At 32.8% G+C, this 60,337-nt stretch overlaps 14 protein-coding genes across 26 annotated transcripts; 9 read left to right on the forward strand and 5 right to left on the reverse strand.

Annotated features, from left to right (window-relative positions):
- Nucleotides 1-10,153: 10,153 nt before the first annotated feature.
- On the forward strand, nt 10,154-13,315 carry Bm1960 (Uncharacterized protein; the record flags this gene model as incomplete). Its single annotated transcript, XM_001900370.2, has 5 exons — nt 10,154-10,396; nt 11,216-11,362; nt 12,186-12,353; nt 12,642-12,892; nt 13,069-13,315. 5 exons carry the CDS (start codon nt 10,154-10,156, stop codon nt 13,313-13,315), a joined length of 1,056 nt encoding a protein of 351 aa, XP_001900405.2.
- Nucleotides 13,316-16,715: 3,400 nt separating this feature from the next.
- Nucleotides 16,716-21,929, forward strand: Bma-cor-1 (Uncharacterized protein; the record flags this gene model as incomplete). The annotated part of the gene is made up of 11 exons (XM_001900371.1): nt 16,716-16,907; nt 18,254-18,376; nt 18,508-18,637; nt 18,912-19,016; nt 19,249-19,439; nt 19,628-19,732; nt 19,975-20,196; nt 20,548-20,720; nt 20,839-21,082; nt 21,207-21,395; nt 21,798-21,929. The coding sequence occupies 11 exons, from the start codon at nt 16,716-16,718 to the stop codon at nt 21,927-21,929; spliced, it is 1,806 nt and encodes a 601-aa protein (XP_001900406.1).
- A 1,213-nt stretch (nt 21,930-23,142) lies between these two features.
- Nucleotides 23,143-26,092, reverse strand: Bm8359 (Uncharacterized protein; the record flags this gene model as incomplete). 2 transcript variants are annotated; one of them, XM_001900372.2, is made up of 10 exons in its annotated part: nt 23,143-23,208; nt 23,467-23,619; nt 23,760-23,899; nt 24,028-24,148; nt 24,432-24,592; nt 24,667-24,769; nt 24,912-25,181; nt 25,461-25,670; nt 25,882-25,968; nt 26,045-26,092. In XM_001900372.2, 10 exons carry the CDS (start codon nt 26,090-26,092, stop codon nt 23,143-23,145), a joined length of 1,359 nt encoding a protein of 452 aa, XP_001900407.1. The 2 variants fall into 2 exon arrangements, with proteins under 2 accessions (XP_001900407.1, XP_042932910.1); XM_043076976.1 differs by lacking the exons at nt 24,667-24,769; nt 24,912-25,181; nt 25,461-25,670; nt 25,882-25,968; nt 26,045-26,092 and having other exon boundaries at nt 24,432-24,566.
- Nucleotides 26,093-27,033: 941 nt separating this feature from the next.
- Nucleotides 27,034-28,272, forward strand: Bma-ran-1 (Uncharacterized protein; the record flags this gene model as incomplete). The annotated part of the gene is made up of 4 exons (XM_001900373.2): nt 27,034-27,151; nt 27,245-27,370; nt 27,785-27,972; nt 28,057-28,272. 4 exons carry the CDS (start codon nt 27,034-27,036, stop codon nt 28,270-28,272), a joined length of 648 nt encoding a protein of 215 aa, XP_001900408.1.
- Nucleotides 28,273-29,329: 1,057 nt separating this feature from the next.
- Bma-dnj-18 (Uncharacterized protein) lies at nt 29,330-30,565 on the reverse strand (the record flags this gene model as incomplete). Its single annotated transcript, XM_001900374.1, has 4 exons — nt 29,330-29,539; nt 29,747-29,873; nt 29,945-30,132; nt 30,299-30,565. The coding sequence occupies 4 exons, from the start codon at nt 30,563-30,565 to the stop codon at nt 29,330-29,332; spliced, it is 792 nt and encodes a 263-aa protein (XP_001900409.1).
- Nucleotides 30,566-31,412: 847 nt separating this feature from the next.
- Bm5529 (Uncharacterized protein) lies at nt 31,413-33,754 on the reverse strand (the record flags this gene model as incomplete). The annotated part of the gene is made up of 6 exons (XM_001900375.2): nt 31,413-31,574; nt 31,710-31,952; nt 32,248-32,434; nt 32,686-32,872; nt 33,070-33,114; nt 33,607-33,754. 6 exons carry the CDS (start codon nt 33,752-33,754, stop codon nt 31,413-31,415), a joined length of 972 nt encoding a protein of 323 aa, XP_001900410.1.
- Nucleotides 33,755-34,288: 534 nt separating this feature from the next.
- Nucleotides 34,289-38,611, forward strand: Bma-dhs-28 (Uncharacterized protein; the record flags this gene model as incomplete). Of its 3 annotated transcripts, XM_043076977.1 has the most annotated exons (13): nt 34,289-34,397; nt 34,693-34,751; nt 34,963-35,071; nt 35,430-35,498; nt 35,825-35,974; nt 36,363-36,602; nt 36,812-36,865; nt 37,242-37,304; nt 37,395-37,429; nt 37,506-37,574; nt 37,779-37,878; nt 38,118-38,230; nt 38,510-38,611. In XM_043076977.1, the coding sequence occupies 13 exons, from the start codon at nt 34,289-34,291 to the stop codon at nt 38,609-38,611; spliced, it is 1,272 nt and encodes a 423-aa protein (XP_042932911.1). The 3 variants fall into 3 exon arrangements, with proteins under 3 accessions (XP_042932911.1, XP_042932912.1, XP_042932913.1); XM_043076978.1 differs by lacking the exons at nt 38,118-38,230; nt 38,510-38,611 and adding an exon at nt 38,071-38,087; XM_043076979.1 differs by lacking the exons at nt 37,242-37,304; nt 37,395-37,429; nt 37,506-37,574; ... (1 more) ...; nt 38,118-38,230; nt 38,510-38,611 and adding an exon at nt 37,037-37,110.
- A 910-nt stretch (nt 38,612-39,521) lies between these two features.
- Nucleotides 39,522-41,817, forward strand: Bma-rpn-12.1 (Uncharacterized protein; the record flags this gene model as incomplete). Its single annotated transcript, XM_001900377.1, has 9 exons — nt 39,522-39,611; nt 39,914-39,977; nt 40,050-40,152; nt 40,264-40,354; nt 40,648-40,746; nt 40,918-40,991; nt 41,103-41,214; nt 41,547-41,600; nt 41,734-41,817. 9 exons carry the CDS (start codon nt 39,522-39,524, stop codon nt 41,815-41,817), a joined length of 771 nt encoding a protein of 256 aa, XP_001900412.1.
- A 934-nt stretch (nt 41,818-42,751) lies between these two features.
- Bm2780 (Uncharacterized protein) lies at nt 42,752-46,632 on the forward strand (the record flags this gene model as incomplete). Of its 2 annotated transcripts, XM_001900378.1 has the most annotated exons (11): nt 42,752-42,776; nt 42,972-43,060; nt 43,319-43,440; nt 43,728-43,872; nt 44,188-44,266; nt 44,493-44,613; nt 44,821-45,012; nt 45,180-45,388; nt 45,637-45,809; nt 46,270-46,389; nt 46,603-46,632. In XM_001900378.1, the coding sequence occupies 11 exons, from the start codon at nt 42,752-42,754 to the stop codon at nt 46,630-46,632; spliced, it is 1,305 nt and encodes a 434-aa protein (XP_001900413.1). The 2 variants fall into 2 exon arrangements, with proteins under 2 accessions (XP_001900413.1, XP_042932914.1); XM_043076980.1 differs by lacking the exons at nt 43,319-43,440; nt 43,728-43,872; nt 44,188-44,266; ... (4 more) ...; nt 46,270-46,389; nt 46,603-46,632 and adding an exon at nt 43,157-43,192.
- Nucleotides 46,633-46,875: 243 nt separating this feature from the next.
- On the reverse strand, nt 46,876-49,354 carry Bma-twk-48 (Uncharacterized protein; the record flags this gene model as incomplete). Of its 2 annotated transcripts, XM_043076981.1 has the most annotated exons (9): nt 46,876-46,941; nt 47,051-47,184; nt 47,502-47,670; nt 47,899-47,991; nt 48,080-48,252; nt 48,325-48,463; nt 48,620-48,725; nt 48,946-49,076; nt 49,253-49,354. In XM_043076981.1, 9 exons carry the CDS (start codon nt 49,352-49,354, stop codon nt 46,876-46,878), a joined length of 1,113 nt encoding a protein of 370 aa, XP_042932915.1. The 2 variants fall into 2 exon arrangements, with proteins under 2 accessions (XP_042932915.1, XP_042932916.1); XM_043076982.1 differs by lacking the exons at nt 48,946-49,076; nt 49,253-49,354 and having other exon boundaries at nt 48,620-48,652.
- A 1,193-nt stretch (nt 49,355-50,547) lies between these two features.
- On the forward strand, nt 50,548-50,970 carry Bm17383 (Uncharacterized protein; the record flags this gene model as incomplete). The annotated part of the gene is made up of 2 exons (XM_043076983.1): nt 50,548-50,605; nt 50,861-50,970. 2 exons carry the CDS (start codon nt 50,548-50,550, stop codon nt 50,968-50,970), a joined length of 168 nt encoding a protein of 55 aa, XP_042932917.1.
- A 956-nt stretch (nt 50,971-51,926) lies between these two features.
- On the forward strand, nt 51,927-52,295 carry Bm10861 (Uncharacterized protein; the record flags this gene model as incomplete). The annotated part of the gene is made up of 1 exon (XM_001900380.2): nt 51,927-52,295. The coding sequence occupies one exon, from the start codon at nt 51,927-51,929 to the stop codon at nt 52,293-52,295; it is 369 nt and encodes a 122-aa protein (XP_001900415.2).
- A 1,097-nt stretch (nt 52,296-53,392) lies between these two features.
- On the reverse strand, nt 53,393-55,325 carry Bm1486 (Uncharacterized protein; the record flags this gene model as incomplete). Of its 6 annotated transcripts, none has more annotated exons than XM_043076984.1 (8): nt 53,393-53,608; nt 53,905-53,939; nt 54,024-54,083; nt 54,218-54,316; nt 54,524-54,649; nt 54,798-54,889; nt 55,056-55,174; nt 55,314-55,325. In XM_043076984.1, 8 exons carry the CDS (start codon nt 55,323-55,325, stop codon nt 53,393-53,395), a joined length of 759 nt encoding a protein of 252 aa, XP_042932918.1. The 6 variants fall into 6 exon arrangements, with proteins under 6 accessions (XP_042932918.1, XP_042932919.1, XP_042932921.1 ...); XM_043076985.1 differs by having other exon boundaries at nt 54,497-54,649; XM_043076987.1 differs by having other exon boundaries at nt 55,272-55,325.
- Nucleotides 55,326-56,305: 980 nt separating this feature from the next.
- Nucleotides 56,306-59,180, forward strand: Bm13991 (Uncharacterized protein; the record flags this gene model as incomplete). Of its 3 annotated transcripts, none has more annotated exons than XM_043076991.1 (11): nt 56,306-56,408; nt 56,529-56,686; nt 56,918-57,018; nt 57,216-57,289; nt 57,422-57,558; nt 57,684-57,781; nt 57,849-57,977; nt 58,118-58,214; nt 58,435-58,637; nt 58,734-58,801; nt 59,086-59,180. In XM_043076991.1, the coding sequence occupies 11 exons, from the start codon at nt 56,306-56,308 to the stop codon at nt 59,178-59,180; spliced, it is 1,263 nt and encodes a 420-aa protein (XP_042932925.1). The 3 variants fall into 3 exon arrangements, with proteins under 3 accessions (XP_042932925.1, XP_042932924.1, XP_042932926.1); XM_043076990.1 differs by having other exon boundaries at nt 57,684-57,769; XM_043076992.1 differs by lacking the exons at nt 56,306-56,408; nt 56,529-56,686; nt 56,918-57,018; ... (1 more) ...; nt 57,422-57,558; nt 57,684-57,781 and having other exon boundaries at nt 57,868-57,977.
- Between the last annotated feature and the right edge of the window lie 1,157 nt (nt 59,181-60,337).

The raw sequence follows: 60,337 nt of genomic DNA on the forward strand, positions 1-60,337 counted from the left end.
GCGAAAGAGAGGGAGGAATGCCTGCACACATGGGTTGGGTTGGGTTGAGTTAAAGAGAGCAGCAGATTAGTTCGTCGAGGTAGGACTAATGCCCTTAATTAATCATCCATGAACAGCCGTTCATTCAATGCCACTGATCAGATAAGGATGTTGATGAAGTCAGAAAAGCCTAACAGATTTATTTCATTCACTGACATTCTCAAAAAAATGACCCTTTGCTGGCCAAGAGAATTGCTCTCTCTATCTATAATAGTTAACAGACGATATGCAACCTTGACGAATGATAACTACCTGACTGAGTAACTGCTAAACAACAATGACAACGACATGGACCAAGTTATTCACTTATCCTCATCAGCATTCTCTTCTAATCGAAAATTCACCAAAAATAATTCATTTTGGAATAGTTTTGATTTAATTGAATCGTTTTCATCAAATTGTTAATCCTTTTATTGTAAACAGAAATCTCTGTCTTGTAACTTATGCAATAGTCATGTCACATTTTGTTTTTGTGAACCAAACATAATTTTGTTCATTGTCTTTTCAATCTGTAATATTTCAATCGAATCGAATGCAATAATAATGAATGTATAAAAACAATTATCAATCGTTTAAGCGAGTGAGATAAAACAATTATTGCTATTTTTAATCATTGTTAGTACTGTCATATCAGTAATATTAATATTTTGCAAATTTTTAGTTTCTTCCAGATGAGAAATCTATCTCACAAGACTGTTTTGGTATGATAAGCCTTAGAAATAATTTATTTCTTTGTTTTTCTTTTTTGAGATCTATATGAATTCAGCGATTAAATTCTTTTTTATTCTTATCACAATTATATTTTTTCATCTGAACTGACTGTATGGTATAGCATGTAAAAAAATGTGCCAATAAGTTCTTTTTAAAAACAGTTGCATTTCAGTAATTGTCCAAACTTTATTAAATGAGAAATCATTGAATCGTTGTTGCATTATATCATTACAATAATTCATTTCTGCTTCACTGCATTCGATACTGCCACATTCAATCCATTCTTAATTTCAACTATTTCGAATCTTTGTAATACCATCTGTGAACAGATGAACAACAAAAATATTATCAAATTAAGGGTTACCTGTTGCTCAATTTATTTCTCAGATTTTTTTTTCTATTGCACTTTTAGTTTTCTGGCACAGTTTATTTCAGATCTGAAGAAAAATTTTAGATATCGCTCGTCTTTTGAAGCACATTAGATAATAACACAACTGTAGTCCTTACACAGAATAGCTTCATATTTATTAAAATTCTAAAAGTAAAAACGAGAAAGTTATTGATGTAAAATTAATGGGAAAGTTAACTGCAACTCGACTCATGTTACTTATTCATTGAATATGTCTAAATACCAGAAGAAAAAAGTAAATTAAAAGGCAAAGTATTAAAATTTAATATCTTCCCAACAAAAATAAAATAATTTGAATGATTTTTGAGATAGCAATTTCTCAAGCCGCACAGAATGGGTGAATTCTAAAGTGTTGAATAATTAAATTTGCTCTAATGACTCATTTAATGACATTATCAGATTGCCAAGTAAAGCTGAATCGTTTACCATTTCAGGAATTCATCCTTTTACGGTTATTAAGCTTCATGAATTACTGCTAAATTCAAATTTATTGTTTTTTATTTTGATTTTTCCTAATAATTTTTAAAAATTGCCAATTTACCCTTTCACCATTTGCCATAATGTACTGCTGGCAGTTCAAATATCGCTGATTTCTGCATTTTCCAGTGAATCATTTCACGGTTCAATTCGATCTGATTTTCCGCAATCTTTAGCATCTTGCATGAAATTATTAAATTATTTGTTTATTTTTTTGATTGTTTATTTCTGGTGATCCGAAGATGCGTCAAGAATATGATTCATATCGATGCGAGGGAAAAAGGGCTTCCACTGATTTCAAATTTTTTTATCTTTCCTTTAACCTTTTGCGCGAAGGTTAGTAAGCTACTTATTCCGCATGAAGTCTTGCACATCTAAGTTATTATTCAATCTTATAAAACTCTTTTAAAGGAGATGTTTAAACTAAGTTATCCAGTTACAATTCTTTTATTGTCTATGACACTATATTTTCGACCTGACAATCTTAACCTTGAAAAGGAGTTAATTTAAATCTGAGCCATTCAACAGATAGCCAAAATAGGGTGATGATGATGATGATGATGATGATGGTATTTGATTCTAAAAGTTTCTTCTGCCTCTGAAGAATATTAAATATTTTAAGTGTTCGTGCAAAATTATATGTCGTACCAACAATTATTTTTCCTGAATTTTCTTAAAATATTCAAGTTTTATTATGCAATATACTGGAACGATATTTTTTATAGTATTAGTTCCTTCTAAAAATTATTTTTAAATCGAATGAAATCTTTTAAATCTTTTGTCTTATTTTGTTGCGCACTTGTCGCTCTCATCCCTTTGCCTCACAGTTTTGTCTCAAATACGATAAAAAGTAAGAAAAAAAACCAGTTGATTGTGTAAAAGAATGAGGCATTGTTGTTGTTATTCTTTTACTCATAAAAATTTAAGAGCTGAAATACGAAATTCTTGTTTGTATGTGTGTGGCAGCCAATTCTTCTAATTCCAATAAAAATGGCGTCCTTTTCCATCAATGCTTCCACAAACAGAATTACTTACTATCTGAAAATGTGTTCCACTTCAAAAATTGCATTACATTGAAAAGATCTTAATTTAGAGTATAAATGCTTTCCTGTCTTTTCAAAACTTTTATTTATCCTTCATTAATTTCCCAATTTGTTTTTAATTTCTCAATTCTATTCTTATTTCTCTGCAAAGAAATGCAATATATCAAAATTTGAAACATAAAAAAGCTATTTTATAATTCAAATAAAAAATAAAGCACATCATTGAAAAGTACTAGAATAATTCGGTGTTTTACTAAACTCTGAGGTACTCCTCATTTTTTAAATTAAACTGTGCAGATGACATTTAGTTGAAGAGAGACGGTATAAAATCCGTGGAATTCGCTAGATCAATTGATAAGTGTAGAAAAGTAATTGAAATTGCGTTGTTATGAGAGAAACAGCGTAGTTTTTGAAGCTCAGATTTAGAAATGCCATAAGCTCTAAGACTGAATTACTGAAATGAAAAAGTTTGACATTAAGTTACAGACTACAGTTTCGATAATTATTATTAAATGAGAAGAAATCATGGCACGAGTTTTCTCTCTTTTTAATATTAAAAATGCTTACAGTTATCTCATCCAACTCTAAGCATTTTTTCATCAGAGCTTTTGTTATACTCACTCTGTTCTATCATGTCCTGTGTTGACTAATATTGTTTTCCGTTTTTGGATGTTATGTGAGAACGAACCTGTTGTTGTCGCATCTCTACAAATTCCATTCTTCTTTTTGTCGAGTCTGCGCCCCTCAGAACAATACCTTTTAATTCAAATAAATGCATGCTTCTCATCCATTTAGCTGTAAATCCTGTGCCCGAAGCCCTTTAGTGATATGGGAATTATATTTAATCGGTGCGAAGGGTATATTGTTTACTGGTAATGCCATTAAAAATACTCAACTCGATCAGTAGTGGAACTTTTTGATCGGTTGACTGATTTTTACAAACCAAACATTAACTTGTAGCAAAAGCTATTCGCTACCGATCTCTCTTTCTTTCAATCCCCGCACTTTCCTAGTCTTTTCTATTATATTTAAACTTGTTTTTTAAGAATTTTCATTTCGATTTTCAAACAATCCGAGAGAATATTTCTGCACTGGTCTATGCTTAAGTTGTAAAAATTTGTAAAATCTATTACTTTGCTACGGTTTATATGATTGACATACTCTAAAATGGTAAAAATTCCAATTATTGTTCTTTTAACTCTTTTTATGAGAGAAATACATACAGGAAAGAGAGATTAAATCAACTTTGAGCTATGGTCTGAATTCCTAAATTCATATGCTCAAAATTTGAATCTTATAGTTCCCAATTCTTTTTTCACAATATTTTCCAATTTTGCTGATGAAAAACCATTGGAGATGCGTCACTGATAAAGTATTTGCTTACTGAAATGGAAAAAATGAATCCTTTCTTTACTCCAGAAACTGAAACTGCAGTTGTCGAAATGACTGATTATTTCATAGTTTTGTCGCCAATTTTTGAGGCACAGAGCTCGCATTTGATGCATTTGCAATTCGCAAGCAGAAAATAAAACAGCATCAACGAGAGCTTTTTTAGGAAAATAAAAGAATAAATGGAAACAATTGTAAAAAATTTATTTAACAAAACTTGTCTTAAATATTCAATATTTTATGCAATCATAAAAACCAGATAGTTATATAAATAATATATTAAATGTTAAATTTCATTTACTTCTTTTTCAAACAAGTAATTTTAACAAATTTAACAACTGAATCAATGATTCTCGATAGTTTGTTTAAATTACTTACGAAAAAAAACTACTTACAAAATTATTTGACCTTGACTTTAATCTTCTTGGGAGAAAGTCTTTAAAAATGATAGCTTTCAGTGACAATCCTGGGATCATCGTTTGGGAAATTTTATATAGTTAATGAAATTCGAAAAGGAACTATTATTGAGATGAGATGACGTCTGCCTAAATCAATCACTGTAACTGTTTCTCATCTACTTGTCATGAACGCAGATCAGTTCGCATTTATCGTTTGTCCAACATTCTGTTCAATTTCAACATAATAATTAGCACTTAATGCTACCCTAATTACTACCTTACCTTATTCTTATCGATGGTACATACCATCATATTGATTCATTTATCATCATCATCAATATAATGTTTCTTTTTAAACTATTAAGAATATCGTTACAACGATAATTGCTGTTTCTCGTCCTTTATTATCTCTTAAAATTGTGTCTTTTCTTTTTTGTTTCGTTTTATAGGCTATTAATCTTTAACAGTTTAGAAATATCAAAATGAACAAAAAAGATCAGTTTTAACTTACTAAGGATTGTTGGCAGAAAATACAGAAATCATATTAGTCAAGAGTTTAACCTTTCCCTCAGAAACTGATTTTTCTGTACAGCAAAGTGATGAAAAATCGACAGTATTCAATTATTTTTTGGAATCGTTTCATCTTTCCACTTTTTTATTTCATCCCTTTTTATTTATATCTTCAATTTGCATTTTATGTCATTTAATAATAACCTTCCATGGGGTTATCAAAAAGCTACAAACAAAGGCATCACATTCCTTAATTAGCTTTAATTAAATTAAATTTCTTTCAGCCCCGTATTATATTTTATATAATACAATACTGTTGGTATTATCACATTTTTGCAGCATTATTTGAACAAGGGTTTCAGTTTTTCAGAAAACTAATTCTTTCTTAAAGAAGGAGAAGAAATAGAGTGAAAAGAAAAAATATTTACAGTCTAGTAGATACGAATTATCTGCTTGAAATCACAAAATCTTTTTCAAATGTTGCAATAATTTGTATATTTACCTCTCACATAACTAAAAACAAATTAAAGTGACATCTGGATAAAACGGAATATTTTTATTCCGTCATGAATAATGAAGTCTGTCACACCTGAAATACCACCTTGAACTGAGCCAAAATATCTGTTTGGTTTGATCAACATTACATTTCATCTCAGGTAACCTGATGCGACGCTTTCTTTTTAATTTGAAAACAAGTTCTAGGAAATCCAGAAGTACTGAATATATATCATAATTTTCACAACCAATCATGAAGTCTGTATTTTTTCGATCTCAGTCCTTTTATATACCAGTCATTATGCAAGAAAAAAAATTTCATGAAATCCAAAATCCAAAGTTCGATTCCTTTAAATTCTTGGAAACTTTTAAAAATTTCAATTTCTATCTCTCTAAGCAAGCGAAAAATAAACTCAAATTTAGCTAGGTAATAATTTTTGCTGTTTTTGCTGAAACGCGTCAAATAATCAATGTAAGCTTTAGATCCTAGATTAATTTAATTTTCTCGAGATAAAATTAGTAAATTTCGTTCATCTTTTACCCTTCACTACTCAATTTAACACCCTCTCGGTCTTATTTGCAACTTTCAATCAATTAGTTCACTGACATCAATGAGCCTTGTTACTTGAAGGATCCTTCACTACCGCCTGCTCTTATTGTTTATTATTATTTGAATTGGACTCTCCATGACAGGTATATGTCATTTTCTTAAATTCAATCAATCGTCATCAGCAATACAAGTCATTGTTCGAATTTCGAGTATCACCTACTACTCCATGTTTAAATTTGGCAATACGTTTGTGATCTTTTCTTCAATTGTCTTTGAAAGTTAGAGAATTAAGAAAACTAAAAGAATGAATAAATTACCGGAAATAAATAATTTTGGTTCAAGCCGTCCAAAAGCTTGTTTGCAAAATCTTAGCCACTCAGAACTCCCATTTTTTACTGAAGTTTCAAAAGACCGAAGACTGATGCTGGAGATAATAACTACGATTAATGAAAAAGTTATTAACAATGTTTAGCACTGATAATGTAAGCTTTAACCATAATGATTAGTAAAGCTGCATGTCATATTATCTCTCAGAGCAATTAAACATTACAATAATATGATAAATGCAATTAGTTCATTAAAAGCAGATAGAATCAAACTGTGTCTGTTTACTGATTGTCCTATCATTTTATTACTATTCTATCCTTCTATAATCCGTTTGATTCAGTTATAGTGCTTAGAAATAAGAATGAAATTTCAATTAATATTGGAAGTGATAATGACTAACTGATAAGCATTTGCTTAGCACATCTTTAATAAGCCTTACTGCTCAATTTGAAAAATTGACAGTAAAAATGGTATGATTGTTATTACTCTAATTACAATACTGTAAATGGCACTATCATTGTGATTATAGATCATATCAGTTGATATTATTTAAAATGTCATTAAAAATAGCTGTGATATTTTGATCTGGTGATTTTCCTCATTATTGAAGTTATTTTACTTATTATTGATCTTAATCAACAATTAAGGGCAGCAAAGACAAGTTTGTTCCTCTTTCATGAGAATTCTTCTTTCATAATGTTTAGTTTTGCAATAAACCGTTTAAAATGTTTGCGAAATAAATCTGTGGAAGACAAATTCTTATTTTTCTTCATTTGTTGTTTCAATTTGGGGAAGATTTGATGAAACAATAAAACTGATGGGAAAGCGATTATTGTTGTACTTTAAAATTATTATTTTTTAAGGTCAACAATAATCGCTTAGAAAGTTGATGGAATTCACACCAAGCAATCAACTTTGTCATATAACAAAGTGTACTCTAAGTTTGTGGTTCCCTAAAGAATTTATTCAACATTTATGTAGATGCCCCTCATGGGGATTCTTGTTATCATCTAGCAGTAATTGGGTATTCTTTTTATTCCTCAAATTAGTTTTAGAAGGTATGAATGAAGAAATCGAAGGCGATAACCGAACGGTCATTAATGTTTTCACAGTTTTATGAATTTTTTTTTTGGCGGTTATTTGTGATAATAAGTTTCCATCGTGTTATAAGTTTTCGAATTCTTTTCATTTAATTATTTCAATAGCAAAATATGCACAAACTAATTTATTCCTCTTATATAGTGTAGAAATAATCGTTTTTAGTCTTTTTTATTGTAATTATAAACCGCACCTTTCCAAGAATTTGAGAATCTTAACAGATTTGGAATTAAAAGAAGTTTGTTGTTAATTACATATTTAATTAAAACAACTGCGAGATTTTGAAACATTTAGGACTTTCGTAGATAAGTCTTGTTCGAAGATAAGTAGTTTATAAATTCAAATTTAGAAATTTAGACTTGAATTAGGTCTCCCAAACATATTGTGAAAAAGTTATGTATGGCTAACAGCATTATCTCAGTTTGTTACCCGCTGTGTTCTAACCCAAAAAATCATTACTCCCCTTTCTCCTCCTCATAACAACACACAAACAAACAAATGCCGCTTGATTCTGTGCACCTTATTTGAATTTTAATTTCAGTTGGTCGCATTATTCGTCTCTTCGAAATTCGGTAACCTTTTTTCCGATAGAAGACTGAAACTTTCCTTTTTCTATTTGATGCTTAGAATTTATTGCCAATTTCCTTTTTTTTAAAAAAAGAAAGCAAAATTGGAAATCATCGAAAAAGGTTGAGTTGCTCAGTTTTGATTTTTATTAAATTTAAAAATTGTTATCATATCGATTCTTTCAAAGATGCTTTTTATAGTATTACAATATTGGTAGCTAAAGCTCAGTGATAGTAACAAATCTGTAAAGAGCTAATGGAAGTTGTAACTAACGAACAGTTATGGTTTTGTAGTCTGTGATAACAATGATACATTTATGATAGATCAAGAAAGTATTTTAGTTACATGTACTCAAATAAACGGCGTATTTTGATTAGGTGCCTACTGTCAGAATTCATTAATCTTATTCGTCCCACAAAATCTTTTGAAAGCATTGGAATTTTACATTCTTCCAAGAAAGCAATAAAGAGAAGTTGGAAGCTAAAAAAGAGCTGAGAAGATTTAACGGTATTTAAATGAGCAGTTGCTTGTCAGCTTTCCTCCTCTTTCCTCTGCGGTATGCTTTGTTTTGATAACGGTAACACCTCAACACAAGGATCCCTTATGTTGCTTAATCGCATCCTTTAAGGTACGCCTACCCTTTGCTTAATTTTCTTAATAACGATCTCATCTTCAATTTTCTTCTCTTCATTGACCTTAGCTATTTGCTACCAGCAGTGGTTACTATTTGTTTCAAGTACACTTGTAGTACCAAACAGGAACTTTTTTATTTATCTGCTCCAATTTTTTTTTTCTTTTCTATTATATTTTGTTTGAAATAACGAGTAAATCGGTTCAATTTATCCATCATCCTTTTCAAATTATCACATTCAAAGAACTGCATTTAAAATTCAATTTATCCACTTTCATCTGGAATATTTATCCAGTAATATCTCAGTTTTTGCTATCACGTGATATTTGATATGATATAAATCAAATGATTTCGGGTAATATTTCTAATTAAGTAATTATTGGATAACATTCTTACTCTTCAATTTAATTAGGTTATGTAAAAAAAAAAAAAAAAAAAACACTGGATGGATAGTAAAATAAAAGACAGAGAGTAAGGAAGTAAGGACACTGATCTTTCTGATTTCGGTTTGATGCTCACTTCCTGAGGTAACCTGTATCAAGTCATTCATTCACCTTCTCATTTTTCCGCATATTTCTTCGTTTGCATGTCGCAGTAATGTTTGTTCTGATTATTATTTCTGATAACCTAAATTGTCTTCTGATAATTAGCGTCTAATGATTTCAAATCATATCACTGTTATTACAATTCATCTTTTAATTTCTTAGCAACAATCAATTTCATCCCGTGTTTGTATTATCCGATATGATATTCTTCCAACCGACACTTCCTCAGAGAAGGATCAGTTGACTAAGACACAGGGAAGTGGAATTGTTGCGCTCAGCCTCAATTAGTGGATGCTTGAGTGACGTCGACGGCAGTGAACTATGGACTGAATGTTCTGGCAATAAATCAACTCTGTGCGAAAATTTCATTTTAATAAATATAGACGATTAATTAATTCTATAGAATTTTTCATTTTATGGGACTGAAGCACCAAAAGCTTTTAATAGCTCTGAAATATCAAGGATGCAAGTTTTATGATTTGAGTATTTAAGAGTTAGCTATCCAAAACAGAAAAAAAAAAAGAAAATAAGTAAGTCGATCATGTTCTTTTGTTCAAAATTTTCCAAGTTATCGCAGACTAAGAATTCTTTATTGCATTTAAATTGTCACATCTAAATTTTTGATTTCCAGTGATTGTAAGGTCCGTTTATTTCAAGCTAAATCTGAGTCTTAGAATTCAATGCTTAAATTGAGTTAAGCATTAATGTATATATACCCATCGACTAGTACAATATAGCTTTCATAATGTTTTTATTGGTTTCTGTTGTTTCCATCTGCTTATTCAAAAATTAGAGAATTATCATTACTTTTCTCTGGAAATTTATTTCAGTTCATTTTGGACAAGTGAGATAAAAAATATTTCACTTTACTGAACAGAATGCCGTTAGTAACTTTAACAGAAAGTAAAAATTTTGCTCATGCTCATGAAAGTAATCACAAACTATTTCTGTATTTTGCAGTTGAATGATGAAAATTCTGCTAATAACTGCATTATCATTATCATGGTCATGGTCAATCTTGTGCACCACATTGGACTCTTCACGAGGCATATTTTGGCTAAGTAGTAAGCTGGAAAATATTGAGTGGCGAAAAGGTTGCTTGACAACAGCTGGATGTGCACAGCCACGATTTCAACTATCACTCTTAAATGCTATCACTAATGAAAAATTGTCGAAGAGTTGGCTTATTACACCAAAGCTTATGCAGGTTAGAACTATTAGGTAGTTTCTTTTCAGTTTCTCTTCAACAATTTAATAATTAAATTGTGAAATTTTAAGATTGTTGCATGAATTTTAAAGAAATTATTGATTATAATTGTTCAGAAAAATGAAGCGATCTATAAACAGAATAATTTTTAATCAGAGTGATATAAAAAAGGAAGCGAGAAAAGGAAGCATGAATGAGAATAATTCTAAATATTGATGCTGTGAATTCTTCAAATACCAGAGTTATCTTTGAAGTACTAGAATTTGAAAACTTTTTTAAAAGTAAAACTAAAAAGTTTCAAAATTTAGACTTATCTAAACTATAAATTATACCAATAAATGTAATTTTGGGAATTAGTATTTTCGTGGCCTACAAAAGATTTTATTTTGAGTTAGAGATTAATGCATCATTTGAATGATTTTTGAAAATTAAATATTAGTGTGTCACGTCACTTCTACAACATGTGCTACATATACATTCTATGACATCAAAGGGCGAAGTAATTAGCTAGGACGCCACCGGGTCGTGTCTTTGATGGATGATTGTTTGCTGATCTTTGACAATTGATCATATGCTTTTCAGCGAATGTCTGTTAAGTACAGGAAATTTTCCATTTAAATAATAATGATTATTGGCTCTATAAAATGGTTTTCTTGATAAACTTAGCTAAACCTAAAATCTTGATCGAAATACAGCGCAGAGAGGTTTGATTAAAGATTAACAGAAATTAAAGGTTGCTGTTTCGTAGAACAATTTCATTTTTAGCAGTTTTTTCTAGAACTTCAGATTAATTTGCAAAATTAACTTTGAAATTTGCAGGAAAGGCAGCGTATATATGTGACGCATTGGAGTGACGGTAGTCCGAATGATATTCAGATTTCATGCGAAGTCATAGGTGTAGATCCGACTTATGGATTTCCAAGAATCTGTGATTCGTCCGCTTCAGTTGACGTTTATCAAAATGAAGTAAATTTAGTAAAAGACTTATAGTTTCAATCGGGAAGCATTTCAAAACACTTGAACTTATAAAATTGTTTCTTTTCAATACATATGCATATTTAAATTTAAGTCATAAAATTTCAAGTTCATGTGCAAGATTTTTTTTAGCAATTTTGAAGTGACTAAAACATTTGTATTACACATCTTGCTATTGTAATGAGTGTTCTAAGGTAGTCTGAAAAGAAGGCAGAACAAATAGATTGGGCTCATGCCAAGAATAAGAGTTGGAGCAAATGAGGAATTTATTTATTCTGAAATCTGCTTCTGTTTTGATTTATCAGAAAATTACAGAAAATAATAAAAAGTGATAAATATGATTGAAAATGATGTTTAATAAAATGAAATTAATGCACTATTAAAATCAAAAGATGGATAAAATGTACAAAGTGATACTTTTTTCTTATAGTTATGTTACTTTCCGTTTCTTTCGCATTGCAAACCGTTGAAATCATTATTTTGTTTTGAAACGCAGAAATTGCTAAAAAATCTAGGTGAAATAAAATTTCTACCACATTTAAAATAATTGAAAATGGCAGCAACATATCCCGCTTTTCTTGTGGCATAGAATCATCTTAAAGCTATTTTCAATTTCATCAAAAAGCTAACCAATGGATGGAATAATTTATTTTGAAACACTTTTATTCGTTTCACTTATATAAAGTTTCATTATTGCGCAACTAGAATTATTTTCCTTTTTATCTGCATTAAATAAAATTTAATTCACAATTGAAATTCATGAAATAATAGAGTTAGACTTACTATTATTTCCTAACATTTTCAACAATTATAGGAGAAAAGCCTTCAGAAAAGATCTGGCACTATATCATTAGGCGCTGATGGCAAAATCAACATCAGGTTGACAGCTCGATGTTTCAACAGCACGATAACCACGGAGAGACATGAAGAGCGATGTCCCTGGTGCATCGAATACAGTGATGATACTATGATCAATCAACAGGTAAGTATTTTTTTCGTTCTTCGCTGCATTTAAAATATCTGTGTCACACTACTGTCCACTTACTCAATGATACCAATTCTCTATTAATTCTAGTCATCTCATAGTCTATATCATAGTCATGCAAAATTTATATACATCTTTTTTACTGACATAACTAACTCATAACACTAAAGCAACAACCAGTATTTAATTGGAATCATGCTGCAATTTTTCTGAATTATCCAGATGCTTTTTGCTCTTAGCGTATAAATGCCGAAGATGCAGCAATGAGGAAAGTAAATTTTTCAGTACCCAGAAGATTTGAAATCTGGTTTTGTGCAATTTGTTGGAACCGAAAGTCATCTGAATATTCTGCTGACAGTACTTGCTCTGACAGCAGCACTGAGTAGTGCATTTTGCGCATTCATTCTCTATCTTTACGTTCGGCAGAAGAAAAGTAGAGATTTATCACCCAAAAAATGTCAATTACCTGGTGAGATAGGTACAGCGCATATAATGATGCATAATGAATCATCCAATGGTTCCGTTGAGAGTACCAGGTGAGCTACTTCAATATTTAAATCAGGATTCAGAGTTTTCATATCACTGTTGTCTTTAAGCAGTGTATTTTAGGTTCTGTCCAGAAAATCTTGATATGGCTGAAAATGTTACGTAATTGCAACTTTTCTAGCTATTCATAGCTAACACTATTAAGACAATTCATTAGCTATTGCAGGTATGATATCCCTTGGGATCACAAGTATCGTCTAATACCGAGATGGACAAGCTCGAGAAGCAATTCCAGTGGTGTATCACCACCAGATACGTCATCTACATTTACTACATCATCGCAGCATTCAAAACCAACAAAAATTATCGTTGGAAATATCTTAAATCAAATAAATTCGGCAAATTCATCGATTTATGAAAGACCTGAAGACGACGTTTTAGGTGTATATGATCTGAAACAATGCGTGTGTTGAATCCAGTAAATAATGTACCAGTATTTACTGTACATATTAAATTTAATTTGTGAAATGTACACATTTGAACTAGAAATTCTGAAAGTGAAGGTATTAATCTGATACATTATTACCTCGTATCACGTGATCTCTTTCGATGCCTGTTATGATCTCATTTGATGTAAATATTCACCTAAATAGTAATACTAATTCCCTGGAAAAAAAAAAAAAAAAAAAAAAAAAAACAAGAAAGAAAAACCTGGAAGATGTTAAATATGACGTAAAGTGCTTCTTGAGACTTGCTGTAAATATTTACAATAAAATAGTACCAAAGATTCCAGATGACCTACTGCTTCTTGAATGCTAATCCAACCTAAAGTATAAATAACCTTCAAGTAACTTGAAGTGTACTTTCGAGAGAATATGTATAAATTGTTTGTCACAAAAAAGTTTGTTTCAATAAAACATTGTAACATTTATTTACAGCAATGACTCGACAGATTCTATCCAAAATATATATAACATATATCAATGGAACCGCGATAGAAGTAGAGAAATGATATGTAAGAAATAGAAGGAATGCGTAATGATTATGCAACAAAGATGCTTTTGTCGCTTAGCCCGAAAGAAGGACATGTTTTGAAGCCTTAATGTGAACTTATAAGTTAAGAAAACAAAAAGGATGAAAAACAATATGAGGGAAGAGAACAGCTGTTCGTTTTCTATAAAAAATGAAATTTCTACAAGAATAATAATACTACTTAAGTAGATATACTTTGGGCGAAGAAAGTTTAGTGATTTTGTGTGGATTAAATGAATTCTAATTTGATATAAAAATAATTCGAAAATGGCATTTAGGCTGAAATGCGATTGCTGCATGACAAACAATAAAAGTGGTCTTATAATGAGTTTAATTAATAAAAGGATTGTAACTAGCAATTTTGTAGTCTGATGCCTAGTTGGCATATTTGAAAAATGAAAATAGTTAAATAATAAATTACAATTATCAATGGTTATCTTCCTGGTTAAGAATAGAGAAGCTCAAAATCTGTGAAAAAAGGGACATAGAAAAAAATAAAATACCTGAACTTTAAGTTTCCTCATTACATCAAAATTTTCTTAAAAGAATTCATATTGTTTATAAATTTGAAACTGTGGTACATGAAAGTAAGGATACCAATTTAAATCATTTTCTATTTTAACTTGAAGACTTTCTAATTCAAATTTTCTTGCATTTAATTTTCCTTACTTTTAAAGTACTATGCAATATTAAATGTTTTATAAGTTATGAATAAATTCTTAGCAGCTTAGAAATATGTGCATGGATCTTAGGAAATTTGTGCAGATTCTAGTTTTTAGCTCTGCTAGACCTATTCATTAATGGATTTTATTGCTTAGCTAGTGAGATAATCAGTATTGCTACTAAATGTCATCTTTGAAGTCTTCATCGATTTTTACATAAGAAATTGAATTTTTGCTTGCTTATTCAGCTGATCTATGATCTATGCACGGTTACAGGCTAGAACTTCTGACGTATTTTATTTCGGTCAGGTGCGGGATTTATGAATTTCATCTAGACAGCGTTGTTACAAACTTATAAATTATTTTATTGCAACTGCTATAAACTATTCTTCTGGGAGAAATTTTTAAATATAAATTTTATATAGATTTTCATATTGTTTTTTTCTGGACAAGTCCGAGACTATTTAGATGATCCATTTGTTGACACATTCACCCACAAAAATTAATTTTTAATTTATTGGATTTCTTTTCCACTTCGATCATAAAATTTGGCACTTCGATACCAAAAATACACTCTGCCTATTTCATATTTATGCTGTTTATTCATGTTGAGTAAATTCTTTTGTTTCGCTTCCTAAATTTATTATGGCCTTTTAATTCCTTTATTGATTTATCGTTAAATTCAATTAGATTAATATTAATGAGCACTACTCGCATATCATTTCCAGTATAAAATTGATAATTTGAAATGTGATCGATAATTGTATGTGTCGCATATTTTGACGAATTAGAATAATGTTTAGACGAAAATGGTAAGAAATAAAAAGAGAAAAATGATCAAACATTTAATGAAAGAAAGGAAAATTGTACTGGTACCTCATTTGAACCTCCGAACCAAATGCTTCAGTTTTTCCAAAAGAACTGGTGAATGATCCATTTCTTACATTTATTGCTCAATTATAATTATGAGTATTTCGTCAGGCATTATTAAGCTATCGTTGTAATTTTATTGTCCTTATCCTTAAGCCTAGGCTAGGCTAAAAGTAATCTGATGAATTCGATATTTACTGATCAAACAGTTAGTATTTTTGTGATCAGTGTGATTGTGATTGATTACAATGATATTTGTGTCACATTTCAGCGAGTTAGCATAATGATGAAATTTTTGTATTGATTCGGCTGTCTTAATCTTTATAAAAGTAGAAGTAAAGCACTACCGATTTTTTGCCACAATTTATTCCTAAGTTTTTTTCGTTGTTTAGTCAATAAAATGTTTTAGTCCAAATGGTGTAAACTAATCGTGTTTAGAAATATTAATAATTGATTTTATTACCATATCACTTTGTAATACATCCGCTTAAATTCTTTTGTTAATGTTAGCATTGCAAAAAAGTGCCAAACAACACAAGTTCAAATCCTTATTTTCAACAGCTGCTATCTGTTAGTTTCAAATCAATAATGTTAAAGCTTATCCCTCCTACCGTTAAGCATCCTAGCATCGTTTGTCACTTCTAACACATACAATCTATCAATTAAATGACATTTACGTCAACAGGACCATTTTTTATTTGTTGGAAGAAACGTTTGCATGGAGAAGAAGGAAATATGGATAGATAGAAAAGTTTGCTTTTTAACTGATATTTTTTGCTTTTGTTTAAGACTTTAGCCAATAAGAGCAAGAGTTCTACACAACCACCAAGTTACTTTCAGTCGAAGCGCCTCACTGAGACAACAGCGCAGATGATTACTGCAGAGATAAATGAGCAGTTTGAAATTACTGCTTCAACCGAAGTTCACTGAACTGATGCTGAAGTGAGGTGTGTTGTGATAGAAGAAGCTAACCGCTATTTGACTGAACTGGAGATGATGATATTTCTGGTACAATTCAAGAGAAACGATCATTTCATAGTAAAGCAAAGGAGAGAGAGAGAGAGAAGAAGACGGCAAGAGAGAGTGCGGTTGCAACATAGACAGATGTTACTGACCCGAGCGGTGTAACATCGACAGCGGCGGTAGCACTTCTGAGGGGTGGTGTTGGTAGTAGTGGTCTTGTCAGCATTGAAAGTTGGCATATCGCTTCGTTCAGTTTAATCTCTCGCTGCTTCTGCTTTACTTGTGGTTCAGTTTGCAGAAGCCTTTCTGGTCATTACCTCATCCGGAATCGGGGACAACTACAAGGATGAGTAATATCGTACGACAGAGTAAATTCCGACATGTCTTCTGTAAACCTGTAAAACATGAACAATGCATGTCGGATGTACGCATCACCGAAATTACATGGGATTCACTGTTCTGCGCTTGTAACTCTAAATTTATTGCAATAATCTGCAAAGGAGCAGGTGGACCGTTTCTCGTCATACCTATCAATAAGGTCATCTAACCATCCTTCATTCATCTAAACTTCATTTCCATCCTCCCACTTTTCCTCTGTTGTAGAGAGATGAATGAAGAAGCTTGCACTTGTAGATGACAGATTGATCAATGGCTGTTATTATTGTGTGCCCTGAGCATCTAACAACGTTGAGTGATGACCGACCAGCATTGAGTGACCGAATGGATAAGCATTTATTTGCTGTCGATAAATGTAGATGCAGTATTTGACATTAATGGTAACTGGAAAGGATAGAGATTATAAGAGAGACAGCCGTATAATCGGATTAGTTCATACTACTACTACTACTACTTCCCGAGACTGGTCAATTCGCCTCTTTTTTAATCGTGTATTTCTCCCATAATGCCACTATTAAAAGCACTCTCATAGCTCTTTGATCAAACAGTGGTAATTACGTTTCTCGAAGTGATGACGAATAAATTTTATATGAGTTTTTTGACAACTTTTCTTAGCATTTTAAGTTACGTGTTTGAGTACATTGCACGATTTGATTACTGAATTCAGGATTGATTACTGAATTCAGGAAATATACACTGCACGATTTGATTACTGAATTCAGGATTGATTACTGAATTCAGGAAATATACACTGCACGATTTGATTACTGAATTCAGGAAATGGAACATCCTATGAGCATTAAGTTAAGAATACAGGGCTCTGTCATTGTTCTCACAATTATTATTACATATCTTCTTTTATCACACAAGCATTTATTAAACAGAATTACTTCAGTATGCATTTACCATCGCTTATTCTTCTTTACTAGATTTCAAAAGTGATGCTTTATTCCCTTCTTCCCTTTCTCTCTAATTACATAAGATCGTTCAGAAAATTTCTGCTCATTTATTGTCTTTCTGCAGTTGAATGTAATCAATCAAAGCGCAAGAAGGACTGCTTCAGAAGTATAGCCTTTCACGTACATTGTAGAGTGCATAATTAAGAAGAGAAACTAATTATTATTAAACGGATTGTAAAATAGTTTTGTGGATAGGGAATGGTCGCGGAATTGAATTTATTTCAAAGGATTCAGTTTAGTGTTTAGGTGAAGATTTTAAAGACTACAATTTAGGTTTATTTTGCGTACCACAGTATTTGTAATAATGCTTATAATTAGCACTTTGTTGGTTTTAAAAAAGTGAACTTTCAAGAGTTGTCTTGGGTTTATAGGCTTTGGTTACAGAAATGATGCTGATGATTGACATTTATGTGGACATAGTGCTTCAGCTACTTTAAATGATATTGGTGGAGCGTTGCAAGTTTGCTTTTTATGAGATATTTTATTTTCAAAATACTGATGTTATTAATGTAAAAATTTTTTATTACAGGTTGGACGTATCGAAAAGGACTATCCTTTCGTGGATGCTCATCGTGCTCCGTGTCATGAAGTAGCTTGGAGTCCTTTTAATGATAATGTTATTGCAAGCTGTTCGGAAGATACAACTTGCAAGGTATCGAAGTATTGCAATTATTTTTAGTAGATATATGTCCACATTTTTAGATATATGTACATTGTATACATGCATGATTTGTTATTGTTTATACAGATAGGTACAATTATGTACTGATTAATATAATTAAGGTGTGGTTAATTCCACAGAATGGCCTAATTCGTACGATTAGTGAACCGGTGGTTGAACTGTGTGGTCATCAGAAGCGCGTGAATACTTTAGCATGGCATCCAACAGCCAGCAATATTTTGCTTACTGCTGGTATTTTTTCCATAAATAACTAACTAGAATTGTTGCAGACTGTATAATATTGGAATAGGACTTCGTTTGGTTAAGTTCTTCAATTAATTTTTTGCTTGATTTTGTAGCTACTGGATAACGATCAGTGGAAGATGATAGCTTTGTTTGAAAGGTTAACATGCTAGGTGAGGAAAAGAGGTTATTATAACTTTCTACTGGAAAGTTTCTATTTTCTTTGCTATAAGGATCATCCTGTTGTACTAATTATTCTTGAGTGCATTGATTATATTTCCAGGTGGTGAAAATAAATTATTAATGTGGAATGTGGGTACGGGGGATGCTTTACTAGAAATCAGTGGCCATCCGGATATGATATGGTCTGTATCTTTCAATTATGATGGTTAGTTTTTCGTACTACTTTTCCGTCAGTTTTGTCAGTTTCCCCTCTTACCAACTTACTAATTTGAAAATTAATTGAAAAATTCTGTACTATTATTTTTGAAATGCTGGTCTTTACTTTCCTTGTCATTGTGTGATAGTGAAATCACCACCAAAAAAAAAAAAATCAACATATTTTGCTGTTTGTTCCCTTTGTGTGTATTAACTGATATATGGATACTTGTTATTTTTAGGAAGTCGGTTTGTAACAACATCTAAAGATAAGAAAATACGGGTAATCGACTCTCATACGGGTGAAGTTCTTCATCAGGGTAATGGACATGAAGGAGTGAAACCACAGCGTGCAATCTTTCTCAAGGACGGTAGAATCTTTACTACTGGTTTCACAAAACGTTCTGAAAGACTTTACGCACTTCGAACACAGGTTTATTTTATTCCTGCTGCAGTGAGTTAGGAATAAAACGATAGCGTGCAGTAATTATTCCTTCCCAAGTCAATACGAGTCCTTTTTTCCACTTTTGCTGGAATTCCGGTTTTGTTAAACTTTATTCACATTTTGAAGGCTTAGTTTAGATCCTTTCTAAGTTGTACGTATCAATCAAAAACATTCAGGAGAATTTGGATGAACCACTGATACAAGAAGAACTTGATACAAGTAATGGTGTTCTGTTCCCACTATATGATGAAGATAGTGGCCTCGTTTATTTAGCAGGCAAAGTAAGTCTTGTGATAATATTATGTAACAGTTAAATGTTAGACGTCATTGATGAAACATATATGTCTTGACACATAAGCGTAAGGCTTATCTCAGTATATGCAAAGCTTATAGTATTTATGCAGTTAGTGACCATTAAAAGGATTGAAGCTATAATGATCCAAATTTAGGTAGACTTTTATTCTTGTTTTCATACTGAATGTTTGATTACATCAGCTTGCGTTATTATTGCTCAACTGTTCAGGGCGACTGTGCTATACGATATTATGAAGTGAACAATGAATATCCGTTTGTACATTATATCAATACATATACTACATCGGAACCTCAGCGTGGTATTGCATTCATGCCGAAATTGGGTCTCAATTCTAATGAAAATGAAATTGCGCGCATATACAAAGTAACGACAAAAGGTGTTGTCGATGAATTGCAATTTTTTGTTCCGAGAAAATCCGACTTATATCAGGTTTTCTTATTTGAAATTCATCATATTCAAATTGTAGATAGTGTAATATCTTTGTATTATCTTTTATTTCTGTGAGTGGTCTTCAGAAGTTTTGATTTAGATCTTTTCTCTTTTTTGTTTTTCGAAAGATTGAAGTGTATTTTTCTAATTAACTTAAACCTTCGATACAATTATTGTTAAGAAGATACGCATTATGCCTTATTTCATTTTGTTGGTATATTTCTTAGAGCTTTAGGATAAGATTTGTTTTACTCGAATGAAGACTAAGACCCGCAAATAGATAAGCTGTCAATAACGTGAAAAATTAAACTAACCAAAATACAAACTAATTCGAATTTCTCTTAATTTCAGGCAGATTTGTATCCAGATACTCGGAGTCGTGTACCAGCACTGACCGCAGAACAGTTTATCGAAGGTCAAAATGCTCCTCCGAACTTGGTGCCAGTAAATCCAGATGCTGCTGTTGTTAAACCTAAGGTACAAGTGGCCAAAAGAACCAATATCCTTGCTCAACTTCCTCCCAGGTTTTAATTTCCGTATGATTTCTTTGAAGACTGTTGTTTTGGCCCATACTTCTGCATAAAAACTACGCAGAACATTCAAATTCATAGTAGTAAAAAGTGCAGTGACAAGAATATCTAGCCAGGAATTGGTCACATCGCGCTCACAGACTGAGCAGCAGAGGATGTCATCATACGAGGATATATATCGTGATGAACCAGCTCCAACACCCCGTCAATCCAGACCAAAAAGCATGCTTGCTGGACCACTTGACGAAGATACTGGCATTATTAGGATAGAACATAGTGTCGTTCCGGAACGTGAACAGCGTCCACAAAATATGCGCAACCTAGAACGCCCAAGTGCAGCGATATCGCGACAACAGGTGTTGTCTTAATAATTTCCATGGACCTGATTGAAAATTGATCAAGATATAGGAAGTTATTTTATTAATAAGGAAATTAAAGGGAATCATCATGTCCAATTCTCGCATTTCTCTTAGTATTCAGGTACATTTGCGACCACATATTGAAAAAGATAGTGCCCAGACAACGCCTGGTCAGAGAAGAATAACAGCTGATTTAGAACGTATCAAACGAGCCAAAGATCGGGAACCGGATCGAGAAGAACTTGCTCCTCCACAACAAATGCACAGTAATTCTGTTTCACCAAGACAGAGCGTGAGTGGCCCTTCCGAGGTAAGTACAAGTTTCCATATTCAACCGTTATCCAGTTTTCTAAAGCAACTCAACATACCTCCGTCTCATTGAATTTCGGTTTGGATTGGTCAATGCGCTATTTTTTCCGGTTTCCAGCAGTACATTCCATTTTCCTTCGGTGCTGTTGTATCGTCATCTGCATTATGAAAATTCCCAACTAACTATTCGATAGTTGGCAAAGTTTAATGAAAAGTTGAAATGCTCTTAAAATGTGGTTCAATGATTTTTACGAATTCATTTTTCACTGTTCCTTTTCTAAATTATTTTTATTATGGATAGTATTACCATTTCTGTACACCTCATTCTATTTTTACAAATGAACTATAAATTTTTCTTCAGAAATTTAAGTCTAGCAAACCACTCAGGAGATTTAAATTTCAGTCAGGTTCAATGGAAGACGTATTGTCAGACTTGAACAAGATCAAATCTATCCTACGACAGCACGAGAGAAGAATTCGCCTATTGGAGGACGAAATAGCCGATAAAAATATGGCTGATACATATAGCTTTTAAGAAGATTAAAGATCTTTGTGGTGCTTATTCGGGAAATGCGAGACTGTGACGGGAATTGTCCTTATTATTCTTACCCATTAATAGACAAAAAAGGCTCCAGCAAAGGGAGACACTCACCTAAAGATGAATATGGCAGGGAAGCAAGTGGACAGTGGATGACAACTGGGCTTAGTAAATTGTTCAGGATTTTTGCTTTAGTGCTATTTTAGTGCCTTTTCTTTAAAGAATTGTACTTGTAAACCCATTTAAGGTTAATTTTATGGACTTTCAAACCTAATGATCAAAATAAAGAATTTGTAGTAGTATGCGAAATACGAGAATACTCTAAGTCCAGTTTTAATGTTAAGAAAAATATGACTGGAGTGATAGGATGCTAGTGTATGCGTACGTATTAATGCATATTAATGCATATCCATGTTTCTGATACTAACTGAGGACTAACGTTTGACATTCTAAATGTATGTAATCTTTTAAAATGCGTATGACTCCTCAAATTTTATATGTTTTTACTTCCTAAGGCTACACAAAAAAACTCCATATAGCCATCTGAATTACTATTATTTCAGACTAAAAGCGGTATAACACAACTTTATTCAACAAATATCGCACATTTAAATTTTATAGGTAACAATTCTTGAGAATAAACAGGGAAGATTTTGCATAGGACTCAACAACTGCTCGACATTCAAGGAAGTAAACAAAGGCTATGAACTTCATGAAGAGGTACTTTCATCTTAAACAAAACAAAACAGTAGTGCCGAAACAGTTTACCTGAGTACATCAGATTGGTCAACGCACTTGATACCTCTACCGCTTCACAAACAATCCATACATAACCTTCTGGTTCACGAATAATCCAAAATTTATCAAAAAAAGTTGAAGCAATTTTGGTGAGATGGTGGTAACTATATTGCCATTTGCATTTGGGAACAACAATGTTTCAGTGACTTGAGTGACGTTTTTTAAACAAATGATACAAAAGAACCTTCTCTAGCTGTGATGATCTTCCTACTGAGGAGACGAGAAATGAGAGATCGAACTTCGGTTTTTTATATCCCTCATTTCATCTAAAACGCGAAAGGACTAAAACGTCTATGTGTGACACTTCGTCTTTATTATAATCATTGAATGCTTTTAATTAACTTGTTGCAAATCTGAAGCACGAACTTGCTAAGACGGAGAAAAATCAACAATGAATTAATGAATTCTTAGTTTAGTCGCTTTCTTCACTTGATGAATTTGACGATTCTACCTTTTTCCTTTCTTTCTTTTTTGGTGGCTGCAAAAATTTTAAGTTAACATTAATTTGTTCAGCTGGTACCACTTAAAGTAGTGATTTTTCACCGCTCTGAAAAAAAAAAAAAAATGACAAATGGAGGGATGAAATGAATGTCAACACCTCACATCCAAACTACGTAATTTTTGACCAAATATTACTCGCTGAAAAGTATCAAAGATCTGCTGTGGTCAAATTATCATTTGACGTCTGTTCAAATTAACAACTCTTCTCTCCTTGAAAGAAATGAAGAATACAAACCTCGTTTTCATAAACCTTTTTCTTATCTTCCAGTGATATCTGCTTGCAACTGCTAGCGGGATTGGCGACACTAAGATCGTAATAAGCGGAACGCCAACCAGCCGGAGTTTTCTCGTTTGGTTTGCCATATTTGTCAAGCAATCCTTGACTTATCTAAAAATCGTTTAAGAATATTTCAAAATAAAATTCTTCTTTATTTATAATGACTGTTTCGTCCAATCTTTAGATTGAAAAATCCATTGAAACAGTAATGCTGCAGTTGATGAACTGGAGGTGAAAGAAAAGTAAGTGACCATAGCCTTTTTCTTCGACGCAACGGGACCAAGACACCATTTTCGGGCGTAAGTATCTCTTTCCATAATCACTCTTTTGATTTTTGCAACGACTCCATGATCCGTTACCGCCATAGTTGATGTGGTCATTAGTGCCAATGCTAAACCCAAGAAATAAGATTTTGGTATGAAATAAAAAATGCAATACTTAAAATATCTATTACGTAAGCTTAAAATATCTATTACGTAAAACTACTGTGTTATAAGTAAAAAATCAGGAGGAAACAACCTAAACAAATGGCTTCTCCTTTTGTTGTAACAATAACAATTTCTTCATTCAGTTCGATTCCATTTTCAAACCGAAGAATACCCGGTAGAAGTATTTTGGCGCCATAGCAAATTGCATTCACCTAACAAAGTGATACTAATAAATAATTAAAATGTATATACTGACTTTGATTTGATAGTTGAACAGTACAACAACACAGTGAGATGTGTTAGCATGTGGAGAGGATGAGGGATAAAAAAAGATAATGAACGAAAAGGTTTTATAATTTGCATACTTATTTACTTTTTTGATAGACCAAAGTGGACTCATATGTACGAAACAAATACATGGCATTGGAAATTTATCAAAAAATAAAGACTTCGTTTTATTTTTGATACCATAAAATAAGTGAACAAAGAACTTACAGCACTGTCTTTAACAACGATTCGTTTATGGCCCACAAGGAGAGATTCAAGTGGTCGGATCACTCTTCGTAAATAACTATCGTCATTGTGATGGTCATAAAGATATTGCGCGTCCAGAATATCATGCATCGTCATCAGATTATCTTTTTCACCAAAAATACCTTAAAACGTAAAAATAATGTAGTAGTACAAGTCCCTGAACAGCGTTTAATTTCGTAAAATTTGAGGAACACACCCGAACGAACTCTCCTTAGCTCTTGCATCTGACCTCCAACACCCAAAAGTAAACCAAGGTGCACACAGATTGTCCGCACATAGGTCCCCGCTTCGCATTTCACCTTAAAATCAAGTCAGGGATAATTAGTAGAGATTAGATTATAACTAAAATGTACTAAGCGGATAATTAATAGTGATTAGAAAATATGATTACATTTTTAAAAATAATTATAGAGAAATGACTTGGGATTCAGTAAGACAAACCCAAAATATGCCCATATTCTGACTCGAATTATACTCAATCAATTTGTTTTCGTAAATTGTCCTAATCCTTAATTGCCGTTTAACAGCGGATATGAGTGGTGGGCGTTGAAATAATGCGCCGGTCAACTTCTCCAACGCTTGCTTCACTTTTTTTTCTGATTCAACAGTATTGTGCAACCGAAATATCGCCACATATTCCTTTCCAGCACCCTGCTGTGATTTTGCAAGTCTGGTAGCTCGATCGATGCAAACAATCAAACAGCCCGACACCTACAAACAATAGATTTCGGCAAAAAGTACAAAGTTTTGAAACTTTCCATCAATTTAGTCGATTCAAGGAAACTGGTTTCCTTTTCATTCATTTGGTTGCTGTGTAATAAGGATGCAACTCTAAATTTTAGAGAAAATATAAACTGCATCACAAATCTTAAGGTATATCTTTTAAAGTAACTAAAAGAAACAGCTTGACTGTTTCGTAAAATGTGTACTTATAATGCTTTATTGGGGAATGAGTTTAGACGAAAAGTCTAAGGAAAAGTGCTATTATACCTTCGGATCCAAAGTGCCACTATGTCCAGTTTTGTCAACTCGCAATATTCGCTTGACCCACGCAACTACTTCATGACTTGACGGATTAGCTGGCTTGTCAAGATTTATGCAACCAGAAGAGACGTAATTCTTAATATCTCTTTTAAGAGGAGAGCAGCCTTCCGGAAGTGGAGTATAATGATTAGATCGTACATTCAGTTTATCGAAATTCTGAAAACTCCTAAATAGAGGCTTTAATGCCACAAGCAAAATTTTCTGAAAGAAAATTTTACAAGTAGTTTTAAAATCTATCAGTTCCACTTGCAAGAAATGATTTACTATAACATGCTTCATCTTATAATTCAACAGGTTCTCAAGCATGATTTTGAAGCATTGTTCTTTCTTTCAGTGCCGGAAGCTACATTTACAAGTGATTGTTTACCTTCAACAGGAGTGGCCACTGTGAAGTATCTAACACAGCTGTCTTTTCGGAAGGTTTGATTGAGTAGTCACCTGCAGCTTGAATTTCCTAAAACAGGTAACTGGAACAAAAGTTGTTCAAGTACTCCCAATAGCCATGTGGAAAATTAATGCGCGAAACTTACACCCACGTCGAATTCGCTATCTTTCATCGACTTCTGTTTCTTTCCCATTTCCTTTCTGCAAAAATACAACTTTGGTTTTCAATTACTGCAATATAAATCATAAAGTGGACCTAACACGTTCTGCACATATGAAGGACATCTGAAACAAGAGTGAACCAATCATACATATGTTGCTTTCTAATATGTTTTCCCTTTAATGTCCGTTGTTTTTACATCACTGCAGGCAAATAATTTTATTAACTTTAATCATAAAATTCTCATCTCCATACAATACCTTATATCTCTTTCACCATAAGTATTCTTCGATCTTGCACATCTTGAATAGAAAAACCTCGAATAAGTTATCACCAATTTTACGTGTATTATTTCATACGAAGAATTCTGCATAAATGTTTACACCATCTTGTTGTAATGGAGAATAAAAGTGAAAAGTGTGAAGTGGCATCTTAATCATAAATCGTCACTTAACTTATACCTACAAAATAAGAGAAGAAAACTTTTAGACTTAAAGTCCCCAAAACTCTTCGGGTCATAAAAAAGGGGTAAATATAATTGGGCGAACAATCTGCGCGAAGTTTGTCAATAGGTCAGGTTATGTTACAAATAGCCAAAGCCATCGGCTTTGGGGCTGTATTTGGGAGGGGGGGGGGGAGGGGGAGAGGGGTTTTGTAGTATGCTTTGAGGTTTTTGGTGGAGAGGTTAGGGGTTTGGGATGATGATGAAAGGAATGTTAGTATTTGTTTGATGGTTGACGATTTAGGTAGCGTAAGATAGCTTCATGCTTCTGATAAGAATGTATAATTTGTCCTCTCCAGATATTTTGGTTATTGAATTTTGGTTATAGTAACCTAATATTTTATAAAATTATAATACTACCTATCGTATTTTAAAAGCAGTCAGCAGTCTTGTTGGATTGGTGAGCATGCTACATTTATTGCCTCACTTCTGATTGTATTCATCTTAACATTGCAGTGGTAGCAGCATAAGTAATGGCAACTGGTGATGATATCCCGACGTTTAAGCTTGTGCTTGTTGGTGATGGCGGTACAGGCAAGACGACATTTGTCAAGAGGCATCTTACAGGAGAGTTTGAGAAGAAATACGTTGGTATGTATTCATCTTTTGTATACATGATGTAATTTTGTTCAATTTAAGCTAACTTATAGCTTATATATTTCGTTTCTATGATATTTCTTGTAGCAACTTTGGGTGTGGAAGTTCATCCACTGATATTTCACACAAACAGAGGTCAGATTCGATTTAATGTTTGGGATACAGCTGGACAAGAGAAATTTGGCGGATTGCGAGATGGTTATTACATACAAGGTAGTTAATCGTGCTGTTCTAATGGATCCACAGAACTTCATAAATCATTTTACTGTTTGACAGACGAAGGCGAATTCTGTTTTGAGTAATTAGATTATTATGTGTTACTCAGAATGGAATCTATGTAGACATAATTGAAATAAAATGTAGCTATGACTAATGGTTGGCTAGTTTTTTCGTTTTTCCTACAATTTGATAATTGAAAATGACACATTAAAAGGGAGAAAGATTGTGCGAAGAATTTATCAGTTGCCAGTTTGCCGTAAGTTAAAGACTGATTAATATTTCTGCAAACTTTACTATTGTCCTTAGCTTTTGAGATCTTTCGGACTGCTGAAGGTTATGTTATGTAAGACAGTTTTGAAATGTTTCATACCCTATTTTAGATCGCGACAAGTAAACGAAATACTTTAGGTCAGTGCGCTATAATTATGTTCGATGTAACAGCACGTGTTACTTACAAAAACGTTCCAAACTGGCATCGTGATTTAGTGCGCGTGTGTGAAAATATCCCGATAGTTTTATGTGGGAATAAGGTAGATGTGAAAGACAGAAAAGTCAAAGCTAAGACGATCACATTCCACCGAAAGAAGAATCTGCAGGTAGTTTTGTTTTTATTTCATGGGCGAAGAGAGACCAAAAAAGAATATCCAGTTACCAAAAAAGATGGCTTCATTTGTTTTCAGTACTACGATATCTCAGCGAAGAGCAATTATAATTTCGAAAAACCTTTTCTATGGCTGGCCCGAAAATTGTTAGGCGATCCAAATCTAGAATTTGTTGCAATGCCTGCACTTGCTCCTCCTGAAGTGCAGATGGATCCAACAATGGTTGCACAGTATGAACAAGAAATTGCTGCTGCTGCGAACGCTGAACTTCCAGACGATGATGAGGATCTTTAATCGATTGACTGTTTGGAAAGGTTTTGGCACAAAAACCAAGAGTTTTTTGGGAAGCATTATTATCATATTACTGTTGTTGCCGTGCTTTTTATGCCATTTATTGATTGATTGTTTTGTGTTTGTTTATCCTGATTTTCGTTCCAAAATTTACATAAATTTGGTATGTAAGCAACAAAATTTTGTCATTTATACATTGAACATCTACGGTGATCGCTATATCAAATTCACGATTCCTGAGCTATAAATAAACGATTATTAACACCAGTAACGAACATGTCGAAAGGGTTTTCAAATTCATCTGATATTCTACTGTCGTTGATGATTTATAGAACACTCTGTCCATCATTTTTATTATTTAGCATGCAATGTATCAGAGAATATAGTCATTTCCGGAACTGATTTTTTCTAAATGTCGGTACAGAAGGATCAGGGGATGGCCGGTAAAAATAATGTTTAGTATGGATGCAGCTTTGTGGCAACCCAAGATGCTGGTCGGGGATTCCCTTACCGCGGAGTCTGTCCCTAGATGAGTGGATCGCTATTTGGGTAATGTGTTGTGGGGAAGAATGCAAATACTTTGTTGACAACATCTTGAAATTTGGATTTGTTCTTATGAGTGACGAATTTGTTCGACTTGAGAACATTGCACAAGCTATCTGTTCCGGACTTCATATTAAGTAGTGACAATAATAAGTGAAACACTTAACTATTGTTAGAAGTATAGTTGTGAACATATTTAATAGTCATCTGATTTAATAATTTACTGTTAATGAATCGTGCTGCCAAAGCCAAGATTATTTGATTTCGAAGCTTATAACAAGTCCTTTGGCCAAATAATGAAGTTAAGCGAAGTTCAAACTCAAAAACTCCCAGTTAATTTTGGCAGTTAATGCCAAAATGGTATGTATCAAATTATTACTATTTCCGTGTTATAAAAGAAGGAAAATGCAACCAAGTAAATGGATGGAAGTTTTATGGAGGAAGTTTACGTAAAAAAACAAAATTTGACGTTGTTTCAGCTTGATATATTTTCTACAATTTATAGCACTACAGTATCTTACACTAAACGGATATAGGTTAATATCGACAAGCATCCAAAAACCAGAAGTAAAATATTAGTTGCTCTTTTTTCCTTTAGTTCTCGCCTCCTTCGTTCTCTCTCCATCACTACAAAGACTGGTGTTTTATATTTGGATTTCCGTTTTTCTTCTTCAATTTCCTTCAAAATCTGCCATTCTCTTATTTCACGCTGTCGCTGCATTGGATCCTGAATTAATCTCGTTTTAAATCCTGCATTCATATAGCAATGATTTTAATGTGGCTTGCCTGCCGAGTATTGCAAATCATCTCTTTTTTTCACAATGTCTTGAAAATGTGTTATAGGTACATCTTACATACTGAAATGTGAGATGTACCTCGAACTATTTTTAAAAAAAATCTCATAATAGTGAAAAATTTTTAACTTCTTGATGACCTTATAACTATAGGAGAAATAATTTGGTGTTCGCGGACGAAAAGTATTAGTGAATTCACGAGGATTGCCGAAATGAGCAAAAAATTCATCAGGCATTTGCCAGTGATCGTGTCTAGTCCGTTGTTTCCTGAAAAATTAACTAAAAATGGAATTTTCAGTTGTGAGAGTAGATTGAGACCTAGTATTTACGTTACTGACCTAGTATTCACACTACGTTGAAAGTCCTCGAAGGTTTTGTAATCTAATCCCAAATCCTCAAAGTTTTTTTTCACTCTCATCTGCGTGGGCCAACTCCCGGTCGGTGTCTGTAGCCAGCTTTCTTGACATTTCTTATCATAAGCCTTTCGTTTTTTATCGGATGATAGAACTTCGTATGCTTCCGCTACCTGAAGTATAATAATTAAATGTTCTCGGTAAATAACAGTGATGTCTAGTCAATAAAAAACAGTGCAAGTTCTCGAAGCATTACTGCCACAGCCAGAGAAAAAACTTTCTCATGGTGATCTTAACAAATTATAGAAATAACTGAAAAGCATATAATGTAGCTTGTACCTGTAGAAATTTTTCAGCAGCCAAATTCTTCTGTTGTTCACCATCATGCCTGTCTGGATGATAAATCTTTGACAGTTCATAATAAGCTGCCTTGATTTCTTTTGTCGTAGCAGATGACTCAACACCAAGTGTTTGGTATAAATCGCGTTGTTCAGTGCAAGGTTGGCTAGCAGCAGTGTTATACAATCGTGTAGTACTCACGGGTATCCATAAATATTGGAATAAATCGGTATGCAGTTTCTCGTGTCGGAAAATCATTGCGGTCATTTCCGAATCTACAAAAAAAAAAAGTAAGTTGGACAAGATGCTGATTTTCAGCTCATGAAATCATCTTGCCAATGGGCTTGCTAATCCATGCATAGGTCGAACGAAACTCACCAACGATATCAAGTTTTTGAAGTCAGATAGATGCGGTGAAATTAACAACCACTACATCTTCTGCGTTATGAACATTTCCAATTGTATAATAGCAAATTTTTTTTTATTTAGGGATTCCACGCTTTAATGAAGCCTGCACTTGTATAGTCCGCATTAACGAAATGGAGATTGTGACAATGAGTGGACAAACAAGTTTGAAACTAGCGTGAACTACCTTAACATTACGGAAAATCAAAAAGCTCCCATGACAAAGTTAAAAAAATAAACAAAGTCTTAATAAGCGCGATAGTCTCCGTATGCTTACTGGTCGTTTTACTGACTTCATCTGAAATTTACAAATAGTTTTTTGTGTAATGACGTAATCTTCAGGCTCAACATTGCATTTGTACTTCGAATAATATTACCCATATTAAACTTTACACTGAATTTCGCTTTCATATTCACACATGTGCTTTCACAATAACAAAAGGCAGCCTATGTGCCGAATTTACATCGGACTTTACTGGTGTTGGTTAAACTCAGGATATATATATATATATATAATAATTATGGAAGTCTGGTAACATAACTGACTGGTGTGAAATACAACTGTTATGAATGATTCTGCAAAAACAACTTCATACATATTTATTCAATGAAAGTAACAAGACTAGAAATGAATCAGTGACACAAATCAAATGAATAAAATGACCTGAATCAAGCAAATTGCTATAAAATTAGGATAGTCAAAATGAGATCACTTCATGTAAACATCGACACAATCACCATCCTCGATCCCCAATGTGTCCGCAGTTTCTTGCGGACTAATACGTTTGCCGTCAAAGATTAATGTAAGTTTTTCTTCATCCAAACCATTATCGACAGCGAAATCTCGCTTCACAATCATGAACGGAGTATCCTAAAAAAGAAAAGAATTATAATCATATAACAACAATATATCGAATATATCAACACAATTCCTTAATAAGTAAAAGTCTAATGAAACCCTATATTTTCAAACATTAGTTCGGTTATTTCTTTTTCGAATAAATACCCTTGGAACAGCAGTAATTACAGGCTTGTTTTGTTCAGGCAGCAACCATTTGACATTTATACTTCCACTTTGATTGTTCTTGTAAACTGATAAATAATTGACATCTTTTTCACTGAATGCAACACTGCTGGGAGTGTCTTCTGCAAAAACCCTCTTTCCATTCCTTAGTGATAAAACTACATTTTCCGGTGAACAAGACCAATTTGATGCATACAATTTGACGATGTCCGTAAATGTCTCGCTCTGAAAATTATTTATAAATTACGCTTTTTACGAAGACCCTACTAATCTCAAGTTACAATACTTATTGAATTATGCAGATTAAACCTCTCAGCAGCACACTTTATCCTTTTTTCTCCTGAAATAAAAATAGAAATGTATTTTCTATCGTTTGAACAATAGTGGATACTAAAGTTGGATACTGCTAACAAAAAGTAATTTTACACATCTTATGTTATCGAATTAAGAACATAAGAGCTGGCACTGAGAATAAATCCAATTGAATCCAGCTAGAATTTCGTATGCAACAAATGTTTACCATTTTCCAACGTTTTATATAAGTATCACAGCTCTCAAGGTCACCGATTTCAATGGAGCAATGTGGCTCTACGACAAAGACTTTTTCTTTTGCAAACATATTATCGTCCGCTTCAAGAGTACCACCATCAATAATAAACGGACTACCAAGAGAATTAGAATTACTGTCATCCATAACTTTCTTCTGCCTATAAAAATTTGAAGAACAATAAAAAAAGAACAAGATTTTAAAGATGTGACTTTCCAGCAAATATCCGCCAGAGAAGGAACAAAACTGTGCGGCCATTACTATATGTACTTCATGAAATAACTCTGTTGCAAGCGTGACAATACTTCATAAAATACTTTATAAAAAAGGAATATTCTTCTGATCTGCAAACTATTCATTAGGTTTTCCTTGCTAAATAGACGCACTCCACTTATTTGTGTAATTCGCAACCTTTTGATATCATTCTTCATTGAACTGCCCATTAAAGGACTTAAACCAGATGAGTGAAAAGCAGAAATATTGGAAAAATTTTCCAGCTGTTTGATTTCTTGTTCAACTTTCAATAGAGCGCAATCTTCCCTTACTTTTCTTTTTCCCTTTAACGTTAGTAAATCATCGTCGTCATCGATTAGATCATCTACAACAAATGCACTTAGAAACAATTCAAATCTCGAGAGATATTTACATACTATTACTCGTGTCACACCCAGAAATTAAAACTTTCTTATCAGTTATATGAGACTGAGAAAAATATACCGAATAGAATTTCAACATAAGCTTGTTTTGTCAATTGGATAACTGTAACCAGCAATCTTTTTATTGAACATAACTAACCCAATGTATTCTCCTTTTTCTTGCTTGTATCTTTTTTGATCGAATCTGGAATTATGAGTTCAAAAAAAAAAAAAAAAAAATTAATAAATAAACCGATCACAGCATATTAAATGGGATCCAGTAGTTCTTCTCTGTTCAAATAATGTTCAAATACCAGATTGTTAAGGGAAGATTTTTTATGTATTTCCTATTTCATCTACCAGTTTTCCCTGCACTATCAAACATGGTTCGTTTTTTCGTTACAAAACGTGTTTTAATCCGTAATGAAAATTACTTGTTAAAGTATGACATCATTTGTGATACTTTACGCGACATATGAAAGTTTGAATTACAGTCTCTTGTTGAAGTAACAAAATTAGTTATTCAACTCAAGTGGATGAATAACAGCTAATTTATCAGGAATATCCTCATTCACCAATTTAAATTTAAGCACGAAGATTTGTAAAAGTATAAGTAATTAGTAGCTATTCTTATCCAAATACCAATTTAAATTTAAGCATAAAAATGTTTTAAAAAAAATATAATTAGTACAAATACCTTCCTTTCTAACGTCATTTATGGCAGTTCCGGTTACACCTCCACCCTTCTTGGCAGCTATCACTTTAGACATGAGATGCTTTAACGGATTACCAAAGAAGTCGTCCTCATCATCACCAGTGGTTTCCTCCTCCTTCTGAGTCATCATCAGGACACACACTGAAATGGCCAATCACTTATAGTCTTATTTCCGCCATCATCCACCCATCCATCCATCCAACCCTCATCTTCAGGTGTACGAATCCTTTGGATACGTGATGGGATGTCTCGTAGTTTTGTGGGATTGGAAAGCATGGAGGCCTCAGGGAATGGCCGTAATAAAAAAAGTAGGAAGAGGAGGAAGGCGTTTGCAGATCTGTGAAGAGTTGACTTGCCTTGTCCAAGAGATGAAGGAGTTGGCTTAATGTCATACCCGAGAGTACATACTGCTGAGAATCGAATGACATTGTGAAGAAATCGCTTGGAAGTGTAAATGTCGAACATTGATAGTATTGCGATTTGACCTCTTCTTCAGCCACTTTTTTATACTTGAATTAGGAGAAAGAAATTGCTGTGTTTTACAGTTTAATGATATTAGAGATTCTGCAAATTTTCTTAGGGCATGATAGTTTCTGCTGGAATTGGGTTCATTCACATAAATCCTTGCAAGTTTGGAATAAATTTCAGGAAAGAAATAACGCTGATGCCGGATCTGAATTTCACTGATAGAGTAGTTATTGTCACTGGAGCTGGTGGTAGTTTGGGGAAGGCTTACGCACTTGAATTCGCCAAAAGGGGAGCGTCTGTTGTTGGTAATTTCAATTGTTTTAAACCGTTTTTATATATCGAGTTTTTATTAAGTTGCTTAAATCGCTAGATTTAAAGTATTCTACTGTCTTAACATGAAGTACTAATTCGAACCTGAATATAATTTGAAGCAGTCCTATCTGTCTGGATAATGACATTAGTTTAGAATAAGATCATTCTATCATAAGAAATATTTCGAAAAATCCCGGTTTACGATACTATTTTGTTTTTACTCACGGTACTTTGCTTTTGCTTCACATGTCCAAAAATTTTCAAAAGAATGGTTTTCTTCCATTCCAGTGAATGATCTCGGAACCACTCAAGATGGATCATTTGCGAGATCTCTATCTGCGAATACGGTCAGCTATTCTTTCTGGATAAACTTATAGTGTTTCGTTATTGGTTAAAAAGTTAAGAAAATATTACTATCCAAGTTCCTAATTATTCTTGGATTTGTTTTCACCATAAATATTCTATTCGTTTCCGCAGTAATTATTAGTATACCTAGTTTTACCTGTTTTTTTAAGTTGCTCACTTTAATTAATGTGTAAATTTCATGTACTTTTGCAGACTGTAGCAGAAATAAAATTTCACGGGGGCAAAGCGGTTCCAAATTTTGACAGTGTTGTGTATGGGCATAAAATCATCGAGGCAGCAATTGAACATTTCGGTCGAATAGGTAGGCAGTCGCCTTTATCATTTCTCCCAACAACAACCGGTTTACTCCTAAATGATGCTGAGCTATCAACAATTTTTGGATGCGATTTATCAGTGTATTGTTGGATTATGTTTCAGAGTGATAAATAATGGTCATTTAGAAATAGAAAAAAAAAATGTTAAAGTGGTTGAAATCTATCAGCAAGTTGAATTCGTTAGCTTCATTTTTATAATTGAAGATATTGAAACTTGGACTACTTGGTGTTTTGCATTTTTAAAAAAAGGTTAAACATTAATTGGTAACTGTAATCAGTTATAGATCAGAATTCATCTTAGGATTGAAATTGTTAGCTTCATTTTCATGAGCCTTCAATTTTCAGATGTTGTTGTTAATAATGCTGGAATTGTACTCGACAAGTCCTTTCAGAACATGAGCGATAATGACTGGGGTTGTCCTGTTTTTGATATTTAACTATTAATTAAAATGTTACTTGATGAGAAATGAAATTATTTGATTTGTTAACTTGTGTCTTATTTCAATGGATATTTTTACACTTTTCAATTGGTATAGTAATGGGTAGAGCTTTAAGTGATGAAGCATTTGCTAAAATTAGGGATGTTTGTTAGTTCAAATTGTGATATGTAGTTAATGTATTGTCCTATAACGAACTTAATAGAATTTCTTATAATTTTGCTGAATAATTTCTACTTTTGGTTTTTATTTCTCATTTTTATTATTTTTTTGTTTTACATAATTATCGATTATTTTTCGCAGACTTAGTCTACAGAACGCATGTTAAAGGCGCTTATTCAGTAACCAAAGCGGCTTGGTTTTTTTTCAAAAAACAGGGGTATGGACGAATTATTTTCATATCTTCAAATTCTGCAATATACGGCAATTTTGGACAGGCAAATTATGCAGCAGGTATTTTTATTCTAGTTGTCGGTAATTTCTGATCGTGATAAAAACTGCGAGGATTAATTCTGCCTCTTTGTTCTTTCCTCGATTTCTTGGACTTGGATATTTCTTTATTCAAAAAAAAAAATGGTTAATACAACAACAAATCAGCAACTAGAATTTCTGTAAAGCGGTAATGTAAAACGATAAACGTATGTGACATAAAAATATTTAAATTTAAACAAACTATAATATTATAGAAAATCAGTAGTGTTTGACAATTGTTAATAAAACTTTATTTATCTGTAATAATCCGTTACTTTGTCTATGATAGTGACTGTTAATAAAACTTTATTTATCTGTAATAATCCGTTACTTTGTCTATGATTTGTCTATGATACAGGTTGAGTTTTAGCTAAGAACGCATTAATTGGTCTTTCGCACACACTAGCAATTGAAGGAAATAGATACGGCATTCATTCGAACGTGGTGATACCTACCGCATCGTCAAGGCTGACAGAACAATTATTTCTTGAAGAAAGTTTGCGTTCTCTGAAAGCAGAATATGTAGTACCACTTGTTATATATCTTGGACATGAATCTTGTCAAGAAACTGGAAAAGTTCTTGAAGCTGGTGCTGGTTGGTTTGGACAAAGTAGGTTTTCATTTTTTTCATGGAAATGTTGTGCCATTTGCAAATGTAATATCATTCAAGAATTTTTGCATGTTATTCTCATCGAAAGATCTAGTCTGTAAATAACACTCATTTGAAAGATATAAGTAAGATGTTGTTGTAAATTGGTTTAAATGAGGTTTTTGCTGTGTACAACTACAAGCTCTTAATTTTATTAGCTTACTTTTTAGTTCAAGCCTATCGTTCGAAAGGAATGGTCTTGCCGGCTGCAAATGCGGAAACTAGTAAGTCTGTGCACATGTTTTCTAGCATTTGTAAAAATTTGTACTGGTGACCCAGTACAAATTTTTACATTTTTGTACATCACCAGGAACTATCCAGTTAGGACTGTGTGTGGTCACATAATCTGTTCTTTGGTTCAGCTGTCAGTGACTTATATTGCCTACTCTTTTCAGATTCTCAGGTCATGTCATCTGAAGCTTTTTGTTATTTGTTCTGTGGTTGGATAAGTAGTTCAGGGCTTCTGTAAACCGTTTTGTTAAATCTGCAGCAAAAACGAGCGATGAGTAAGAGGTAAATGAGTTGGTGTAGCGAATAAGAACTGTAAGTGAGAACATTTATTCATTTTAAATTATAATGTGTCGTCACCATGTATTTTAGTTGCCGATAACTGGACTGCAATAACTGACATGACATCAGCAAAACATTTCGATAATATACAAGGTTATTGCTTTTTCTCAAGGTTTTAAGTTCTGATTACTTTATTTACTGAATCTCATAAGTTGTATTGCCGGTTATTATATGCAATTTCAGAAGTAACGGCCGATCTATTGAACAATGCGAGAAAAGTAAGTTCTGATTTATCCTCTGTTTATGAAGTTTCCTATATGAAAAGTCGTAATCAAGCAAAACTCTTATTTTCAGGAAGGCATATCAGGGACAAAATGGGAATTAGAAAATGAGAAGAAAAATGAATATATGGAATTGTTAACGGTATCAAATACATTAGTTATTAGAGCTACTGGTTGAATTAATTTTGAAGTTGTAAGGATATTGGATATGTGAGTTAATATATTTGGGAGAAGTGTTTTGTGTTCACACACTGGTGAGATGTTGAAGAATCTTGATAAATAACATTTGTTACAGATTCTTGCTAGATGGGAAGAAAAGCTTATCAGGTTTTGAAACGCTTTTTAGGTTGTAGCGAAGGCTTTAAATCAGAAAATACATGGTAGTCCGACGTCTTCTTTTATGTTCATGTTAATATTGATGAACGGGACGGATATGCATAGTTTTAGTGAGTTAATCTTTTTCCGTTGATTTTTTCTGCTCATCATATAATCGTCCGAAATTAAAAGTTGAACTTCAAGTATCTTATCTTCCAGTGAATTTTGTGTTCATGTTAACTATACTGAGGATGATATGGTAAACTGGCAGAATTTTTATTTTGAAGGCGACATTTGAAATATATAATCCATATTTTTTAAAGCTCAAAACAAAGAATAAAGCAGAGAAAAGCCAAGGATTTATTTATAGCAGTACCTTTTGACGGTGATTATGTTCCTGGTCAACGAGAATTAATCTGTATTATTGCGATGCACTGGAATATTTTCGAACAGATTCTCAATGGCCAAGTTATAACAAAAAAGGTGCGCTGTTATGCGTTTAAAAATTTTTTTTTTGGAGAAATTAAAAGAATGAAGTGTTTTTAATCCATAGTGTTGTTTATTGCCTTGCGTTGCAATCCCTTTTCGCATTATGAAACGGTCACTTTTTTGCCTTCGGTAATATAGGTTTGTTTGCGAAACATCCATCCGTTGTTTTTAACAATGAAAATGAAATACCAGATACATCCATTTTATTTTTTTTTTTTTTTTTTGAGAACCACAGATTCAGTATGGAGAATTCTAATTATGGAGTATTTACAGATCATCAGACCTGGGAAAATGATAATTATTGGAGATATAGGTGAGGATGATGTGATAGAGTCCATAAATCACTTGGCCAAATCGATGAAAGCAAAACTTTAGGGTTTCGTGCTTTTTATATGCATATTAATTAAATATTTTGGGATACTGAAATGAATTGTAGAATTTCTTGAATTTTTTTGTGTTTTGTTTACCTTTCTGCGTTTGTTTTTAGCATGAATTTTTATGTTTTCACCTATTTTCGTTTTTTAGGCTTTATGTTAGAAAACATCATAGCAATTTTTAAACGAGATCATAAACATGAGCTGTGCCTTCCATCTAAAGTGACATTCATGTAATCCTTCGCATTGGACAGCTTGTCTATCTGCACTTTTTGCATCTTGTCTTCTGATATGAATAAAAGAGTATTTAATAAGTTGCCTTTATTCCGATCGTGAATTTGCGATGGAAATATATTCATAACATGGAAATACGAACTTCAAAATATTCAAAATACATTTTACTTATAATAAAGATTTTAGATTAGAAAGGTGGAAATTCCATCTGGAATTATCGAAATGAGTGTTTTCTTTTTTAATAACGAAGGAAATTATATTTTAATTTCTGTTTGAAATAGCAAGTTATTAAGTAGTTACATGATCAGTTTGACATTATTCTTCTGTCAAGGAAGTTTCGCATTTGCTTACTGCTTTTTACAAATATTTCTGTAAACAACCATCTCATTATATTTAACGAATAAAATGATCTGGCAGCCTACATTCAATACTTTCTAGAGAGTTTGGGTCCATAGTGTTAACAAAATAAAGATTTTCGGAATACTAATTACTGATAAGTCTATTATCCGTCTTAAACTGTAGTTCATCCGATGCAGTGCTTATTAGTGTTTATAACGGTCTTGTGTTCTATATCACCTTTCAGGATCCGTTTGGGTATTTTCCTATCGGGTGTTTTCTTTTCATTCTCGATCAGAATTTGTGTTTTGTAATAATTTTAAGTGGGAACTGTTGTAGAAATGGAGACGGTGCACAAGAAATTGTTAGCTGAATGGAATAAGGAGCCTAAGGTCTTGACTGCAGTTAATAGTGCACTAAAACAAGTTAAGGTAATCACTGTCGAACTAATTATTATTATTATTATTATTATTGGTCATTGTTACTAAGTTTTATAAATATTCTAATTATTTTCAATAGGGAACTAGATACGATGAAGATAAGTTGTGATTGAATATGCTAGGTGCTTTCAAATTATCATCTAGAGGCTGCTAATACTAAAAGCAATGATTGCCATAAAATTAATTAGTTGGTGATCTTATGAAATCTTACTGCACTTTTCAGAATGTTCTATTGTGTCGGGAAGTATTTCAAAAAAAGCTTCTGGAATAACTTAATTTTCTTTGTATTTCAGAAAATGATGGAGAATCCAGAAACGCTGAGAGACTTAAGCAGTGCTGCGCTACATATTATACATCGTAAGCCCTTTTTTTTCATGGCTGAATTATTCAAATGAATTTATTTACACGCACAGAAATTCTCTTTTGTAGGAGATGTTTATGAAATTGATGCCCTCTATGCGGTGCTTCAATCGGATCTCAAAGCTTTTCATGAAGCGATCAGTGTTGTGATGAATTTTTACGATTGTTACAGGTCGCTTTTATTTGAAAATATGAATAAATACTAAGTCTTAGCTTTATATTCTTATCTGTATCATTTAAAAGTTGGTGAGTTTATTTTTGTAGTTAAAATTTTCTTTTTTAGGTCAAATGAAGAGTCACCAAATAAGTTCCTAATGATTGGTTTGAATTTGATGTACTTTTTAACTACCAATCAACATGCACAATTCCATATGGTACGTTAAATTTACTTACAGTCAGGTATTTTTTTTTCTCCAATTCATCGTGCACATGAGTAACCATGTAGTATTTTTTGTCTGGCTCATTACTTCGTGTGGTTTATTATACATACTGAGATTGGAATTATGTTTCACGTTTCTCACATTATTTTGTTTTTGTCTTAACATAATCTTTCTCACATTATTTTTCGTTTTTGTCTTAACATCTATTATGTACTTAATAAATCTCGCAATTCATTCAATGAAATATATCAAAAAATGATACATTTTTCCATTCATTTTTGTTACAGTTGTTGGAACAGATCGACCAAAATGTTCAACAGAACAATCCATATATCACAACACCGGTAAAATTGGAACAGTCACTCATGGAGGGTGTTTATAATAAGGTATTCTAATCATGACAGTGTTATACTCATGTGGTATTGTTATTTTTATGAGAAGGTTTTGTTGTATTATTGTGTGTTAATAGGTTGTAATTATATATGTTCAGTATTGAATGCCCAAATAAGTATTATTGTTGTCGCCTAGTGTTTTATAAAGCGTGATTTTTATTGCAGGTTGTTCTTACAGAGAAAAACATCCCCAGTCCGTATTATGCTCTTTTTATCCGTATATCTATGGATACAGTACGGTCTGCTATTTCTCTTTTTTAACATATATTTTGACGCTGATATGAAAAGCAAAGCTCATTACAAATTGCAGCAGTGGGATGCGAAGAACTTTCATTTGTGGATATTTGCAGAGATGAGATAGCTTCATGCATCGAGTGTTCCTTCAAAAAAGTTTCACAGAAAGATGCTGCGCAGTTGCTTCTTTTCAACAATGTCAGTGAAGTCATTCCCTTTGCAAAGAAGGTATTAAATATGATTTGGATTTGCTTCAATTATATAATATGTTTTTTTATATCTTTAGTTTTATTTCTTATACTTTACTGCAAAAATGAGATAACTCGAACAACTGACAGCGTAGTGGGTAAAAATGGTTTTGATGAACTAGTGTCATGAGATTTTTTTGTATTCCAAACTGTTATGTCCAAATGCCATCAAGATATTGAATAGAGATGTTGCTCAAAAAAAAAAAAAAAAACCGAAGAGGTTAAAGGCTAAAAGGCAGTTGGACCAGAGAAAAGACATTTCGTTTCGAAATGTTTTTGAAATAAAGTTCAAATTTAAAATAATTGTTGCAGCGCTCCTGGAAAAGTTTGGACAACACGTATATTTTCGAACAGGGATTGTCTGGGGTAAATTCTCTTTCTGTTGTGAAATAAATGAAAATTAAATTTATCGGAATCGGTTTATACTATAGACCTTAATAAGTTACGAAGAATACCAACAGCTAATTTAGTTGAAATCATTTCAAAAAAGTAGTTTCAGCCGCTTCCTAAAGAACAGCTGGATACCAAAAGAATTGCAAAACAAACAATATTCTACGCGAAGCAACTTGAAATGATCGTGTAAATGGGAGAGAAGTGAGAATGAGTGATATTTCTTTGCATAAAATTTGCTTGTTGCTGTTAACCAAAAAATTAGCTTGCTCTCTTCATTCGATTCATGTCACCAGGGCTACGGAAGTTTTTTGATTTAAGTTGACTCAAGTGGTATACTACACGTAGTTAATGACTTTGATGCAAAAAATTATGTTTAAAACATTATGCCACTACTTCTACATTACTATGTTTTCAGTATCTTGCATTAGTGACCATCATATGGCACTATTTTTTCGGCTTTTACGAAACAAATATTTGCTCTGGTGACTCTATGCTTCTTAAATATTGTTAGAATGTTGAAGAAATTTTAAGCAAAGAAAACTGTCCCTAAATAATGGAATATTTGGGCAACTCAGAGCAATACCACATCTTTACATTGATTTCATTGGATTGATTTAGTTTGCATTTCAAAAATGCGATGATACATGTAGCAGTATAGCTAAAAATTCTGATAGGCTCGTAATCTGTTCTGTTTTTTTCTTTTTTTTTTTTCTTTCTATATAGGCCCTGAAGGGAGGGCATTTGCGGGATTCCAGATGGCAAGTTTGGAAGATGATGAGTGGGAAATTTTGACATTATTGTTTGTGAGACTTAGAGATAAAGAACATGTCTGACTACGGGTGCTACGAGTGATGATTAAGGCTTCGTAAATGTTTAGCGGTTTTTTGAATGTTGATATGCGATGGATCGGAATGATAGATCCAGAAGTTCTGATAGTCCAGAGGTCATGAAGTTTCTCTTGAGGTAAGCTATAAATAGACTGGTGGCTAATTATTTATCATTTCTTAAACTTGATAAAACAGCCGTTGGTGTGCTCTGAGAGGAGCAGTCACTTGTAGTGTTCGTCCGCCGTAAACGTCCTAGAACTGCAGAGGACGGAATAGTTTGAAAATAATTCAGAAACAATGTCTATGAAGCGAAAGAAGTTAGGTTTGTATAAATATGTTTGTACAAATAAAATATACAAGTGAAGTTTGGTACGGTCTGTTATTTTATTTGAAATTTTTGTTTTATTTTTTTCAAGAATAACGAAATGAGCCAAATTTTATTTTCAAAACCCCTGTTACATATGCAAACTGTTGTGAATGAGGTGAAATATTTTAGATTAGCAAAGTAAAAGTTTAGGAGAAGATTGGGATGATATAGACATCGATGAGGAGGACGAAGGACAAGTTGAGGAACACTTAGTAGAGGAACGGTCACGACTTAAACTAGTAAGTTCATAAAAGCATAAAAGTAACATGTCATTTTAAGGAACAGTTTTATTAGGTTTTTTAAAATGCCTAGGGCTGAATCATTTAATCATTTAGGTGCTGAAAGAGCTAATGAAACCATGTGACGTTTAAGGGATCGAACACATCGTCCGCTTTGTTGATGAATCGTAGACAGTTCTATCTAATAATATGTTATGGTTATTCTGAACATATCGAAGCCTGTCACATGAATTTTTGTCTTTTTCTTTTTGTAAAAAGGAGATGGAAAGGAGAGAACAAGAAAAAAGAAAAAGAGAAAAGGAGAAAGAAAAACAACGCAAATCATCCGCAAAAAGATCGAAACTGCCAATTGGTGTCATTATCAATACTGATAAGAGCAGGTTTCCTATCCTACCTGAGCTTTCAGCTAATGAAACCATATGACTTATGTAAGATATTCTTTCCTTAATTTCATCTTCTGAAATACTAGGTTAAGTTCCTCCATAGTTTTCGGGGCTCCGTCTTTGCAGCAATTCCAATTCATCCTTACGCTTATTAGTAAGGAAAGAATATATCTGCGCTGTTCTTTTGGTAGTGCTATCATTTAGAAATTGTGGAAAAGCTTGTGGAAAGCTTGGGTTTTTTTCTTTCAAACGATGATGCAATTATTCTGATAGTCCCATTTTAGGTATGAGGTTCTTGAATTATTGGGAGCTGGTGGTTTTGGGGATGTTTACAAAGTGCGACAAGTTGATGAGGCTGGAAGAGGTGATGATATATTTGCTCTGAAAACTGAAACGAATACCTCTGGGAAGATACTCAATCGATTGAAAGTAAATTTCTCAGTTATTACCAGGAAAAGTATCCGTGATAATTGTAAAGCAATACTCATTGGTTTATTTACTACTAAAATATCACTAACTATTCATAATCAAAGGAAAGCTTCTTTCAGTGCTAATTTCTCCTTTACCAAATCTTTTCATGTTCTACTTCCTAACCATTTATTACTCATTAAACTTTTTGAATAAGTGTTTTTCGTATTAGAATTTGACCCCTCAAATTTACGATAACTTTTCTTTCTGATTTCCAAAAAGTAATCCCAATTAACCAGCGGAAAATGAAAACATTTTTTTTTATTTTGCAAACAGATGGAAATGACTATTTTGCAAGAATCTGAAAGTCTGCCGGAAGAGAAACGAAAACATTTTATCAAAATGATTGATAGAGGTGAGGTTCATTATCCATGTTGTCATTGATCTGAATCACTAAAATGTCTAAAATTATTTGCTAGTATTAGGTATATTAGAAGAAATTCACAAAGCAATACAACCGCGCTCTTAATATTTCTTATAAAGAAGTACTTAGCATATCGATAAAAGTAATAGTAGAAGATTATAATGAAATAGACTTTATTTATTCATCCACTAAATTCATTGTTTTTTGTTTTGCTCAGGACGAACGGAATCATTTAAATTTATTGTGATGCAGTTAGTGGGTACCAGCGTTGATAAACTTCAAAAGCAACAACCTAAAAAACACTTCACGTTTGCCCTTTCTCTTCTCACCAGTATTAGGTATATTAAGAGAAAGCTTCAGAAAGTTGAAGTTTCTGAAGCATCTTAACCTACTACAAACACATATAAATTTTTCACTACAGTTACTTTCGTTCTCCTCTCCATTCATCCCAAAACTGTTTGCAACCCATTTCTCTCCCGATCACTTCCAGATTTACAAATAGATCCAGTGATAAATATGATTGAATAGTGTGATAAAATATTTAGACTCTCGACCACCATAAAATTAAGTCTTCAAACTTTGGAAGGAATAAAAGATTTGCATGATCTTGGCTATCTGCATCGAGATATTAAACCACAGAACTTCTCGATTGGTCTAAGAGAAAAAGCTAATATTATCTATGTGCTTGATTTTGGCATTTCACGTCGATATATTGAGAAACATAGCAAAGCGATCAGGTTAGATTAGATCGACCCAACATTATTAACAAGTTAAATTAGATCAATTCAATATCATTAATAAACAAGATGTATAATAAGTTTGGTAGCAACTATTTTAAATATTTTTGAAGAGTGAAGTAAGTTAATCTCGATCGAGAGATGAGAATGGTACTAAATATTTTGAGGTTACCTCGGAAAATGGTACGCTTTCTTGGCACAATACGATTTGCATCACGCAACTGCCATTATTCACGTGAACAATGTCGAAGAGATGACCTAGAATCATGGGCATATATGTTGATCGAGTTCACGGAATATGCATCACTCCCTTGGTCGAAGATCATTGATCGTGATCTTGTTTGTAAGGAGAAGGAGCGACTCTTTGCTGGCACATGTTTGTTTATTTACTTCTTGTGAATCAAACATTTCAAACTTCAAAATTTGTAAATTGAGCAAACTGTTATTGCTACCAAAGAAAACTGATACATTTTTGTGACGAGGAGAATGCTGAACAGACCTATATCTAAAATATCGGGTCAACTAAATGTTTGAAGAATCAGCTCAAAATTGTTTCTAATCCTCGATTTTCAGTCCTCGTTCTTGCCACAATAAACCTTTGATTTTTTGTTGCTGATATTTAAGATACGAAACATATAGCAAGCTTGCCGGAGGAAATACACAAAATTTTAAAATATATCAACGAATTGAATTTTCAAAATACACCAGACTATGAATACATAATGATGATGCTGAAGCGAGCAGCGGCACGAAAACATGCCAGCATTACCGCGAAATTCGATTGGGAAGAGTCCGAGGTATCTCATAATTCAATTTCTTCACATGGGATTATGTTAAATACTGAACAGCTTAACGGAAAGTAGAACAGTCGGATTTTCATAAGGAAAGATTACGTATTAATAGTACATCACACTGAATAATTAGACCGTTACTATGCTAAAAAAAGACGCTTAGCTATTCGTAAAATTATTTTGAATTGGTGTATGGATGCTCTCGATAGCAAGCGAGAGCATTGCATTGAGATTTCGTGATATACTAACAGTGGTCTGAACGGCTATCGAAATTGTTCATGGTGAAATGTCCGATAAAAGACTTTTATTTTACAAAGACTTATTCGTGAGGCAGCATACTTGCAATGGAAAGAATCTGAAATTAAGTAAAAGTGATTTAGGCATTATAATTAATTTAATACGTCAACATATCTAAAAAAATTTCCGAAACAATCGAAAAAATGCTTAATAAAATATGAAACTATAGAGCGAAACGCATGCTGCTAAGCAAATGATTAGCTGTGATGACAAGTATAAACCTCGAAACGAGAAATCGGAAGGCCGTAAGCCAACCAAAATAAGGCCAATTAATGTTATTATAAACAAGGTATTTAAATTTTAAATTCAAATTTCGGTTTGGTTTGCAGCATAAAATTTATCTCAAGCTATGTAATGAATTTTTGCTTGAAAAATTTCTGACATTGCTGCTTATTTTCACTGATGAAAATATTATGAAAAAGCATGGTTTGAGTTGTGTTTTCAATCTGTTGATTTGATGTATCTGCCATTTAACTGTGACGGCTTCAAAACCTTCTTTCAGGTCAACCATCTCGAAGAACAAGAACAATAGATGTAGAAGAAAATCGTACATTCATTTTATTTTGCATTATGTTATTATAAACAAATCCACAAATTCTGCATGAACATACGTGACAGAAAAGTAGGTATCTAAAACAAAGCTTTTTAAATGATGTCAGGCTTTAGTAAATTATAAGAAAGCTTCATCCGTCTTTGAACAAAACTGATGCGTAACCTTTCAAGTCACTGAAGTATTTCATACGGTCGACCAGTATCATGATCACTAGAAGTATGACTAGTCGTAATCCTCGTCATCGCGTGATTTAAATTTGTTAGCCAACCAGCTGACTTTATTCACAACCTGGAATTCCCAGTGAATTGACTGTAAGGGTAACTTACAACTTTATTTTCAATCCCCCCACTTATTCAACTTCTCTAAAGCTAGTTATGATTTTATGAATTAAAATGACCTCTTCTTGTGCTAAGTTAAAACACATCGCTAGTAAAGCCATCCCAAATAGAAGATAAACTGAAGTTATCACAAGCTTCTTTTGTGCATCCTTATCGTTTCCCACTGATGCACCAGGAAATTTGTCACCAAATCCTGAAAATGAGGTAAAGAGCAAAATTTTGGTATAATCACTGGAAGCATAAATAAACATTTTAAATTTAATCTGTGAGCAATCTGAAGGATCCTAAAGAATGTTTTGAAAGTTTTTCCATGAAACATAAGAAATTTTTTTTAATGAACTTCAGAAGGTTCATATTTTCCTGCAAACGTTGAAGAAACTTTAATAAAATATTTTTCTTATCAATATAAGAATTAATTTCTGATTACTCTGCACAAAATCTAACAAACAAGATTAGGAGAATTCAATGAGAGGTTTCAAATTTTCAAATGATTTAAAAAAGATAAAGAACCAATGGTAGTCAAAGAAATGTAACAAAAGTAGAAACTGTCGAGGAATGTCCATCCTTCCCAGAGACAGAACAATACCGAACCAGCCACCAGATAAGCAAACATTGTAAAGAATACCAAACTTAGTGGGACCGATATACGTTGTAGTTGTGCTTCCACACTCTCCTTCACCTTAACTTTTTATTTATTTCATCATTTCATATCTACTTATTATCTTAATCTGATTTACTTAAGGAAACTCCTTAAATAATTTCTTAAGTTGATTTCTAAATTAAGCATTCACTTTCCAGCCGATTCTGAAGTCACAAACAATATCCCTTCTCAATATTGGCTTCTCAGTCATATTTTAGCAGTTCATAACTAGGAAAAAAAAAAAAAAAAAAACAATAAAGTGATTACTTCAAGTTGTTCAATCTGTGCACGAGCTGTCAGCAAATCTTGTACATCGGAACTAAGCCGAAACGAATCTCCTGACAAGTCTGTATTTACATCCTACAATATCATACAGGAAATACATTTTATAAATTTATGGATTCAGTGATTTAAAGAATTTTTTGTTTCAATTTTTGAACTAACTTACTCTAGTCAGTCGAGAAACAAGAGAGTTAGCACGGCGCAATTCTGCAGCTTTACGCCGTTTGTGCCACAAAATAAGGCGATATTTGAGTCGTATTGAACGTGCGTAGAAAAACCGAAAAATTTTTGCCATAACATCGCCGATATTCGTTAAGAAAAGTAACATTATAGGTATTCCTGAAGAGAAAATGCAAACACACTTCAATGAAAATTAGGAAAACAATAAGAAAGAAGATAATGACAATTTACCGATAATTGCGAACAAAATAGTTAATGTTTTGCCGAAATACGTTTTAGCAGATGTATTACCATAGCCAATAGTTGTTATAACTGTTAAAGAGTAAAGGAAGGCTCCGGTGAATGTCCATTGAGCTGATAAACCATATTCCTAAAATACTTCTAATTCATTAGCTTAAAGTTATTTTCTGAAATTTTAGAACAAGTCCAAGTGCACATTTACTTTACTTTTAAGTCATAAAACTCGAGTTAAAGTAAATTAATGCCAAGAAGATGTCAAAAAATTCTAGTGCTCGAATTTACCAACCTTTCCGTCATAACCACGTTTGATTGCCCACATACACTTACGTTGAAATCGTCGCACTTGAGCATGAACTGTACGTTCCCATTGTGCACGATCCAATTTGTTGACCCTAAGTTGGTATTTCCTTGAATTCCAAATTCAACGACAGAAAAGTTTCAATACTTGGTGCAGTGATTTTGAAAAATCCACAGAAGTCGATTAATCGCTGCTTTAGATGAAATCATCAACGACATTCCTTTGATCAGACCACTGCATCGGTATCTATAAGATACTTCCGTGGCTCTACTGTTAGCATTATGTCCTGCTGGGTTGGATGCAATGATAAATACCTAAAAGTAGCGTTCCAGGCGATATTGACAGCTTTTTGCCTTGCCGTTGTCACCTGGCCCTGTATGAACGTCTCATGCGGTCCTTCTACTGCTCGAAACACAACTGCGCCAAGTAACGCGTACCCAATAACCTAAATAGTAGCGCGATCATACTGTAATCAGGACTGCATTTAAGATCAGCAGCAGCGCCAAATTTAATCAAGATTTATACGCTGGATGACCTTCACTGGATTCTCGACATTAAATCATTTTCTTCCTTCGTTTATACCAAACATAAAAATATATTGTAGAACACTTCCATACTAACCAGCGCGCATAATCCAACATGAGAAAAAAAGAATGCGATGATTCGTTTGATAAGGTTAATCACTCGAGTGACCTTTGATCTTCGATGATTTCTTCGTGCCATGGAGCTAATTAACTGGGCTGAAATAGGAGAAGCTGTCTGATTACTAGGCCGGAAGAAGATGAAAGAGAAGAAATCCTCCTCCATTTATCAGCGAAAGTGGCCTATACGCTTGGAGATGAGATAGAATATATCTCGCCTTGATTGGGCCCTTCCTTTTCTTTTAAACCTACGAAAAAGCTATCTCTCTACCACTACGGCCAACAACATAAATAAACAGCATCACTGAAATCTAACAATGCAACGACACACACATACACACACACACACATATATATATACAGACATGGATATATACATACACATGCAATGACATACATTCTCATTTGAATTAGCAAGCTCGAGAATCTGAATTCTCTGGAGACTAACATAGAATAAAGGTTATCAGAATGCTTCTCGCTTTTCTAATATGAATTTGTGCTGGCATAAACAATGCATCTGTTTAGCAGAGATATTGCCATTTGAAATTTTAGCTTTGCTATCAAAGTGTGCCAAGAAAGCATTCTTGTGTAAAGAGGATAGTACAAGCAAATAAGCCTGAGCAGGAAGATGAGATATATCCTTTTATAGATGACAAATGAACGGACAATCGATGTTCCTCTCCTTTCCTTCTCTCTCCACCATCATTTAAAAAACAAGGAAGAATTGTAGTAATGAAGGGCTAACTAAGTCATTTCTATACAAATATTTCAATGTATTTATACAGAAATAAATTTTCTGCGTAACTTTTGTTTTCAATCAGAAAAGCTGATTGAAAACAAAAATTCGATTTCAAATTTTTAAATAAATTTGATTTCAATATTCTTTAAAAATAAACTATCCTGCTTTGCTATCTGAAGATTTTTTTTAGGAAGATTTGAAGCCAAGAAAGGGTGACGAAGAGTGAACCATTGCAAACTAATGAATGAATTAGAGACTAGTTTTAGTAAAACTGGTTTCAAAAAAAGAGACTAGTTTTCACACCCTTGTTTTTTAGCCCATTTTATTAATCAGTCAGTTAACCAATCGATGAGATACTATTTTAGCATCAAAATCACACACTTGCAATACTCGGAAAGAATAATTAGGTGAATTGCATTTGATTAGTTTGCTTCCAAATCGCGATAAAAAGAAATCAGTCCCACCCGTGCACTGATAAATGTCCAAAATGAGAAAATCATTCTACAGCAAGGGAATGTTGAAATGATTATTGACAGATGGCGTGCCGCATGATGAAAAATATTCTCGAGAGCCACAAAATATCCGAACCAAAATGTTAGTGAGATGAAAATTTTATTGCGGTTCGTTTTCCCAATCAAAGTTTTTTCCAAATTGCAACTTTCTTTATACTTTCTTTTTGAAGTTTATTTTTCGAAAATTTTAACATTTATTTTTCTTTTTCGAAAACACGAAAATTTCGATGAGTTTCAATTATTGTTGCTTTGTATTTAAGGATTTTATAAATTTATTTGCTGTTGAAGTTAAGTAGAAGTTTCAAGACAACTGAAAAAATGTGGCCATACTTTTTAGGTAACTATGATTCCAACTCAATACACATCGTTTTAGCAATATCAAGGCAATTTCAGTGTGGAACACCGAAAAGAAGTATCAGTCTTGCTGCACCTTTACAAAATTTTTAACTGAAGAAATCTATTCTAGAGAAATTAAAAATTTGGTAAAGTTTAACACTAAATACCTTCAGGGAAGAGAATTTCAGCTACGATACATAATTGAATGAATAGATTATACTGCACAAAACTCATTTTTTAATTGAAAAAAGATAAAAATGACTTCGTACTTAATAAATAATTAAATATTAAAATTAGTACGGCAATCTGGAATAATAGTTTAATCTCTCAAGTTATTTTCTTCTTTTTGAGAATCAAATACTGTCTTAATTCTAAAGTTAAGACAGTATCTAACTTTAAGTGCTTTTTTTTTCAAGTAAAAATGGCAACTGGGCCAAGAATGTGTCTTGCTGAACCGGTTCGCGAAGCAAAATCTAGTAAGGCAAGATGGATAGTTAAATTTCAAAGCTAGTTCTTCGCGTCATTCTACTAAACGGAGTTTACAAATTAGCTTAGATAGATTTTAAGTTGTTTATTTAATGAATGTATTTCGATTGGAAGAATCGTAATACGGCTAAAATTTCTCAGCTAAAAACCGCTCGGTAAACAAAATCATTTCCATCTATTCGACTGAGCATAATTTGCACATAGATAAAGCACTGCGACACTTACAATTTTTTCTTTTTGATCGGTTAGTTATCCATTCACTCCACCACACTTTTAAGTAAATTTGAATTCTATACGGTTCAAGTCTACATTATCAATTGAAATTAATTTTTAATTTTTATAATTTGATTTAAATGGTTACTTTATTTAAGGCTTCAGCCAAAAAATTCTGTAGGAGGAAACTTCTCCGATCTCTTTTCCTCTTCAGCTTAATGTTTAACTTCTTTGCAGCCAGGAAATTTTTTTTAAAAAAAAAAAAAAAAAAAAAAAAAAAAAAAAAACATGTCACAATTTATTTCTGAGCACAGTTTCAGAATATGGCAAGAATCATCTGCTTGTTTTCTTTTTTGTTCTATATTTCAATGACCTCAGCCATGACAGCTTTACCAGGACAAATCCCATACTGGGCTGGAGGTGCTGCAATTGGTTCATCGCTCGGAAACAGATTACTTGGAACTGATCAACAGCTAAGTAACTTCGGACTTCTTAGTTCAGGTGGTCTTAGTGGTTTTGGTTTGGAGAGTTTAGGTCTCGGTGGTTTACAGAATCTTGGTAGCTTTCAAAGTCTCGCTAGCTTGCAAGGTCTCGGTGGCTTACAAGGCTTACAAGTAATTCAAATACCACTTGACAATACTGTCAACAACAATATGTCGCCCTGTACAGCGTGCATAATTTGTTCACCGCAAAGTGCGTCAACAAGTATGTTTGTTTTCGAAACTATTCAAATATAGAGAAATATTATTTTAATTGGAAAATTATTTCTATGCTTGGCTCTATTTGCAGATTGTATACCCGTACCGAAATTAGCACCAATCAGTAGCCAGTTTTGTTGCTGCTGCACATCTGTAACTGGATCGGCAATTGGGACCGTTAATAGAAAGAAGTAACTTGCAGAGCAAATACCTCAGAAAGAGCTGATAAAGATGTCAAAGCTTTTGACTGTACATATCTTTTTGACATTCTTTCATTATTTTTGATAACTCATAAATAAAAAGACCCATTGAATATCAACATTTAACTTATTCGAAGAACCAAAAAATGACAAAAGGATGGTTCGCTTTAAAAGAGTTGATATGCTAATATTCCAAAAAAAATTTCTCCGAATTTTCCAAAAACTGGATTAAGAAAATTCGAGATAGTCTTCGCCATTTACGATATTGCAATATCAGTATCATATTTGTAAACAACAAAATAAAGTTTCTTCGAGGAAAATCTCAGCAGGAACTGTTAGTTACAAAATAATGTCCTTCATTCATGTCCCCGGAACTGCAATTGCATCTTTTCCTTCAGTTAATATTACATCGCATTAAAATTCATTAATTATCGTCGACTTTGTTCTGATTAAAAATAGGCTTAGTGATTAAATTTATGTTGTGCCGAATCCTAAGAATTTAAAAGAAGCAAATTACTTTAACTAAGATCATGGACCTAAAAGTCCAAGACGGCATACTATCTTATTACTTAATTAACCTGAATAATTACCTGAAAAGGAACAATAATGAAGTGGGAACAGTTAAGGATATAATTACATAATAATTTACTTTCCAAAAGCTATGTTCAGAACCAACCTATTGAAATAAGTGTTTCCTCTTTAGCAAAGCAAAGTAGACTGTAGATGAAAAGCATTACGATATTTTTGATAAATCTCAAAACGCTTTTAGGACCGAAAATTTGAAGTTTTAACGTTTATTGCGATAAAAAGTTTGAAAAAAACATGATTTAAGAATTAGTCAAACAAGTACATTCCAATGATAGTTAGTCGTTGAGCTATGTATAAGATCTAAACAAACCTGCTACTCAATAAGAAAGTGCAAAAGTTCACTTTTTGTTATTTTTCTATAATCGCTATAAGGAAATGCATACCGATGGGATGCAAAGCACGCTTTGCTAATCGAACTTGATTTAGAAGTTCTCTGTTGATAATCAGTTTAACGGGTTTATTTTTGGCTAAATAGTGTTGATGCTGGAAATGAAATTCTGCAATTAGCGTTGATACGGTAGCTGCGAACGCGATGGTTGTTAGAGCTCCCATGCAAAGATATACCTGAAACTATTTTAATCAAACTGTAAGACAAAATTAGAAAAATTGTCGAAATAAAAAAAAGTTGTTGACAGTATATATATATATATATTCATAAGTCCACGTAGATATCATTACAACTACTAAAGTTGAATTTAAATGAGTATATCAATGTTTTTTCAAAAATTTGAGATAAACTACCTGGGAATTCGAAAAAATCAATATTATCTCTCATCAATTTTTTCAAATTCATAAAATACATTTCTTGAAACAGAAATGTAAACGATGATTATACAAAGAATGACGAACCAATAACTCACCCACTTTAAATAATAGCGCAGGTCTCGATAGAAGCCTGTAAAAACTTCTTTAAATTTCATCAAGGAGAAAAAGCTTCGGACAATTACCAAATAAATTCGTAAGTGAACAATTCAGAGACCTTTTTCCTTGTATCTCTTCACTTCTGTTATTGCTCTTATAAATCTATGATTGGTCTCTTCTGCAAAAAATTGATTTGCTGTGACACTTTCTCTTTTATCTTCCCAAATTACAGCTTCATTTGCTATAAAAATCGAACAGATATGCATTAGTTGACATATCTGCAGGAATAACAGAGAAACGAATTAAAATTGCCTGAATCGGAAGATACTGTATTGTACAGTGCTTGAATATAATCAACACTTCTGCATAGATCTTTGTCAAAAACTTCCAAAACTGATATCTTGTCGTATTCTATAAATAATTACTAACCTTGTTCTGCTTATTTTTTTCAACATCGAGTTCGCTCAAAATATGGAGGTAACGGACGCTGTATAAAAACTACGTAATCAGAGAAGCACAGCAACTCCAAATTAAAGGAATAATACTACCATTACTTCATTAGTGAACTTGTCAACAAATTTCAAGCAGTACTTTTGATAATGATCATAAGAGGATAACCAAATTTAGCTTGCTGGATAATTTCAATATTCGATTGGCAGCCTAGCTGCAATTTAATATGCCTTCTTCTAAGAGAAAATATAATTTGTTCAAATGTGCACGGAGGATTAGTCCTATAGATCAAACCTACAAATAAAATAAGTTGATAGACACACATTCTGAAAACTGGATCTCTGTTCATACTACTTTTATTTCAGGTCTGAATCATCTCATTTGTTATCGATCTTACTTTGCAAAGCATTCTTTATTTGAAATAAATAGTAACAAAGCGAACACTGATGTCGAATTCTGATGGTGCACCACTTGTGGAACAATTCGACTGCAATTAGTTTCTTTCGAAATCGGTCGCGAATATACAATAAAGGCCTTAAAATTTTCATATTATTCAACCAATGCATGTCGCAAATGATTTTCAGAAGCAGACCTTGTTAATAGTGACTCCTAGGCAGAAGAGAAAAAACAGCCAAGATATTTACCAATGCTTTGAAATACAATAAGATTGATTATGGCATGAAAAAAGAGGAAATCACACTTGCTACATTGTTGTAAGTATGAGCTGGATGTTGAGTTGTATTTGAAGATGACAACATGAACTTGATCTGGTTCTTCTTGTTGTAATAACTTGCTGATTGTTTTATTCATTATTACTATCTAAATTGTGAATATTTTTTGCAGACCGGTAGTTTTCATGCAAAGTTAAGTTATGCGTTATCTTTTCTCAAGTAATATGTTAAACAACTCTGATAACCGTAACGACACAATTATATTGCCCAATTGATTTGGTTCGTACTCTTTTAGCCATAACTAGTTTCGCAAAGAAAGAAATTTGGTTTAGAATTTGCAGCAGAGCAGAGATTCTGCAAGAAAAAAAAATCAGTTGAATAGCCAAATCTGAAACTGAATTTTATCGAAAAGTAATTATCGGCGCTGTCTTCATATTCCATACTAGTCTCATTTTTGATTTCATATTTCATGATACTTCGAGTATCATGAAATATGAAATGCTGACAAAGAGAAGAAAGAAGGAAGATGGAGAAACTATCACTACAAAACGATGAGCATAAGTAAATTCATATTTCAAATGACCAATAGAAGCAAAACTAAGAGATAAGCATCACCGCATGAACTTTTTACACAACCGCTCGTCTGCCTGAAAAATTGTAAATATTGATTTTACATTAACTTTTGTTTCGTACCGGAATTACTGACACTTAATTCCATCAAAACAGACTATTTCGCTGAATAACGTTACAGATCGGAAACAATGCAACGATTCTCGACATGAAGACTGGAGACCTTGTGACATCTGAACGATAACTGAGTTACGCGAGAAAAGTGTGGGTGAATTGATGAATGAATCGTAATGTTATTTCCCTGCAGCTCATTTTCACTTGCAATTTCGACTTCACGTGTTTATGTGATACCCGATAGAGATATTAATGTCATTTCAAATGAAGATTACTCGACATTGAGCTGACGTGATAGTACCACCGCAAGTAAGTAACAGTAGGTATTACCATTTCACGCGGGTTACAATGCTTCACAATTACTGAGGAATCTTGCACGGAATGTATTTAAAGTAAGCGGGAAAGGACGCATTTTGAAAATGCGAAAAAGTGAGAAATTCTGGAGAAATGAGGGGTTGGGATTTTAATGCTGGATTGTTCTGGAATATAACTTACTCAGTGCATTTCCTCATTCTCTTTGTTTTGGCTCATTTACTCTTCTGTTCCATTTGGATCATTAAATAATAAGCAGCAGTTTAGGATTAGCTAATAACAGATGGCTGACTTTGATACGTCATTGCTTCAGCAAACTCTTCCGGAATATTACCGGCGACTTTTTCCATTCGAACCTCTCTGCAAATGGTTAGCATATGGCGAAGGTTAGGAAATTGCTCACATATCATTTTTCTCGAATATCTGTTTGTTTAAATTAGACTAGAAGTATTGCGGTGAAGGAAGACACTGTTGAATATTAGTTGCTGGACCTGTAATTTTTGCAGATTTTCAAGTCTCATTTCAAATGCGAGAGCTAGCATTTGTTTTCGAAGATGATCGGCATGCGCGATATCGCAGTTTTGAGGATAGTGCGGATTTCGAACGAGAGTTATGCAAAGCAAACCCACAAAAGATCGATATTGGTGCAGTTTACAACTATAAAGTATAGTTGATATCTTTCTCTAAGAAATTAAATCTAACTTTCATATTGTTCTGGTCATCAGGAATGCTCCTTTCGAATGGTTATCATAGGAACCGATACTACAAATGAATGCATATCAGTTCAATAAGTTTAATAATTGCTACTAAACAGTCGGAAAATTCAATTTCAATTAAGTTCCTTGATCAGTGATAATGTCTGCAAAAGTTCTTTATGACACAAGCTTGGTTTTAGCCGAAAGACCATAAGAAATTTGCCGATTTTCATCCAGTTGAACGCGAACTCATTTTCGATATTGATCTAACTGATTATGATGATATTCGGACATGCTGTTCGTAAGTTTTTACACCCTGAAATAATGAAATTATATAATTCCATAGTCATCATACAATGGGAACTGATATTGTAATGTGTACTTTCGAGGTGTTCGTAAAGAGAAATATGAATATTCAGTCAAGAACTACTATCAAGAAATGAGACTCGTCTCGAATAGTTAAATTTCAGTCTTCTGTTTAAAATGTGGAAGTTTCAGAAAAGCAAAAGTATGTAGGAAGTGCTGGAGATGGATATCCATTGCGGTTGGCATTTTGAATTATCTGCTACAAAGTCAGTATTATTTTTGGAACCTTAAATTTATTTGCTCTTCGAAATATTCGTTTTTATGTCTTCAGCAGTTTTTACTACTTTCTAAATTTATTTTTAAGTAATCTGATTTCATATTTGTCGTTTTTATTGAAGGACATTTTGGTTTCAAGCACTGCTTATGGGTTTTCTCTGGTCGCCGGGGTATTCATTGCTGGGTTGCTGATGCTGTTGCACGGAAACTTCAGAATGCTGGTCGAATGGCAGTTGTCGAATATTTATCTCTAGTTACTGTAAGTAGTATATACATCAAATTTAAACCAAACAAATATTTTTTTAAAAAAAATATCGTTTCCACAACGGCAAGCATAAATAGCTCTCATTTTTTTCTCACTTTGATTAACATTGTAAATTGTAGGGCGGACAAAAAATTTCAAAAGCAGCATCAAAACGAGCGTTTGTTCATCCCATGGTAGAAGACGTGTACAACTACTTGATGCAATGGTCACTTTCAGTGTAATTCCTATGATTCTTGCTATTTTTCCAATTTTTAGAATTGACTTTATATTTTTGATCATTTCAGCCCAGATGTAGGTGAATTGATGTTAGAACAAGGTTGGATGAGCAATGATGGATTGATGTCTTTATTGGATGGTTGTGTAAACGAAGAAGTTGAAAAAGAAATCAGCGAAATTATAGTTGAAGTGAAAACGTAAATTAATTTTTATGGAATCAAAACATTATTGCTTTGCATAGTCATATGGTAAAATGAATTCTCTATGTTCGGTTTTTACAGCAAATGAATAAGTTAAATATAAAAGATGCATATATGCAATATGTAATTTGTTTCAGTGTTGACTGTTTGAAGAAAAGATGGAATGCTTTACGAATTAAATTTGACAAATATAAACGTGCTGAACTTAAGAAAAATGGAATTGAATTGTGTGAGGTAACTAAATTTTAAACTTCACTGATGATTTAGTGATGTGTCATCAATACTCAATTTCCACCTGTTGTTCGAAGTGCAAATGCGGACAATGTGGAAATTTCATAATGTGTTTCCATCAAACTGCTAAGGAAGGATAGGTTCAAATTCTGCTAATAAGGTGTATTGGTAATATAAGTTAAACTACGTGTTCGTATTTGTAAACCAATCAAAAGAATTACAGGTAGCCAGTCCTCAATCATCTTTTCATTTCCGTGGTTATGTGCTGCAGCATGCATATCCTCGTTTGGATATTCATGTTTCCACAGGAATAAATCATCTGCTCAAAAGTCCGTTTTGTGTACATCCTAAAACTGGACTTATCGCTGTTCCTATTAATCCGAATCAAATATCTAATATGGATATCTCAAAGTTGCCTCGCATAGAGTATCTCCTTTATTTTGATTCCTATATATAATTAAACGTGTAGTTTTCGGATTTCTCTACTTATTTATGAATGATCCAATTTTTAAAATGTTTTAGCACTTTACTGCATGAAATTTTGAAACTGGATCACAATGGTGAAACAAAAGAAGACCAGAGGAATTTCGGTATTGTTTGTTTTTTTTTTTTTCTACGCTGTTTTTTTATGAAACTTTGATTTGTAATGATTTGACAATTTAGTGATTTAGTTCAAAATATAGAGAAAAAATATCTCATTTTTCAAAAATATATCTCATTTATATCCATATATCGCTAGAATGTTGTGATTCATTGGAGAAGAGAGGAGATTAAGGCGGAACTAATTAGTAATAAATTAATTTTCGTTATACAATAATTTTGTTCTGGTTATTGAAATAATTAAGTCCCCTAATAAATAAGAAATTTTTTTCAGAAATTAAACATTGTTCATTGCGACCATTTGTCGAGACATTCGAAGAATTTGTAAACAATTTAATTTGTGGGAACAACAGCATTTGTAATCAGTAAATCGTCAGTAATTTCGTTGATGCGCACTGGTTAAGAAGTAAATTTTGTGGATTGTTAAATTTCGAAATACTGATATTGTGTTTATGTATATTAGTAAAAAAAAACATTTGTAGCCTTAACAGTATATCCAAAATTTGGGAGAATAATGGAGATTGCTCACTTAAGATAAAGTAAATCTCTTATTTAATTACGTAAAACTGATCTTGGTTTTTTCTAAGATTTCTTTAATTTTTTTTTTTCATTCGTATTATGTGTTGAAAATAAAACCACTTGAATATTTTTAAGCACGAAGCAGTTGGCTGGTGCTAGCTTTCTATTAGTATTCTAGAAAATAAGTAATTGTCAATAACTGAACTGAAACCGACCAATAACTAATTAAAGAACGTTTGACCTTCAGAGTGAAGGTACATGATCAGATCGGACAAGCAGTTAAAGTTACGGTAATGTCATAAAAAATGATCTCCTAGAATCTGTGTTTTCAGCTTCAGGAACTTTCATTTTGAAATCATAGTCGTTAGAAGAATTTCTGGAATTGGAATTCTGGAAAATCTATAAAGTTGCAGAGCTTTAATGACTGAGATGATGAATGTTTATCGCAGTGAATGGGAGGTCCTAAATTAACAAGGCGAGTTAGGGTTTTGATCAAATAAATGATACGAAGTCGCTGTGACCTTTATTTTCCTTGATCAAGGAATCTCATAAGATTGGCATTAAAAATTTCAGCAATTTTTAGCAACATTATTTGGAACCATTGGTAGAGGTAAGGAAACATTCCATTTCCCATTTTAGTAAAAATATTCGCATTCTCGCGTCTTTTAAAATTTTCAGCAAATATGCAGCACAGGCATCATGTATTCTTTTGAAAAATCATTTAGTTTTTTAAAATGTAAACAGTCAAATTCCTTCATTCTATTATAATGAACTAACTCTTTTTAGATTATATGTAAGTTATATCTGGGCCGAATTTTTTTTAGATTTATTGGCTTCAATGTTATGTCCACTCCTTTTAGGAATTATTTAAATTTGTTGCATATATTTGTCGTTTTGCTTCTTTCTATCAAACTTCATTCTCATATGTAAACCTTTCTAGCATCTCTTGTGAGTAATATTTCAGTGAAATTGGATGAACGGCATATGTAAACAAGAGAAAGTAACAT

This window comes from Brugia malayi (assembly GCF_000002995.4).
Source record: "Brugia malayi strain FR3 genome assembly, contig: Bm_v4_Chr1_scaffold_001, whole genome shotgun sequence".
NCBI lineage: Eukaryota > Metazoa > Nematoda > Chromadorea > Rhabditida > Onchocercidae > Brugia > Brugia malayi.